Source organism: Cucurbita pepo, chromosome 14, assembly GCF_057944985.1.
Source record: "Cucurbita pepo subsp. pepo isolate OVF chromosome 14, ASM5794498v1, whole genome shotgun sequence".
NCBI classification, from domain to species: Eukaryota; Viridiplantae; Streptophyta; class Magnoliopsida; order Cucurbitales; family Cucurbitaceae; genus Cucurbita; species Cucurbita pepo.
In genome coordinates this window covers 11,290,359-11,362,447 of record NC_141811.1, presented here as the reverse complement: position 1 = coordinate 11,362,447, position 72,089 = coordinate 11,290,359, and the positions used below count along the sequence as shown (strand labels likewise).

Here is a 72,089-nt window from a genome sequence, read left to right as displayed (position 1 = left end):
CTCACTGGCACACCGGTCAGTGTGTAGTTCTGATATCATTTATAATAGCCTAAGCCCATCGCTAGTAGATATTGTCCACTTTGACCCGTTACGAATCGCCGTAAACCTCATAGTATTAAAATGTGTATGCTAGGGAGAGGTTTCCACACTCTTATAAGGAATATTTTGTTTCCCTCTCCAACTAATGTGGGATCTCACAATCCACCCCCTCCGAGCCCAGCATTCTCGCTGACTCACCGCCCGGTGTCTAGCTCTGATACCATTTGTAACGGTCCAAGCCCACCACGAGCAAATATTGTCCGCTTTGGTCTGTTACGTATCACCGTCAACCTCACGGTTTTAAAATGCGTCTGTTAGGGAGAAGTTTCCACATCCATATAAGACATGTCTTGTTCCCCTCCCCAACCAACGTGGGGTCCCATACGAAAATAAATGTATGAATACAGGCTTGAAAAAGATTGTATGAAATACTTCTATCTATTGTGAATGAGAAGAGGTTGATGAAGAAAAGCAAAGGGGAAAGTTGGGAAGCACAAGATATGATGGATTTGATGATAGAAGTGGAAGATGAAGATGGAGAAGGGATGGATAATGAGACCATTGCAGATTTGATTTTTGGTAAGTTATTTGCAGGCCAGGAAACTTCAGCTTTCACTACAATGTGGGCAATTATATTTCTTACAGATCATCCACATATATTCCAAAAGGCCAAGGTTAGAGTTCTTTAATTTTCTAACTTGTTAATTGCATTCATTTCTCTCAATCTTATGATGTCTTTATTTTTCTAAGTTTTGCGTATTAATTTTCTCTCGAATGCGTTTGTGGTTTGATACAAGAATATTTGACTCGTTTCTTAAATATCTAGATATCTTTGTTCCTGAAATACTAGATTATTTCATAAAATGCATATAAAATGGGTTAATACAATTTTTGGACTTGACCCTATTGGACGAGTGATGATATTTTAACACTCCTCTCCAAAATTTTCCTACTGACATATGATTGAGGAAAAACTTGCTAAAAAATTTCAAGACGATTAGGGAATTTTATCATGTCCTACTAAATGCAACTAAATATTGGGGTCATTAGTTGTCTTATCAAAATTCTGAATCCTAATCTGATTTGTGGGGTCTTTTGTGGCAATCTACTTCGATTTTATTTTCTATTTTTGTTTCTAAAAGTTAATTAAGCTACAAGTTTTAGAACAAGAAACAAACAAGAAAGACTAGAATTGGTTCATTTATGTAGATTTATGTTCATATAAATCTTAATCCCTTCAAAAAGCCAAGTGAAATTTAAGATATTACAACAATATTGTCATATAGTTCTTTCTAATATCATTTTCATTCATCCAAGATTTTATGATTTTGATGGTAATTTTTAAGATTAATTTGTTTGAGGAAGAATAAGAAGATAGCATTAGTCGAAGACCTTCAACACAAAAGGTATAAATCTCGCTGAATTTAAACAAATGAAATTTCTTTTTCAAGTAAATATTTTTATCTTCAATTTTAGCTACGATGTTTAAATAAATTGCATATCTAAGATATTGTAATATCCAGGTAATAGATGAGACGCTTCGTCTTAGTGGTGTTATATTTGCTACTTTTCGTGAGACAACAACTGACGTTAATATCAATGGTTAGTCATCAACAAAGAAAGCTCTCTTTGAATTATGATCTTTGATCGATCTTAATCATGTTTTAGGTAAACTTATACCAAAAGGATGGAAAGTCATACTTTGGCTTCGAGAGCTTTACATGGATGAAGAGCTACATCCTTCCCCACAAGACTTCAATCCATCAAGATGGGATGTATGCAATCATTTTCCATATTTCCTAACCTTTATTATTATTTTTGTTACTTAAAATCATAGTCTACATCCAATAAATATAGGCCTAAACTAATAGAAAGGAGAAAGAATATCATTTTAGTCATTAAGTATAACATATCAAGTCCATTCTTGGTAGATATTGTTCTCTTTGACTCGTTATGTATGGGTGTCAGTCTCAAAATTTTAGAACGCATCTGCTAGAGAGTGGTTTCCCCATTCTTATAAAAAATGTTTCGTTGCTCTCTTCAACCGATGTGGAATCTGATACTAAGTTTTTAATACAATTTCTATTTGATCCTTCAATTTCAAAAGGTTACAATTTTACCTAGTTTAGTTTTCATTTGGTTCTTAGATTTCAAGATATTGCATTTTCACCCTTTAATTTTTTTTTGGGTACGCTCCAGATTTTACACTTTTACTCATTAGTAAATAATGCTCATTTTTAGTGTCAAGTCTTCGATTTTAGATTAATTAGTTTAAAATAGTTATGATGTGGATGGTTAAAGTGAGCATAGCTGAAAATTAATGAATGAAAGTGTAAGATCTCGAATTTTATGAACCAAATGAAAATTGAACTCATAATTCCAAGGTAAAGATGTAATGTTTTAAAATTTAATGACGAAAATTGAAACTAAACTCAAAACTGAAAAATAAAAATGTAACATTTTGAGACTAAACATGTATTTTTGTGGTACGTTGTTATGTTAGTAGAGTGATTATTTATAACCATTAATGTTATTTCTTACCATTTGATTATTTATGTTGAACAGAATTTTATAGGCAACCCAGGTGCGTTTACCCCGTTCGGATTAGGAGTCAGGATGTGCCCTGGACGTGATCTTGCCAAGCTCGAGATCTCAATTTTCCTTCACTATTTTCTACTCAATTACAAGTGAGTTTGCTCCAACGTTTCTTCTATAAACTTTTAACACAACTAAATATAAGCTTTTAAGGACGTGTTCGGTGACCTTTTTATGTTCCTCATTCCGTTTTTAATAGAAAAAAATGTTTTGAAAAAATGAAAAACAAGAACTAGTAACCAAATGATTCTTGAGTACAGAGTTCATAAAATAGGAGCATTATCGAACATACCCTAATTTTTTCACGATATATCGTTGATATATACGTGTTTCGTGAATGTAGGATCGAGCGATATGATCCACAATGCCAGTTGACTTATCTACCAATTCCTTATCCCAAAGACAAATGCTTGGCAAGAGTGCTGAAAACTGCATGACAACGACTACAAGTGCTTCTCAATCTTATTTATCCCAACAAATGAACTTTATGATTGTATTAAGCTTTTAAAATATGGTATATGTTTGTTTGTATATGTGTACTTATGTACTCATCAAAATTTAATAATTAATACTTTGTTATTACTATAATCATGAAAGAATTTATTTTTGTACAAAACTTTTCAAGGTAAGAACTAGATATTTTTGCTACATTTCCTTCATCTATGAACATTTTATGTCCTTTGGACATCATGTCGAGGTGTTTATTGTTTTCATATTCTAGATTTAACAATACGTATCAACTTCATGAATTCCGTTTTAGAACACATCGACCTTTACCTTATTTGGAAGAAGTTCTTCTCCATATTCACCGCTCACATCATTGTTTAGAATCTTAAAAACATTTTCAACTTAGACATATTCACCTACTTTTTTCTCTTCTCGGATGGTAAATATTTCTCAGAACATGAAGTGTGAATCTAATCCATATTTGAATTGAAACTGAAATATTGATGCAAGTTCTTCGGATGTTGACAATAAATTCTTTTTAAATTGACTATTTGTCCCTTTGTGAACGAATGAATTAGATTGAATAAATAGCTCGGCGAATAAATGAACCGGATCAAATTGAAAAATTGAAAGTGGTGGAGAACCTTATACTATCAACCTCACCATCATCTGCATTATTTGCTTCTTGGATCCCTTTTCCACGATAAGAAGTCGAGAAGTCTTCAAGTAAATCAATTTTTCTCGGATTCTCTCCCTTTTTCTCTACAGAAAAAAAGCTCAAGTTATTCAAAATTATTGGAATCCCAAGTTGACTCACGAACAGGAATATCATGGATATACTAAGGGATATTATTTCAATTAGTATGATCTCTTTTAGAAAAACCAAAAGTGAAGTCACGAGAACTTATGCGTAGAGTGGATAATATCATACCATTGCAGAGATTACTTGTTCCTATTTAATATTTTGATCTTATGAAAAAAAAAATTGAATAAATGACCTAATCCATCTTAGCCAATCTAATGTTGATATTTTATGTTTGAAATGGGTTGAGTTACATTAAATTTCGGTTGAATTAAAAAAATTTATAAAACTTTTCAAAATTATGACAAAAGACAAAATGGGAAAAACTTAAATTTAATCAAGGAAAATGACATGAAATAAACAAAGGCATAGAAATCTTAAATCACAATAATTTCAAATCTTTTTCATTCCAACGTAAGTAAGCAATTAAAAATAATTTCTTCACATTGAAACTAAAGAATTTAAAATTATTCATTGAACTTTCTTTCATTCCAAGCATAACGAATAGCCATCGCAGCTACTTCTTTACCAATATCATCGTTGACACTCTTTTATTTATAGGAAGAAAACGACCCCTTAACTGTTCTTGAATAAAGAAAATATATTACAACTCATAATTCAACCCATCTCTATCCTAGAAGATTTATTTCTTGGTTGCCAATAAAAAAATATTATTCATTAGCTTTTCTCTTAAGAAAACGAGGTTCTTTAATTTAATACCACTAGGATGAGAGATTCAACACCAAGGGGCAATATAAAATTGTATTGATAAGGCAAGGGGTCGAAAGGAAAGGTATTAGTTGTAGAATTCTTTCCCACGAGAAGTATCGGTAAGATAAGCTCCTTGTTAATAGAGATATTCATTTAACCCGCAAGAAACCATCCCGAATAAGGTGCAAAATTCCCGTTTAAAAGAGAAATGGAAGAGAGTGAGAAGAAATTTTTTGATGTTGGCTAAATGAGATCAGGGATAGAGATTATAATCTTCGTCCCTATCCCGCCCTGAAAATATTTGTTGATATCGCCACACCTAAATGGTGGTGAAAGTTCTCTATTTATTATCATCATTTACAAAATAAAGAATTATGGTAAAATATTACAAATGATATGGAAAGACAATAAAAGAAAAGAATAATAAATGGATACAAGATATTTGTCTTTAATAAAAATGCAAATATGGTAAGTCGTAATGTAAGATATTTGTCTATTCAAATATGATATAAACCGTAATTCAAGGATAAATACGCTTAATATCTCTCCCCGCAAGCTGAGCGTCGGATTTGAATAAACGTGAAATTTGGATCTGAAAAATTCAAAAAGGTCGAGAAACATTTCTGGTGGAGATGTCAGTAACTTTGAAATGAGAATACATATTTTGTGTTAAACCGAAGGGCTCTAATACCATCCGAATAAACCACCACAACTAAATAGTGGTCAAAGTTCTCCATTTATAATCATTTACAAAACAGAGATAAAAAGGCAAATAGGTAAGCGGTAATGTAAATATTTGCTTATAATAAACGGTCAAATATAATATATATGGTAAACCGTAATTAAAGTTAAATATTCTTAACACGTCCAACCATATATTTATTTTTTAATTCAAAGTCCTCAATCGTCCTTTTTGTTGTTGACTAGTTTCATTCTCAGCTGCGGCTTGAATGGTAATTAAAAAAAAATGTGAAAGGTGGACAAGGATGTGGATGATCTCTAGAATTAGTTTTTGAAAATCAATATAAAGGTTGTAAGTGTAAGAACCCAAGTCAAACTTTAATAAAGACTATAAATTTTGTAATCAATGTTTCCCAACTTGTATGGGTTCTTTTTCCAACTTTCTTGTTTTTCTCTTAATCTCGTAGTTCGTGTTCGTGTTCGTGTTCGTGTTCGTGTTCGAACTTGTTGTTGACAGGCTGTGTGTTGAAGTTTGATCTTATTGTTAACTTCCCTGTATATCTCACCATCCAGTGTCTCTCTCTTTCTTCTTCTTCTTCTTCTTCTTTTTTTTTTTTTTTTGTACAAGTTTAGATTTTCAACGACTAGCCTTAGCCGACTCAAATCTCAAATTGGTCTAAAGTATTCTCTAATCCAACTCAATTTAACTCGTTTATACCCAATACTTCCAAACAAAGATACTTACCTGGCCTCTAATCCTCTTGGTCATGTTGTTATTTGATATGGATGTGAGTGTTAAGAACAAACACACTCACATTTATATGATATTGTCTATTTTGAGCATAAGCTTTTAATGTTTTGCTTTTAGTTTTCCTAAAAAGTTTCATATTAATAGAGATACGCTCGATCTTTCCCTTAATTAGCGAGTGAGACTCCAATAATTCTCTTTTCGAACAAAGTACACCATTGAGTTTCCCCTTGAAAAATCATCTATCTGTCTATCATTATTCTAAACATTTTTCTCTTTGGAGCACATTGCTAGTCCAATAAGCTCAGATAGAAACTTTCTATAACACCGGATCATCAATAATAAATAAAAAAAAAAAAATTGTGTCGAGAATATACTTCGTCTTTCTTGTATTAAAAAGCTGGCTTGTAAACACAAAAGTATGGTACGCACTCTACTTAAAAGGTTAAATTCGTAATTATTGGAAGAATTCTTTACAATAGCTTCTTTCACTTTACATAGGGTATATAGGGAGAAATTTGGTATTTAGATATTATTTGCATCAATGATTTGACCAATCATGAATGATTGGAAGATGGCTACGAGGTTACACAAAATCAGACATCCGATCTGACTATGTGAAAGTTGTCGAATCTCAAAGTAAGCAATATTATTTTTTCCAGCTCAACCTAGTTTCTATGTTGGACAACCCTTGTAACTGGTGCGCATGCAGATTTATGTGGCCCGATCACTACATTTTTAATTGCTAGGAAAAGTATTTTCTCTTATTTGCTGACAATTATAACCCTTGGATGTAGGTGTACATGCTCAAAGAAAAAAGTGGCATTATGTGGGTTCAAGAATTAAATTTTTTTTTTTTTTTGTTGAAAACGGATCTAATAACAAGCTAAAAATCTTGTTCCGTGACCAAGGTACGAGTTTTTATCCAAGAACTTCTCAAAGTTTTGCAAAAAGGAAGACATTAGAGCATCAACTCACCACACTATACACCCCCACAACAAAGCAGTATAGTCGAGCGAAGAAATCATACTGTAATGAATACTGCAAGAAGCTTACTCAAACGCATGCTAGTCCAACGATTTTTTGGGGCAAGACAATACCACATGCGATTCATCTTCTAAACTACTTTTCGACAGAGACATTGGGCACTCATACCCCTATCAAAGCATGGTTTAGTATGAAACCGTACTTCGAGCATCTAAGAGTCTTCAGATGTACAAAACATGTTAAGACTACAAAGCAATTTATTAAGAAGCTTGATGGAAAAACTACAAAAAAAAATAATAATAATAATAATAATAATAATAAATAAATAAATAAATAAAAATAGTGTACTTTGACGTAGAAGATGGGATCATGGCGCCCAGGTTGTATGATCCTCAACATGAAAAAAAAAAATCAGGTTAGCATAGATGTTGTATTCAAAGAAAAGAAGAAGTAGGATTGGTGTGGTGTCGGCGACAACAAACAAACTATTGCAAAGTCCATAGCTCTAAAAGACGAGGGAGATATGGTAGACCTTGAAAGTGCACAGACACTAACACCAAAAAGTACATACATATAATCACCAATGACACTGAAAGTTGTGACGAATTCTCCAGAACAAGGGAGCTCACACGAGAGCATACATGGTGGGCCAAAAAAAATTTTCTCTCTCTCTAAAATTTACATCTACAACAAATATGTGATTGCATTGATGAAGAATCTGATATTTCCCAGATGCAGTTAACACATCGACACTCACTTCCACTTCTTCATTTGTGAGTCGAGACACAACAAATCGTTGTGGAGTTTATATGCACTAGAGAGCAACGTGCAAATATTCTCACCAAGGCCCTAACAAGGATTAAATTTGCAGATATGGAGGAGTTGCTCAGAGTGAAAAATCTCAAACAAAATCAAGCCGGAAGATTGTGAATCAATAACTTTCGACTCAGTAAAAAAAGTTATTAACTTAGGGATGAATTGAGAAGAATTGTTAGTGTTTCTAAAGCATAGTCCTTAAGGATATACAATCAAAAAAAACAAAAAAAAAAAAAACTCCTCTCACGTTGTTGTTTCTAAATAATTGAAGTCTACTAAATAAATTAAAACAATTATTAGTCTTTTATAAGCCATTGATCTCTTAACACCTGAAAAACAATTTATTAAGGTCAACTTAGGGAAAATAATGGATTCAGATTCCTATTTTATAATCTAAATTATGCTCCACGAGTTCATCATAACTTATTACACACGTTTCCTTTTTTCTCTCTTTAATTTTTTTGTTTTTTTTTTTTTTTTTAATTTTCTCCAAGTCTTGGATTCCTCGACCAAATTATTAAAGGGGACATGAAGCTTGGTGAGGTATGAACAAGAAATGTTAGCAATGGAGGTGAAGAACTGGTTGGTGTTGATTGTTGCAGCCTTTGTGTTTGTTTTGGGGATTTTGAAGAGAGTAAATGGTTGGTATTATGCGGCCAAGCTTGGTAAAACATGGCCTAAGCTTCCTCCTGGTCATATGGGTTGGCCTCTTCTTGGTTCTACCATATTGTTCCTCAAGAGTTTCAGCTCTGGTCAGCCAAGAAATTTCATTCGCAGCTTCTACATAAGGTCTCTTCTTCATCCCTTTGATTCAAAGCTTATGTTCAATATGTTCCAATAATATATTTCTTCTATCATTTTGTTCAAAAATACTTCTATTCTTTCATAAAAGTTCAAAAAGTAAAAGACCATTGTACGAATTTGAGACCGGTATTTGGAATCTAATTTTCATTTGAAGTCATTGTCACACACCGTTTTCGAGTCTCAATTTTTGTCAAACCCTCTGATAGATTATTACGGTAAAGTTCAAGATTATTTTGTGTAATTTAGTTTTCATTAACATGTAATAGCTATTTTGAGATCCCATGTTGGTTGGAGAGGGGAACAAACCATTTGTTATAAGGGTGTGGAAACCTCTCCCTAGTAGACCGAGTTTTAGCTGACGATGATACGTAACGGACTAAAGCGGACAGTATGGTATAAGAGCCAGACAACAAGTGGTGTGCCAGCAAGAACGTTGGGCTCCTAAGGGAGGTGGATTGTGAGATCCCACGTAGGTTGGAAAGGAGAAAGGAAGTGGAAATAAGGTTAGAGAGGAGTAAGGAAGTGGAAATATCCCACATCGGTTGGAAAGGGGTAAGTAAGTGAAAATATCCACTTGAGTTTGATGGTGATACGTAACAAGCTAAAGCGGACAATATCTGTTAGTGGTGGGCTAGAGCCGTTACCGGAAGTATCCCTGTAAATGTAACAGGTCAAAGCAGACAATATCTACTAGCGGTGGGTAAGAGTCAATACAGGAAGTATTCTTATAAATGTAACCGGTAAAGCTGATAATATCTTCTAATAGTGGGCCAGAGAAGTTACACGAGGTATCCCATCAATGAAGAGACAAAGCATCAAATTGTTATGAACGTCAGCTAATTATCAATATGATTGATTATTAAGATATCGATCATTACGAGCTCGAATGATAAGAATAGAGACACTATTTCGAAATCTCTCATCGAACTTCTTTTCTTTTTTTTACAGATATGGGAAAGGTGATATGTACAAAACACACATACTTGGTAGAGCAACTATAATTGTTTGTACATCTGAACTTTGTCGTCAAGTTTTAGGTGATGAACACAACTTCAAACCTAGTTTTCCCGTCAGCATCAATAGGTTATCCGGTAAAAAGTCACTGATACAAGTCTTCAAGGCGGAGCACAAGCGGCTCCGGCGGCTGACGATGGCGCCGATCAGCGGCCACATGGCGCTGAAGATGTACATCAATCATATTGAACACACAGTGATCAATGGGTTAGAGGAATGGGCAAGCATGAAGAACCCAATTGAGCTATTGTCAGAGATGAAGAAGCTGACCTTCAAAATAATTTGGAACATTTTCATGGGTTCTTCTTCTTTTGAGTATTCCATTGATGAAATGGTGGTTTTGTTTTCTCAAGTTGCTTTAGGGTTCATATCATTGCCCATCAACTTTCCTGGCTTCAACTTCCATAAAGCACTCAAGGTAAGTCCCTTTCTTCTCTTTTTGCCTTTTATCTTTACTTATCAATAATTCATCTCGGGTTTAGTTCACACAACATCTCATATCGATTAGTGAAGAAAACGAAACATTCTTTATAAGGGTATAGAAACTTCTCCATAACAGATGCGTTTTAAAAAGCTTGAGGGGAAGCCCGAGAGGAAAAGTCAAAGAGGACAATATCTGGTAGTGGGTTTGGGTCATTACACCATAATAATTTAATTTAGTATCAAATACGAAGTTCTATGTAGAAATAGGTCATAGGGTAGAGATGCATTCGCTATCTCGTTCTCACCTCCTATTTCAATTTTATACTGTTATCTGTTATCATTCGTGAAAGTTGGCAGAACGGGATTTGGCATACCGTTCAAAACTTCCTTGGTGTAGAAATTTCTTATACTGTTATCTGTTATACGTTGTCAAAACTACCCAAGTCATTGTCATACCGTTCCATTTCAACACCAATTTCTACTCATTTTGGAAGAAAAAAAAATCAAGATAATATTGCAACTTTTGAAAAAATGTGGGTACGTTCAATTCTAGAGGTATTTTTGTTAGTTTAACTTAAATTTATCATGACCCATCAGGTTAACTTTTAGAATTGACCGATGATTGTTTAAAAACGCTAATTGAATTGATAAATGTTCGTGTAAATTATATTGATTTCTTTTCTTCTAATTAAAAACCTTACCTATCAAATTACATATTTCAATATAGGCTAGAAAAAAGTTGCTCCACATACTTCAATCCATCATCAACCAAAAGAGATTGGCGAAGAACATGCAAGGAAAAAGTTGGGAAGCCAAAGACATGATGGATTTGCTTATAGAAGTGAAGGATGAAGATGGTGAAGCGTTGGATGATGAAACCATTATAGATTTGATATTTGGTAACTTATTTGCAGGCCATGAAACTTCATCTATTACAGCAATGTGGGCTGTTTTGTTTCTTTCAAAGCATCCACATATTTTTCAAACAGCCAAGGTTAGCGTCTTTTTCGTTCATGTCACCGTCTAGAAATATCCTTAAACTTTTAATAATACCTTTAAATTTGTTAAAGTGATTTTTTCTTTCAAAAGTTTCAATAATACGGTGTAAGCTTTTAAAACAAGTTAAAAAAAATACCATCGTTGTTAGTTTTGAATGGAAACCGTTAATATTTTGTTTCAAAGTTACCCTCGAACTTTCAAAATATTTTCAATAACATTTTTTAAGTTTAAAAAATGTTTCAAAACTGCCCTTCATTTATCAAAAGTTTCATTAATATTCTTGAATTTTTCTTAAAAACTTCAAAAATAGGTTTAAAGTTTAAAAGTATTTTTGAGACAAAATGTAAAATTTAAAGATATTTTTATTAATTTAACCGGTAGTTAGTTTTAATTTATATATTATAGTATTTATTATATGATCCATTATATTATAAAATCTATTTGTTTTAGGAAGAACAAGAACACATCGTTACACAAAGACCCACGACTCAAAAGGGTATAACTCTCTCGGAGATTAAACAGATGAAATTTCTTTATCAGGTGTATTTCATATTTATGTTTCTTTTTTTAATATTATGATTTAGAAAACTAAAATTAAGGATTTTTTTTTATACAATTATATTATTTTTCATATTCTAGGTTATAGATGAGACACTACGTCTGGGCGGAGTCACATTTTTGGTTTTTCGTGAAGCATTAGCGGATGTTGAAATTAATGGTAAGTTATTAAATATATTTTTTTGTAGAAGAAATTATAATAATTTATTTTTAATAATATTGGGTTATTATTCTTTTTATTTTATTTAGGTAAAATTATACCAAAGGGATGGAAAGTCATACCTTGGTTTGGAGAGCATTTCATTGATGAAAAATACTTTCCTTCCCCACAAGAGTTCAACCCTTCAAGATGGGATGTATATTACTCAACCCTCTCTTTTTCTAATCAAAGTTATTGGATTAATCACTTTTTTGAGACAATATGTGAGATATCATTATGCTATACTTAGCTTAATATAATACATTCTCCTAATCATATTCTAAAAAGACTCGATGACTTGATGTAATGTGAGATCTTACCTTGGTTAGAGAGGGGAACAAAGTATTCCTTATAAGAGTGTGGAAATCTTTCTGTAACAGATTTTAAAATCATGAGGCTAACTATTAGAGCCCGTCACTAAGCTATGTGCTAGTGAGTCTCTAAGGAGGGAAAATCCCACATTGATTTGAGAGAGGAACAAAACATTATTTATAGGATCTGTTGGAGAGGGGAACAAAATATTAGTTATAGGATCAGTTGGAGAGGAGAATAAGGGAAACAAAACATCGGTTGGAGAAGGGGAAAAAACATTAGTTATAGGATCGGTTGATCGGTTGGAGAGGGGAACAAAATATTAGTTATACGATCAGTTGGAGAGGAGAATAAGGGGAACAAATCATCGGTTGGAGAAGGGAAAAAAACATTAGTTATAGGATCGGTTGGGTTGAAGAGGGGAACAAAACATTAGTTATAGGATCAGTTGGAGAGGGGAATAAGGGGAACAAAACATCGGTTGGAGAAGGGAAACAAAACATTAGTTATAGGATCTGTTGGAGAGGGGAACAAAACATTAGTTATAAGATGGGTTGGAGAGGGGAACAAGGGGAACAAAACATCTGTTGGAGAAGGAAACAAAACAGTAGTTATATGATGGTTGGAGAGGGGAATAAAACAGTAGTTATAGGATCGGTTGGAACATTAGTTATAGGATCGGTTGGAGAGGGGAACAAAACATTAGTTATAAGATGGGTTGGAGAGGGGAACAAGGGGAACAAAACATCTGTTGGAGAAGGAAACAAAACAGTAGTTATATGATGGTTGGAGAGGGGAATAAAACAGTAGTTATAGGATCGGTTGGAGAGGGAAACAAAACATTAGTTATGGGATTGGTTGGAGAGGGAAACAAAACATTAGTTATGGGATTGGTTGGAGAGGGGAACAAAACATTAGTTATAGGATCGGTTGGAGAGGGGAACAAGGGGAACAAAACATTAGTTATAGGATCCGTTAGAGGAGGGGACAAGGGGAACAAAACATTAGTAATAGGATTGATTGGAGAGGGGAACAAAACATTCCTCGTAAAACTTCTTAAAACCGTGAGGCTCTTTAAGTCTTACATTGACTAATTAAGAAGAAAATTATGAATATATAAGGGACGCTATCATACTCAAAGTTGACAATATCATTCCATTGTGAAGGTTCGTTATTCCTATCCCTCAACTCGACTCATAAGGTTATCTTAATCATACCATTGTGGAATCTCATAGAAGTTCTCACAGTCTTATAAGGAATGTTTCGTTTCCCTCTCTAAATGACGTGAGATCTCACATTTAGTGACGAATTTTTTTTGTATTGTAAAGAATTATGTAGCCACGCCAGGAGTTTTCATCCCATTTGGATCAGGAAGTAGGCATTGTCCCGGAAGTGATCTTGCCAAGTTCGAAGTCTCAATTTTTCTTCATTATTTTCTCCTCAATTACAAGTGAGTTTTCTCTTAACTTTCTATTAATTAATAGATTTAAACATGAACATTATCTTAATTACCACACAATTATTTTGTAATTACGTAGGATTGAACTACTTAATCCAAATTGTGAGTTGACTTGCTTGCCATTTCCTCATCCCAAAGACAAAGGCTTGGCAAGAGTGTATAAAGTTGAATGAAAATATATATGATTCAACTATATTGTATATTTGTTATTGTAAAATAAATTGTAACGATTTATACGATTCGAACATTACTATATGAATGCTATGAAAAAAAAAAAAAAAAGAAGTTCTAAACTTAATCAAGTAACAAAGGATTTTAAAATTCGAAAGTCGAACTCTGAGTAAGTAACTGTTCGATGACTTCATTACAAGCACACTAAACTGTTTAAAACGTCATTGCCAATGCATATATATAAATATGCCTATGATTATTAGGGTTGTAGTAGGGAAAACCTTGTCTTGGATTGTGGTTTTTTTTTTTTATACTCGAGATTCATATCACTTTCATACACTTCAAATACATAGTTATGGTGCATCACTATATGTACACAGAACCCATTAGTATAACACCCGAGCTCTGATGAGAATTAATTTTTCAATTTTTACCTATTAAGTTTGAAACTCGAGCTTTTATTGATGGTAAAGCTGGACTTCAATATGGTGTAGAAGAGAAAAATACTTGGAAATTTTCAAAAACTCAAGAAAAATATAAAGAAAAAGTTGTCAAGGGGCAAAATGGTCATTTCGACCCTCTTGCTTAATTTGGGATCTAGATTATCTCAAAGCTAGTGAGGGAGAAAAAGTGTTACTACCGACTTTGCTAATAAATATTGTCACATTTGACCCATTACGAAAATGCGTGGAGAGGTTTCCAAACTCTTATAAAGAATCCTTCGTTCTCCTCTTCAATCGATGTGGAACCCCCAATCCATCTCTCTTCAAGGCCCAGCATCTTCGCTGGCACTCCACCTCGTGTCTACTCTCCTTCGAAGCTCATTCTCTTTCGAGGCCCACCGTTAGCAGATATTATTCTTTTGGATTTTCCTTTTTAGGCTTCCCCTCAAGATTTTCAAAACGCGTCTGCTAGGGAGAGGTTTCCACACCCTTATAAAGAATGTTCATGGAAGTCGGCTACGTTGAACCTTCATGCAGAACTATAAGCTTTCAATTTCTTCGGAAGGTAAGTAAAGCCTTCCAATTTGTGTGATTTTATTATCTTATAGGCTGCATTTCAAGACGTAGTTGAAGAAAAAATGCTCAAAATATGACCAAAAGACCTAAAAAAAATATAAACAAACTAGTCGTTTATAAAAAAAAGTCAAAGTAGCTTCGAAGCGAGACTAAATCTAGCCACTTATAAGCATTTTCTCGGATCACTTCTCTATTTTATTTTTAATTCTGTCTAATTCTTCATCATTCACTACCTAACTTAAACGCCGTTAAATGAACATTTCTATTTATACTGTATTTTTATCTAATTTGGTTGTTAGATGGAAATATCTCATAATAGTATGAATTTCTCGACAAGGGTATATTTGTCCATAAAAAATTTAAAGTACGATCACATTTAGTCGTTTTGCAAATAAACCCCACATTTTGGCTTATTTATCTAAAAGGGTATTTTAGTTTAGCAATTTGTGCACAAATAAAGGGTATATTTGATAATATAAAAGAACATTAACAAGAATAAGAAAATGACAAAAATGAAATGAAGAATAAGCCAACTATTTTTTTCTATTTTTCATAATTAATTATAGAAAAAAAAATTTGTGGAATACTTGTAAAAGATTAGGTGTAACGGTCAGTTCTTTTTTCTTAAAAATAATAATAAATAAATAAATTTAAAAAAAAAAAATTACACGCAATCGCCGAAAGCCTGAGGATTCCGGCGAGGTGCCAAAATTCTCATGGACCCATCATAGTCGAGCTAGTTGTCCGCAGCGACGTCTGGAGGTCAACAGACCCCTGAGTGTCACGCGAGGCATGAACACCACCATCATCGTGGTGGTATGCGTTCAGACTGTCATCGTAAAAGGGGAAGTAGCCTGATGTTTATATACACACAGAATGCATGATGTCCCTATAGTTTCTCATCTTTAAAACATCTTTACGACACAACCCTCAGTTCCATTCTTATATTACTACAAGTAATATACGTGCATTGGTCTTCATACATTCGTCATCATTAACATTAACTAGGGTTGTACCCGAGAAAAATCATCCTCATAATGCAATATGACAGTTAAAACATGTATCTCATCTTAATATGAAAATAACGTCATATTAAAGAAATTTCACAATCTCACCTCGTCATGTCATCATGCATCATCATCATATAATGCCATCATATAACAACATCATATTCATCATGTAACCTCATAAGGTATCATCATATAACTCATTCACGTTATCATACATCATGCATCATCATCAAAGCATCATAAGAGAAAGCATAAATGACACGTGCAAGAGCCACTCGACATGTGTCATCAAACATCAAACAATTGTCCAACATATCGTATAGTAAGGCCACTTACTTTGTTGGCCCTAGCCGGCGTCACCCTAAATTCGAGTATGCTAATCTTTCGTTCTTCAAAGTTGCTCCAAATGTCGCTAGAAGTCGTTTCCTATTAGGATGTCAATTTCGTTTCATCAGTATTTCACAGTTCTATTGAAATTTAACTTGAATTTGTGAAATAAGGCATCATATTGACCTTAATTATCTTAATAAGGGTCAAAATTAGCTTCGGGATGGTCGGAACAGTGGAAAGTGCTCAACTTATCCTTTACTGAGCTGAAGGGCTGGTTTTTTAGCCGCGAAGCTAAGTCGAGTCGAGCCGATTAAGCCATGTATGCCGAAGGAGTATCTGGCTACAGGCACAACACGTGGCACAATGAGGCGCTAACGCCTATGCAGGTTGAGTCGGGTCGAGGCACAGGTCGCAGTTTGATGCTAGGCTCAATGGATTTGGACCACGGGTTATGGATGCAGGCTGCAGGTGGGTATTGGGTGTAGTGTGCGTGGGCGGAGATGCGAGGTTGTTGGGTTTGAGTGCGGGTCTCTGGTTACGGGTTGAAGGACTTCTTGTGGGTTGCTGTAGGTTGGGTCAGTTTAGATGGGTTCGACACAGATCCGAACTCGTCTATTTCGCATAAGAGCTTAGATTAAGATAATGGTAGTGACTTTAAGTTAGAAGAAATCGAAGTTGGTTACCTAAGGTGTAATAATTAATACAATATATTAAAAAATTAGTATAAAATAATTGCCTAAAATGAAAATATTCCTATTATTAAAGTATAAATTCAAATTAGAGAATTAAATATTAAATGGAAGTAAGACATTAGAAAAGTAATATAGACATTTAAGGCAAGCTAAAATTGGCATTTTTATAAAAACCATAATACTTTTGAATTTTTAAAAATTTAAAGGTATTTTGTTTAAATAAAATATTAAAGTATTTTTAAAAAAAAAATAATAATAAAGTTTAAAAATAATTAAAAATATAAAGAAAAAGACAAAGAGTTTGAGCATCTTCTCTTTCATTCACGTTTTGTCTTATAAGTTGAGAGACAGCCTCACACTCTCCACTCCCAATGTCTGCAACTCGATCTGGATTTGGCCCCAAAATCATCAACTTTCAACCATTTTGCCTTTAATTCTTCATCTCTTCACCACACCAGGTAAAAGTTTTTGCCTTTCTTTTTCCAACTTCCTTCCCTTTTCTCTCTTTTCTTCTTCCGATCTCATAGTTCGTGTTGCTCGTGTTGCTCGTGTTGCTCGTGTTTGTGTTTAATTTCGTTGTTGATTTGCTATTTGTGTTGATGTTTGATCTTGTGGTTGACTTCTCTGTTCGTCTCTTCATTTATTGTCTTTCTCTTTCTACAAGTTTAGAATTTCAAGAACTCTGATTGGCTCAAACCGACCCAAAATTCTCCAACCCATCTCTTGGGCTTTCCCATCCAAACTTTCCCTTCTCGTTTTTAAAAAGTTGTCTGCTAGCGAGAGGTTTCTACACCCTTGTAAAAAATGTTATCAATATTGGATCTCACAATCCACCCCTCTTCCGGGCCCAATATTCTCGTTGACACTCATTTTTTTCTTTAATCGATGTGGGACCCCCCAATTCACTCCCCTTTGAGACCCAACACCCTTGCTGGTACACCACCTCATGTCTACCCCTTTAGGGCTCAACCTCCTCATTGACATATAACCCCGTGTCTGCCTCTGATATTATTTGTAACGGTCAAGGCCCACTACTATTTGGGCTTTTACGGGTTTCCCCTCAAGATTTTTAAAATGGGTGTAGAAAGAGGTTTCCACACCCTTATAAACAATGCTTCGTTCTCCTCCCAACCAAAATGGGATCTAACTTAACCAGTGAACACTTTATTCTCAGCCGGCAGCCTCTAATCCCGTTGTATGTGTCGACCGTTCAATCATTTAGTATTTATTTTCTTTAATATTTAAATAATCACTGTCTTTTTCTCTTTAATGCTTAATTTTTTTTAAAATTTTCTTCTAGTTCTTGGATTCTTCGATCAAATTATTATTAAAGGGATCAGGAAGGTAGGGGAGGTGTGAAGAAGAAATGTTAGCAATGGAGGAGAAGAACTGGTTGGTGTTGATTGTTGCAGCCTTTGTGTTTGTTTTGGGGATTTTGAAGAGAGTAAATGGTTGGTATTATGCGGCCAAGCTTGGTAAAACATGGCCTAAGCTTCCTCCTGGTCATATGGGTTGGCCTCTTCTTGGTTCTACCATATCATACATCAAGAATTTCATCTCTGGTCAGCCAAGTAATTTCATGGCCAACTTTTACATAAGGTCATTTCTTCATCCATTTCATTCAAGTTTATGATTAATATGTTCAAATAATATGTTTCTTCCCCTCATTCTACTTAGAATGTTGCATCGAAATTGATTTCTGAAACCAGTGTAATCGTATTGTTCGAGTTTTATATTGGCTTATTAAGGAGAAGATCATGAGTATATAGGTAGGAAAACACTATCTATGCGACATTCTCGGAAATCAGAAGCAAAGTCATGAAACAATATCGTACCATTGTGTAGTAGTATCAAAGTTATGCCCTTAACAGACATGTCAATAGAATTTTCAGGTGTCGAACAAATTAAAGATTTATGGTAGAGCTCGATTAAACTAGAAAAAAAAAAATGAGTTGTTGTGCTGGATAGTGCTAGATGAATGGATGACTACTTAAAAAGAGCCTCAATGATACTTTGTTCGAGAGGAGGATTGTTGGAGTGGTTAATTGAGACATTGACGTGGAAACCAAAACCAAAGCCATGAAAGTTTATGCTTAAAGTGGACAATTTCATACCATTAATGGAGGTTCGTTGTTACTAACAGGTGTTTGGATCCTAATTTTCATTCCAAGTCACTATCACACACCGTTTTCAAACCTTCTAATGAATTACTATTCCAAAGTTCAAGAGTATTTCGTATAATTAAGCTTTCATTTGACACATAATTGCTACTTTAGAAACTAGTCTCGGAAATGAAGAGGCGATGTTAGCTAATTGTCGATCAAAAGATCAGAGTTCGATCAAAGCTCGAACGATAAGAATCGAGACACTATTTTGATATCTCTCATCGAACTTCTCTTTTTTTTTTTTTACAGATATGGGAAAGGTGATATGTACAAAACACACATACTTGGTAGAGCAACTATAATTGTTTGTTCATCTGAACTTTGTCGTCAAGTCTTAGGCGATGAAGACAACTTCAAACCTAGTTTACCCAAGAACATCAATATGCTAACCGGTAGAAAGTCACTGGTACAAGTCTTCAAGGCGGAGCACAAGCGGCTTCGGCGGTTGACGATGGCGCCGATCAGCGGGCACGCCGCGCTGGAGATGTACATCAATCATATTGAACACACAGTGATGAGTGGGTTAGAGGAATGGGCAAGCATGAAGAACCCAATTGAGCTATTGTCGGAGATAAAGAAGCTGACCTTCAAAATTATTTGGAACATTTTCATGGGTTCTTCTTCTTTAGAGTCTTCCATTGGAGAAATGGAGGGTTTGTTTTCTGAAGTTGCTTTAGGGTTCATATCATTGCCCATCAACTTTCCTGGCTTCAACCTCCATAAAGCACTCAAGGTAAGCCCCTTCCTTCTTTTCTTTCCTTTTTACCTTTGTTTCTTGTCAATAATTCATGTGGGGTTTGGATAAGTAGTTGTATTTGATCATCGAAACGGCTAAAAAGACTAAATTAACGGTAACTTATGTCGAGGATTGTTGGGAGAGGAGTCCAAGTAAAGAATACATCAATGTTAGTACGGGGGCATTTTGGAAAAACCTAAAGTAAAGTCATAAGTGCATAATATCATATTATCGTATCAAAGTCATGTCCTTGACTTAGTCATGTCAATAGAATCCTCAAATGTCGAAAAAAGAAATTGTGAGTGTGAGAACCCACATTGATTGGAGAGCAGAACGAGTGTCAGTGAGGATGTTGGGCTCCGAAGGGAGGTGGACTGTGAGATCTTACATCGGTTGGAGAAGAGAACAAAGCATTTTTTAAAAGAGTTAAGAAAACTCTCCCTAGCAAACGCGTTTAAAAAACCTTGAGGGAAAACCTGAAAGGAGCGGTGGGCTTGAGCTGTTATAGTGAGCCTCAAAGGTGTAGTCAAAAGTGACTCAAGTGTTGAACAAAAGGTGTATTTTATTCAAGGGCTTCAAAGGAGTCGAGCCTCGAAGGTTGTTCGAGGGCTATATAGGCCTCAAAGGAGGCTCTATGGTGTGGGAACCCACATCGGTTGGAGAGGATAATGAAACATTGTTTATAAGAGTGTGAGAACTTCTCCCCAGTAGATGTGTTTTAAAAACCTAAAAGTCCGAAAGAAAAAGTTCAAAGAGGACAATATCTGCTAGCGGTGAGCTTCGATTGTTACATATGGTGTACTTTGTTGGGAGAGGAGTCCAAGTAAAGAATACACCTCCATTGGTATGAACCCACTTAAAAAAACCGAAAGTAGAGCTATAAGAGAATCGTTTTTAATAACAACTTATCCACGAGTTTACGTAGCAATAATTTAACATAGTATTATACAAAGTTCTGTGTTTGAATCCTTGTAATGTCATGGTCGATCTCTAGTTCATTTTAGATTAAAATATACATTTCTTTACTAATACTTAATTGTATTTGTCACTATCTTACCGCTAAGAGGGATTTAAACTATAATATTTGAAACTAATTCAACATCGTTAGGTTGGACTTGTTGTATTCTTTAAATTATATGTTAAACAATTAAAGTGAGTGGGAAGTCGGAGTTGAAGGGCTTTTAGGATTAAATTTGTTATTTAAATATCCAACTATAACATCATCGAGTTTTCCGCGCAAATATTATCTCTCCCTTTGTTTTTACGTTATTTTATTCTCCCAACAATTTCTTCGACTTTTTCCTCCATAACAATTTCCTCACATTCGCTCAGTCAAAGATAACACTTAGTACATTGCCCAAAAAAAGACAAAGAATACTAGTCGAGCAAAATTCAAGGTTGAGGATTGTTGAGAGAATAGTCAAGTAAAGAATACAGCTTCATTGGTATGAGACGGGAATATCAAAAAGCAAAGCTATAGGAGTTTATGCTCAAAGTGGATAATATCATATTATTGTAGAGGATCATGATTACTAACCTCGTATCAGAGTCATGCCCTTAACTTAGTCATGTCAGTAGAATTTTCAAGTGTCGAACAAAGAACCTGTGAGCCTCAAAGGTGTAGTCAAAAGTGACTCGTCGAACAAATGATGTACTTTGTTTGAGGGCTCTAGAGAAAGAGTCGAACCTCGATTAAGGGGAGGTTGTTCGAGGGCTCCATAGGCCTCAAAGGAAACTCTATAGTGTACCTTGTTCAAGGAGAGAGTTGTTGAGGATTGTTGGGAGATGAGTCCAAGTAAAGAATACTTTTGATTCAAAAGTAAACGCACGAGAGCTTATGTTCAAAGTGGACAATATTATACCATTATTGTGAGATCCCACATCGGTTGGGGAGGAGAACGAAATAAATTTTTTAAGAGAAGCTCGAAAGGAAAGATCCCAAAGAAGACAATATCTACTAGTGGTAGGCTTTGGTCATGACAATTACAGAGGGTCGTGATTACTAACAATTTATCAACAAGTTTACACAATAATAATTTAACATGGTATCAAATACAAGGTCGTGTTTGAAAGTTCAAAAACACCTATTAATATTCTGTTTCAAAAGTATCTTTCTTCTGGGTATTTTTAAACATGTTACGGACCGGAGCTATTAATGAAATTTTTAAAAAATCAAGGATATTTTTTAACACAATTAAAAGTACAAAGGTATTTTTGAAACAAAGTACGGATAGTTTCCATCTAAATCAAGGGTAAAGGTGTTTTTTTTAGACTCATTCAAAAGTTTGGAGGGTATATTATTTAAACTTTACAAAGTTTTAGGGTATTTTTGAAATAAAAGTACACGTTTATAGGTAGTTTTATTAATTTAGCCTCAAAACTATTCATGTCGGTGTCATACCATTCCATATCAACACCATACCCATCTAAGTCTCAATTTTCATCGAGGACAATATTACAACTTTTGAAATGACGATGAATTGTTTAAAACAAATAGCAAATTTTACTGGTATTTTTGTAATCTACCTTAAATTTATCGAAACCCATCAAATAAATTTATCGAAACCCATCAAATAAACAGGTAGATGAGTAAAAACGCTAATTAAATAGATAAATTTTCATGTAAATTATAGCTTGAATTATTGTTGTTTTTTTTTTTTTTTTTTTTTTTTCTATTAACAAATTTAAACATAGGCTAGAAAGAAGTTGCTGGACATACTTCAATCCATCATCAACCAAAAGAGATTGGTGAGGGAAAGGCAAGGAACAAGTTGGGAAGCTAAAGACATGATGGATTTGCTTATGGAAGTGAAAGATGAAGATGGTGAAGAGTTGGATGATGAAACCATTAGAGATTTGATATTTGGTAAGCTATTTGCAGGCCATGAAACTTCAGCTTATACAGCAATGTGGGCAGTTTTGTTTCTTACAAAACATCCACATATTTTCCAAAGAGCCAAGGTTTGTGATTATTTCTTTCTTAACTTAGCTACATTTCATGCTCTTTTCAACTATATAATATTTGGGATTTGTAGTATTTATTATATGATCTATTACATTATCAAATCTATGTGTTTTAGGAAGAACAAGAACGTATCGTTACACAAAGACCCACGACTCAAAAGGGTATAATTCTCTCCGAGGTTAAACAGATGAAATTTCTTTCTCAGGTATGATTTTAATATTTATTTTTCTTGAGATTGAAATTACCCATTTATACTGTGAGATCTCACGTCGGTTGTAGAGGGGAATGAAGCATTCCTTAAAAGGGTGTGGAAACCTATCCCTAGTCGACACGTTTTAAAACAATGAGGTTGATGTCAATACGTAACGGGCCAAAACGAACAATATCTGCTAGCGGTGGACTTGAGCTGTTACAAATGGTATCAGAATCAGACACCTTGTGCCAGTGAGGACGCTGGCTCCCAAGAGGGGTGGATTGTGAGATCTCACATCGATTGAAAAGGGGAACAAAACATTCCTCGTAAGGGTGTGGAAACCTCTCTTGTAGATTGTGAGATTTCATATCGGTTGGAGAGGGGAACGAAGCATTCCTTATAAGAGTGTGGAGACCTCTCCCTAGTAGACGTGTTTTAAAACCGTGAGACTGACGGCGATACATAACAGACCAAAGCGAACATTAGGAAATCAAAATTAAGAATACATTTTTTGATATTTCAGATTATAGATGAGACGCTACGTGTTGGTGGTGTGACATTAATGCTTTTTCGTGAAGCCGTAGTTGATGTCGAAATTAATGGTAAGTGATTAAATTTCTATACATATAAGTATGTTTTTCTTCTAACACATGAATTATGATTCCTTGTACTTTATTTAGGTAAGATTATACCAAAGGGATGGAAAGTCATACCTTGGTTTGGGGAGCTTTATATGGATGAAAAGCTATTTCCTTCGCCACAAGAGTTCAACCCTTCAAGATGGGATGTATGTAACTTATTTATATCATTGCAAGCCTTTCTTATTAATCATCTTTTTTGGGCAATATGTTAGATAATCGAACAAGTTTTCTAAAGGGTATTCAAAAGATTCCCCGTTTTCATATCCTTGTAATGGATGCTTCGTTCTTCGTCTTCAAATTCTTATAAGGGATGGTTCGTTCCTCATTTTCACAATCTTATAAGAGATGTTTCGTGTCCCATTCCAAACCCTTATAAGAGATTCTTCGTGCCCCGTTTCCACATTCTTATAAGAGATTCCTCGTGCCCGGATGCTTCGTTCCTCGTTTTCACAATCTTATAAGAGATGTTTTGTGCCCCATTCCAAACCCTTATAAGAGATTCTTCGTGCCCCGTTTCCACATTTTTATAAGAGATTCTTCGTGCCTTGTTTCCACACCCTTATAAGGGATGCTTATTGCCCCGTTTCCATACCCTTACAAGGAATGCTTCGTGCTTAGTTCTCCGTTTTGATCCTCGTTTCCACACCCTTATAAGAGATTCTTTATACTCCGTTTCCACATTCTTATAAGAGATTCTTCATGCCCTATTTCCACACCCTTATAAGGGATGCTTATTGCCCCGTTTCCATACCCTTACAAGAAATGCTTCATGCTTAGTTCTCCGTTTTGATCCTCGTTTTCACACCCTTAGAAGGAAGGCTTTGTTTCCTTATCTAACCAACGTGGGATCTCAAAGAGGTTTTCACACCTTTATACGTAATTCTCGTTTCCACACCTTTTGAAGGAATGTTTCATTTCATTCTCTAACCAATATGGGATCTCAAAGAGGTCTTCACACCTTTATAAAAAATCCTCGTTTCCACACCTTTAGAAGAAATGTTTCGTTTCCTTCTCTAACCATTGTAGGATCTCAGAGAGGTTTTCACATCTTCTAAACGACGTGCATTTTGTTTTCTCTTTTGATCTAATTAATGGCATATTGAATGGAATTTTTCTTGTTGTTTCATAAAGAATTATGTAGCCACGCCAGGAGCTTTCATCCCTTTTGGATCAGGAAGCAGGTATTGCCCCGGAAGTGATCTTGCCAAGCTCGAAATCTCAATTTTTCTTCATTATTTTCTCCTCAATTACAAGTAAGTTTACTCTTAACTTCTCATTAATTAATTCTATTAACTTTAACACAAAATTTAAACAAAAAGCTTTTCTTAATTACTACACAATCCTTTTGTAATAATGCAGGATTGAACAGCTTAATCCAAAATGTCCCATGACTTACATGCCATTTCCTCATCCCAAAGACAAATGCTTGGCAAGAGTGCATAAAGTTTAATGAACACACACATATATATATATATATGTGTGTGTATGTATGTATACATAGAACCTGATTCAACTATATTATACTTATAATAGCAAGATTAATAGGTATGACTCTAGTTTTTAAAGTATAGTTTAGTTCGTTATTATATGAATGATATGAATTTTAATTGCATAACAAAAGGAATCAAGTATAGAGGTTGAACTCTGACTAGCAAACACAGTCAATCGCTCGAGATAAGTAATATAAATACTTAGTGACTCCACTATTGGAGGTCGGAAAATGAAAAACATGCAAACATGGCTATAGCTATGGACATAGAATTTAGTCTTTGATTCTAGTTCTATTCTTATAATTGAGATATGTACCATTTTCATACACTTTTATAGTTTCTCAAGCGGATTGGGTATGCATCACTTTCGTATACAATGATTCTACATATATCACTTTGCATGTACCATCCTTGAAAGAGTAAAGAAACAAAGAAGAAAACGTATAATTATTTTATAGCTATAATGATCACATACATGCATGAGGTTCGACATATAGAAAATATCAATTCTTAATCGGTATGAAACATAGAAAATATTTTATGCACCAGTTGTAACCTCCAAAAGCAGACAATATCTTTGTAATAGGTGGCTTGTTACCATCTGGTGACGGACTGTGATACCAATTGTGACAACCAAGAGAGGACAATATCTACTGGCATTGGACTTGGGCTGTTACAAATGATATCATAGTCAAACACTGGGTGGTGTACCAACAAAGACACTAGGCCTCTAAGGAAGATGGATTGTGAGATCTCATATCGGTTGGAGAGGGAAACAAAGCATTACTCGTATGGGTGTGGAAACCTCTCCTTAATAAACGCATTTTAGAATCATGAGACTAACGACAAGACGTAACAGATCAAAAAAGACAACATCTACTAGCGGCGGGCTTGAACTTGAACTGTTACAAGGCTTCTCAAGTTTCTAATCCCGAATTCTACCCTTTTCATGCGTGTGTCACATTTGTGTTGAATTTGTGGACCGCCTAAGTATGGTTCAATGGAAAGGGATGTGTGCTGATGATGCCACATGGGATCCAGCCATCATATAGTACCCAGCTATAACCTCCCTAAAGCTTAGCCACTTGTTAGAAGGAAGTGCAGTTTGATTGTGGAGCGGAATGAATAGAGAGACAAATATATAAACTAACCGTTGCACAATGCAAGGATAGGAGGTTGGTTAGGACCGTCAATATGCAAATACGTATAGCCAGAGGTTAACCAACCGCATCACGGATTCTAGAACGATCGAGAGCTCTTGAATTCTCCTTATAATCAGGGTAACTTTCGACTAATTATCATTGACTTAGAGTCTACTAAAAATGTTATTGGGTGTCTCGTTTTCTGTCTCTATATGGACTCATTAATCATGGCCTACCTTGTACACATATTCCGTCTTGTAAGTGCCATTATCGGTAGTGCCTTACCTATTGAGTTATGAATGAGGACGATATGGATTTTGAATATCATGGTAGCTTGTAGATTGAGTTCCACCTTTATGTACGCAATAGCTTTGTGTTACATTTTCGTGCCACATCAATAGTGTCTTACTCGTGATGCCATATTTTGAATATCATTCTAATTAACTTCTAAATTTTCAAAATTTTCGATCAAGGTTCTAAGGAGCTTCTATGGATCCTGAATGTCGATCATCTCAATAGAGACATCCAGTGGGTCAGTTCTGATCATCTCATTATTTCATAAACAAAAATATAATATATCATTCGACATGAAAAATATATATATATATATAACAAGGTGGACAGAAAATTAGGTGAGGATGGAGATGGGGACGATTCCGTCCTAATTTTGTTCATGATGATATAAAGAAAAAATTGAAGATTCAATTTCATAATCATAATCATATAAGAAAAAATATCTCGAGATTGATGATAACCACACAAACACGAAATCCTAAGATTTGTACCTAAAGTCAAATTAATAAAACTCTAAACCCTAATGATTAAGAAAAAGTGACAACCACTCTATTTGCATAATGAGATTGTGTTTGGTTTTAGTATCGAATTGAGATTTGATACGATGATATGAGATTAAGTGCGTTTTTTTTTTTTTTAAATAAAAATATGTGTTTTATCTACTCGATCATACTTGAAATGACGACTTTAACCTTGCCCATAAATTTTTTAATATAGTTATTTCAAGAAAAAAAAAAAAGTATATTCTTCGATTTTCCATGCAATATACCATCCATATATGAATATGAAATAAAGGTTAAATTTCAAATTTAGTTCTTGAACCTTGAGATTTTTTGTGTCGGTTTGTATGAGATCTCACATCGGTTGAGGGAACGAATCATTTCTTTCAAGACTGTAGAAATTTTTTCCTAATAGACGCATTTTAAAACCCGTAAGGCTAACGGCGAATACAGACCAAAACCGACAAGGAGAGTGGATTGTGAGACCCCACATCGATTGGAGAGGGTAACGAGATGGATTACGTTGGTGGATTATGATATCCCACAACAGGGGAACGAAGAATCCCTTATAAGGGTTTGCATTGGTGGATTGTGATATCTCACATCACGAAAAACGGACATTCCTTATAAAGGTGTGAAAACTTCTCTCTAATAGACGCGTTTTAAAAACTGTGAGACTAATGACGATACATAATAAGTACGAGCTGACAAAATTACAAATTTAATTCATAAAATTTTTTTAATTGAATTTATATCTAATAAAAAGACTAAAATATTAATTTTGTAGAGATGATTTTGAAGTGGGAAAGTGGGAATAGCATTTATTATTGAGTGATATAACATATTGATTATAAACTTAGACCTCATAATCCAATATCCCTTCTTCACCCACTACTCTCTTTTTTCCACTCTCCCTTCCAATCACATTTATTTATATGTTCATATATCATCCATTTCAATCTAATCTACTTTTTGTCTCTACTCTCGTTTATTTTGTTCGAGTTTAATTCTAGTTTTGTTCGGGTTTAGTTCCAATTTTGTTTCTACGATTTTAAAATTTTGAGTTTGTTCGATCGTTAGATGATTTTATGAATATTGTACCGCTTAATGTTTCAGATTTGAAATTCGGATTTGGTACTTGATGGTCATGACATTACCTTGTGACATGATCACGTTACCTACTTGGCTTGAATTATTTCCAAGAGTGAAGACTATCTCACAACTCAAATTGGGTTCTTTTAGCTCGTTTTGTCATCACTTACCTGTTTCTTGCGAAAGTTTCTAGAAAATTACCGAACATGGAATTTTTCTACTCAAATATGCTTAACTTTGGAGTTGTTACGATTGAATTGTTCAAAAATGCGTTTAGGGTTTAGGGTTTAGGGTTTTAGGTAACGACTATTGATTTTTTAAAATATTTCTTGATCATCATATCTTCAAGATTCCTCTTATTCAAGTATCGGTTCATTTATGTATCTCTCCTTTACTCCGTCACAAATTGTAACAACTCATGTCTATGATTCGAAATTCTGATCTGAATATTGGGCACATGGGTCGTTACAAATGGTATCAGAGCGGTAGTACTCAAAGTAAGATGTGGTTCGGGGACGAACCAACGCAAAAACTGGTCGGCATGTGATACTCGAATAAATGAGGTGCACATGAATGAACGAAGACTAAATCTGAAAGAGAGCAATCTTGAGTATGGGATGACTAAGAAAAGCTAAAAAGAATTGAAAGTTATTGCCTATACCTATAACGTGACTATGTCACAGGAAATGTAGGAGAGTGTCAGGGTCATCAGGTATCGAGTTCTTACTCGAATCCCAGGCATGAATTGATATTTTTTTAAAAAATTATAAAAATAAAAAATATATTATTATCAAAAGTATGTCCAAAATTAATGATGTTTTTGTCATCTTTAATCTTTTTTAGATATACTAGAGATTCACCACTTATGTTGACTTCAACTTCATAATTATGCGCAAAATGTTAAATGTCAACAAAAATTTAATATTATATTCACCACCTAATTTCTCGTGGTTTTACAAAAAAAAAAAAAATAGTTTTTCGATATTATCATGCTTTGACTCGTTACGTATCGCTGTCAGCCTTACAGTTTTAGAATACATCTTCTAGGGAGAGGTTTTCACACTCTTACCTGGAATGCTTCGTTTCTATCGCTGTCAGCCTTACAGTTTTAGAATACATCTTCTAGGGAGAGGTTTTCACACTCTTACCTGGAATGCTTCGTTTCTCTTTCCAACCGGATGTGAGATCTCACAATCCACCTCCTTGAGGGCCCAACGTTCTCGCTGACACATCTCTGCTTCGTTTCTCTCTCCAACGGATGTGAGATCTCACGATCCACCTCCTTGAGGGCCCAACGTTCTCGCTGACACATCTCCTAGGTCTGATTCTGATACCATTTTTAATAGTCCAAGTTCCACACCCTTATAAGAATATTTCGTTTCTCTCTCCAACCGATGTGGGATCTCACAATCCACCCCATTTGAGGGCCCAGCGTTCTCAATTGCACATCGTCACATGTCAGGCTCTGATACCATTTGTAACAGCTCAAGCTCACTACTAGCAGATATTGTCCGTTTTGGCTCATTACGTATCACCGTGAACCTCACGGTTTTAACAATAGGGAAAGATTTCCACATCCTTATAAGAAATGTTTCATTCCCTCTCCAACCAACGTGGGATCTCACAATCCACCCCCTTTAAGAGCCAGCATTCTCAATGGCACATCGCCAAGTGTCATGCTCTGATACCATCTGTAACAGCTCAAGCTTATCACTAGCAGATATTGTCCGCTTTGGCTCGTTACGTATCATTGTCAACCTCACAGTTTTAAAAGCATCTACTCGAGAGAAATTTCCATATCCTTATAAGAAATGCTTCGTTCCCTCCCCAACCGACGTGGGATCTCACATTCCCTCCTTTATTTGACTCACAATTTATTCAAAATTATAATTTAATTTAATGAAATTGAAAGTAATATAGGGAAAATGAAAAAATTACTCGAAATTCAAATAATAATGAATAGTCAAAGAGAAAATTATGATTTTTCAACAAGAATAAAAAAAAAAAACAATTTTAAAAATTATTTTCTTTATGACCAAATATTTCTATTATTTAACAAGGATTTAAAATTTAAAAGTTGAATTAAATTATTATTTTTTAAAAAACAAAGTTTGACTTCTACATGCTATAAAGGATTGAGATTTCCCCTAATTTCACTACAAAACTTATTAAATAAAAGCATCAATTTTGAATTGTAACCATTTCAAAAAAAAAAAAAAAAAAACATCTTTTGACTATTCATTTAGTTTCAACAAAAGAATCCTTCAAATTATGTCAATATTCAAACTCATGGCTTGACTTTTAAATATAAGTCAAATGCTTAATTATTTCGTTAATTAATTTTTGAATTATCTAAATTATGCACGAGATTTCTTTGATTATGTAGATCAACAAACCCGACCCAAGAGACCAAATGTCGTTATAACCTATAAAAAAGACTAATTCTTTCGTTTTGTCTCAAAAATACCTCTAAAATTTCAAAAGTTTCAATAACGTCCCAACTTTAAAAAACGTTAAAAAATTCTTTTATAATTGATTTTGGGTATTAAAAATACCCTTTTAACAGGTAGAAAGGTTTCAAAAATATTTTAGGGATTAAATAATTTGAAATATAGAAATAAAATATATCGAATGAATGTAATCCAAATGTATTGTTTTGTCAAATTTGAAATTAATAATTTCCATAAAAAAAAAGGTAACAAAATTTGAAATTTATGTCACATTAATTGTATTTTTATATATTTTTCTAACTAAGATCGTCATGCATGTTATCATCGTTTCAAATGAATTTCATAATATATTTGAAAAACGTTCAATTCACAAATTACTGAAAAGCTGTTGAATTCGAAAAGAATACATGAACCCATAGCATTGCCAACAACTCTGTTCGTTACGTCTTTAGTACATTTTTACCTATACCGGAAAATCAACATTTTGACTTCCGCGTATATGCAATTCGGAAAACGAAGTATTCTTTATAAAGTTGTGGAAACCTCTTTCTAGTCTGAAATCTTAAGGGATAACCCGAAAAGGAACAAAGAAAAAAATATCTACTAGTACTGGGTTTGAACTGTTACAGGTTGAATATTGAACATACTCGGTAAGTTGCTCTCATTGGAGTTAGATAGACATACACACACAACAAAAATATGACATAAATTGATAGACATGATTCGTTAGAAAAATGGGTCATCTAGTTTGTGACCTGCCTCGGATATAGGATCATCTAGCTTGTAACCCTAATCAGACGTTAGAAATCGTGATCATTTAGTACGTGACCTATTCTATAAAACATGGGTCATCGAGTACGTACCTAAAATTAAGAACCAAAACATAGGTCATCAAACCTACGACCATGGTGGTACGGCTAACCAATTCATTGAAGAGTAATTATCACAATCTCATTTCAGTAATCGCTTCGAGTAAGATAAATCAAACTCAATCCAAATAGAAGTATACAACCAACTCAGCTCAATAGTCAAAACTTAATCAATTAACAACTAAATCAACCTTACACGAGATGATTCTAGCTTTAGCATATTGACCTTAAAACTAAACCGAACAAGAGTAGCCAAACCAAACATGTCTAATCGAGCGGGACCAAAATAAGAATACTTGGGGAAAAAAAAGTTCACAACTTTTAAAATTCCTTCAATTTACTTTGTCAAAAGTCTCCAAAGACAATATATAATTTTAAATTAAAGTAGGTAAATTAAAATAAAAAAAATTATAAAATGGGAGAAAAAAATAGTTCAAACAATGAATCTTTTGCGTTATTTTAAATATTAAAATTTTTAATTTTATGTTAATATTTAATTTTTAAAAAAAATTGAAATAAAAAAAATAAATAAATAACCGACAAGATGACGTCATCTGTATGGGCCACTTTTGAAAAGAGTGGGCCCCACTCCGAGGAGCTTTTGTCATGGGTCGTTGACTACTGAGGTGTCATGGACCCCACAGCTCACCAAAGCATTGAAACGTTTAAACGGTTTCCTTTATCTTTCTCTCTCTTTTATTTTAAATAATTTAAATAAGAAAAAGTACTTTAACTAATTCAAACTTTTAAAAATTTGAATTAAAATTATTATTCATTAATTTCAGATAATAAAAAAATATATTATTTATTAATTTCACTATTATAAATTTATCCTGATTTTTTTTAATTAAATATTAATCTCTATTAAAAATAATTTTGAGAAAAGGTTGAGGTTAATATGGTAATTTTGAAATAATACATGAAGTTGAAATTTATTTATATATTAAATATATTTTGTCTTTAATGAATTTCCCTAAACTAACTAACACTTTGACTTTCCATAATTTTTATTTTTTTTTCTTTTAATTTCTTTTTACTCCGTTTAAAATAAATAAACAAAAAGCTTCCCGCCTTCTGATGCGAAATTCCAACTCTACCCTTTATTAATATAAATAAATAATTAATTAAAGCGAATCCTTTTTTGTTTTTCCTACTTGTTGACCGTGTGGGCACATACGACTTTTTGTCGACCCCCCAAAATAAATATTATTTAATTTATTATTAAATAAGTATCAATAATGACGATTTTTTTATTATTATTATTTTTTTTAATTTGCGAGAAACGAAAATAAATATATAAATAATAAATTGAAATTCGAGTAGCGGGTTTGACTAATCAGTACGGTGTAGAGGGAGTGAATGTGAGCCGTTGATGTATGTGGTCAGAGATTGATCGTGCGGTTGTTGTTGTCGGATATGCCCGACCAGGATCCGTGAGTGGCAGTGATGGGGATATGTGAAGTGGGCTTGGGCTTCTTCAAGTCAAACCCTCCCTCATTTTCTCTTTGGACTTGTTGGCCCATTTGACTCTTTATTATTATTTTTAAAAAAATAGTATCTTTTCTAAATTACCATTTTGCCCTTGCTTTTGTTTTTCTTGCCACTTGTGTGTGTTACATATGATAAGGGACAAAATTGACTTATACGTTTAATATTCTCGAGCAGCTTTGTTTAATAGGTCATTACAATGGTAGTGTCTTCTCTTATAGGATTTTTCTTTTCGGTGGAACTTCAAAATTAAGCGTGTTTTGACTTGTGTTCGTCTGTGTGGATAATCTTCAAGGGAATTTCGGAGGCATCAAGTGCCAAGTCTGAATTTCGAATCCTAAACATGTGTTGTTACAATTTTACCCTTGTCATAATATTAGATGGGGAGGTGACTTAGAATAGTGTGACAATCCAAACGTCAAATTTGTCCATATATCCACTAATTTTTTTACATTTTGTAAGGGTAAAATGGTCAAATGAACACTTTATTTTATTTTATTTTTTTTTTTTGGGTTCGGGTACAAAGACAAAATAATAGGAAAAAAGAAAAAAAAAGTCCGACACACACAAACAACGAAAAAGACAAATGCAATCCCAGAAAAGCCCTTCGTTTCGTCTCGGTTTTCCACATTGACCCTACCCCTACACTTTGGAGGGCTCCCCCGTCATTTTCCAAAATTTTCAGCCCCAAATTCGTCATTTCGCTTATTACTTTTCCGTGGACCCATCCCCTTGACAACCTGGCATCCTACGTGGCAAACAATACCCCTTGTATTCGCTTAATGCCAGGTGTGCACTCCCAACAAATGCATAACCGATACCTAAACCATGTACACCAAAATTCAAACCATTTTTCTTTTTCTTTTTCTTTTTTCTTTTTAACAAATAAATAAAATAAAATAATAATAATAATAATAATAATAATAAGAGTAAAAAATAATATGCAATGTTATATTAATTAATTAAAAGGGTAATTTATAATATTTATTTTTCATGAATAATTTAGTAGAGCTTATATTCCATTGTGCTCAAGTTTAAGGATTGAAGTTATTAAACCTTAAACCCTAAATCATGTACGACAGGATTTAAAATCTTTAATCTCGGGATCGACTATAAACCTTAAACCCTAAACTATGTACATCAGGATTCAAAATCTTTAACCTCGAGGTCGACCGTAAACCTTAATCCCTAAACAATGTACGTCAAGATTCAAAATCTTTAACTTCGGGGTCGATCGTAAACCTTAAACCTTAAACCATGCACATCAGGATTCAAAATCTTTAACTTTGAGGTCGACTGTAAACTGTAAACCCTAAACAATGTACGTCAAGATTCAAAATCTTTAACCACGGGGTCGACCGTAAACCTTAAACCCTAAACCATGTACATCAAGATTCAAACCATGTATGTGAGGATTCAAAATATTAAACCTTAAGGTCGACCGCAAACCTTAAACATTAAACACTAAACCATGTATGTCAAGATTCAAAATCTTTAACCTCGGGGTCGACCGTAAACCTTAAACCCTAAACCATGTACGTTAAGATTCAAAATCTTTTAACCTCGGAGTCGACCATAAACTTTAAACCCTAAACCACGTATATCAGGATTAAAAATCTTTAACCTTAAGGTCGACCGTAAACCTTAATCCCTAAACCATGTACGTCACGATTCAAAATCTTTAACCTCGAGTCGACCGTAAACCTTAAACCTTAAATCATGTACGTCAAGATTCAAAATCTTTAATCTCGGTAAAAAAAAAATTGTAATTAAAATAAAAAGGAAAAAACAAAGTAAAAAACTAACAAGGTTTCTCTCTCCTCTCTCTCTCTCTCTGAGTCTCTGTTCAATTCATTTGTTTATTTCTTTTGTTTTTGCTGTGAGGGAGAGAGAGAGAAGAGAGAGAGAGAGAGAGAGAGAGAGAGAGAAGAGAGAGAGAGAGAGAGGAGAGAGAGAGAGGAGAGAGAGAGAGGAGAGAGAGAGAGAGAGTCCGCCGGAAAAGTAATTTTTGGTGCCATTTTCCCCACTTTGCAGAGCGCACAGGAGTTCGAATCAAATGTGATGGGAAGCGGAGTCTCCAGCCTCTTCTCGTGCCTTAAGCCGGAGACTCGCCCCGCCGCCCTTCCAGCCGACAATTCCGACCTCCTCTTCTCTGCCACCGAGCCTCTCGACGAAACCCTAGGCCATTCCTTCTGTTACGTCCGCTCTTCCAACCGCTTCCTCTCTCCTTCTCATTCCGATCGCTTTCTTTCCCCTTCTCACTCGCTTCGTTTTTCGCCTCCTCACGAACCGCTGCCTCTCGGGACTAGGACTAGAACTGGCCTGCCGGAGACTGCCTTCAAGGCCATCTCTGGCGCTTCTGTCAGTGCTAATAGTTCTATTCCCAGATCTGTTTTTATGGTCGATAGTGTTTACGACGATGCCACTGACACTGCGCTTGGGGCTTGTGGTAGTGGCTGTGGAGTGAGAGGGAGTATTTTGAATGGCTTTGAGAGTACATCTTCTTTTACTGCTCTTCCGCTTCAGCCGGTGCCCAGAGGTGGGACCGAACCTTTGGAGCGAGGTGGGTTCTTTCTCTCTGGTCCAATTGAGCGTGGGGCACTGTCTGGTCCGCTCGATGCGAATGTTGATGGTGGTGGTGGTGGAGGCGCCGGTGGTGGCGGTGGTGGCAGTGGCGGTGCTGGGAGAGTTCATTTCTCCGCTCCGCTGGGTGGGATGTACGTGAAGAAGAAGAGGAAGAAGAGCATTTCGGGGTTTAGGAAGGCGTTTACGAGGAATTTTTCAGATAAGCGGCCGTGGGTGGTGCCGGTGTTGAATTTCGTTGGCCGAAAGGATAGCTCGACGGCGGGAGATGAGCCGGAGGTGAGGAATGAGAGTGATGTTCAATGGGCGCTTGGGAAGGCTGGGGAGGATCGGGTACATGTGGTTGTATCAGAAGAGCAAGGGTGGTTGTTTGTGGGGATTTATGATGGATTCAATGGCCCTGATGCGCCTGAATTCTTGATGGGTAATCTCTACAGAGCTGTCTTCAATGAGCTTCAGGGATTGTTTTGGGAAATTGATGATAATGAGGAGGCAGCTAATTCAAACCCTTCAAACATTGCTGAAGAGAGTACAATCAGTGTGAATGAAACTAATGCTGACCCCTCTTCCAGAGCCTCTAGTCAAAGGATTGAAACTAATGGAAATGAAGCGGAAGTGGAACCACCGGCTACTGATCGAGGATCGGTCAAGAGGGTTACATTTCAATCCGAGGTTGGATCGGAGAACAGGCGGAGGCGGCGGTTATGGGAGTATTTAGCAGAGGACGATACACAGGATGGACTTGATCTTTCGGGGTCGGAGAGATTTGCATTTTCGGTCGACGATGCGCTTAGTGTAAATAGTGCAGGTTCAGTAGCTGGTAGAAGGTGGCTGTTATTGTCCAAGTTAAAACAAGGGTTGTCAAAGCATAAGGAGGGTAATGTTAAGACTTTGTTCCCATGGAAGTACGGTTTGGGAGATAAGGAGAAGGCTGAGGCTGAGAATAGGGTGGAAGAGACATCTTATCGAAGTGGTAAGAGGAGAAAGGAAGGTTTAATTGATCATGAGTTGGTGTTGGGGGCACTGTCACGAGCTCTTGAGATAACTGAATTAGCATATTTGGATATGACAGATAAGTTGCTTGATACCAATCCAGAGCTTGCTTTGATGGGTTCTTGCTTACTGGTTGTGTTAATGAGGGATGAAGATGTGTATGTAATGAATTTGGGTGATAGCCGTGCCATTGTTGCACAGTATGAGCAGCAAAAAGTTGGCCCTAGTGAAGACATGAAGGAGGAGGGCGACAAAGGGACGGGCATGGAGGGTATAATTGAGGAGTCTACAACGAGCGAAGGGAAAATAACTCGAACGAATCAACCTTCGGCTCAGACGACGAGATTGACTGCATTGCAGCTATCCACCGATCATAGCACGAGCATTGAAGAAGTAAGATTGGTTCTTTGTTCTTTGTTAATGTATTCGATGCCCTTATACCTCTTAGTTTCTTTCCTTCTACTCATGCACATACATTCTATGAAGATATATCGCATGTTAGGAAATGGGTAACTCAGAAAACTAGCATTAGAACAGTAATATGGTATTAGATCCTAATATTTTCCAAGTTCCCAAGGCATTGGTTTAATTTCCCCCTCCCCTCTCCTGCCAGTGGATGATGCACCAGAGATCGAATCGGTAAAAGTCGAACAAATAACCATTTGAATTTGAAAAAGAATGTCTAATCTATTGTCTGTCAGCCATTTGAAACGCTAAGCAACCATGCCTTGATTTCTTGTGCTCGATTAATCTGAACAAGTGAGCTTATATTTGATTATCTTCTCAATCACTTTGGCTGATGACACAAGGCTGGAAATGAAACTTCCTTCTCAAATTGTCTTTTTTTGGTCATCTGAAGTGCCTGATGGTCCTGGATGATTAGAGAAGACCTATTTCTTGTGTAAAAGCTTCTTTCAAATTCCTTGTCCTTGTAGCTGAGGTTTCATAGGCTTGTTTGCATTTATTCTTATGGTTTTTGCTGTCTGAATTGTCTTAATTTGGGTTTTGTAGTGAAAAAACTACACACAAAAAGAGTACACTGCCTTGCAGGCATGGTACTTGATGGTTAAGCATTTGCATGTCAAGTTGATTGGTTTTTTCCTTCGCATAACTGTTAGTTGAACATGACTCTCCACAACGGTATGATATTGTCCACTTTGAGCATAAGCTCTCATGGCTTTGCTTTGGGCTTCCCAAAAGGCCTCATGCCAATGGAGAGAGTATTCATTGATTATAAACCCCCTGATCATTCCCTAAATTAGCCGATGTGGGACTTTCATCATCCAACACCTCTCCTCGAACAAAGTACGCTTCCCCTTAATCGAGGCTCGACCCCTTTGGAGTCTTAGTCATTTTTGACTGCCTTCGAGGATGCTTGACTCCTTTTCTTTTGGAGTCCTTTGTTCGATATTTGAGGATTTACCAATCTATTAGCACGATTAAGTTTAGGGCATGGCTCTGATACCATGTTAGTTGAACACGACTCTCCACAATGGTATGACATTGTCCACTTTGAGCATAAGCTTTCATGGCTTTGCTTTGGGCTTCCCCAAAAGGCCTCATGCCAATGGAGAGAGTATTCATCGATTATAAACCCATCATCATTCCCTAAATTAGCCAACGTAGGACTTTCATCATCCAACAATAACAACTTTGATCCTGCCATGCACAGGAAGTAAGAAGAATAAAGAATGAGCACCCGGATGACAAACGGTGCATTGTCAACGATAGAGTGAAGGGTCGTCTAAAGGTTACGAGGGCGTTTGGTGCAGGATTTTTGAAACAGGTTTGTACTTGCTTCACTTGCTCATTTTGGTTTTCTAAAACTTCCTTTGCTGCTTGATTTAATTACACTTCTAATTGAATCAGTCCTCAATCTTCTGAATGTTATTTATTTCTTCTGCATATTATATGTATAAAGCTTCAAGAGCACATGACATAATGAGAGTTACTTTTTCTGTTTCATGTACCATCAATAATATTGTTTACATTGATGCATTTCTCCTCTGGATTCCTTGGGTTTTCTTTTGTGCCTAATAGAGATTATGGTCCATGATTGTAACAACCCAAGCCCGCCACGCTAACAAATATTGTCCTCTTTGAGCTTTCACTTTCGGGCTTCCTCTCAAGATTTTTAAAACACGTCGGCTATGGAGAGGTTTCCACATCCTTATAAAGAATGATTCGTTCTCCTCCCAAGTGATGTGAGATCTCACAATTCACTCCCCTTCGTGGTCCAATGTCCTCGCTGTGGAAACCTCTTCTTAGCATACGCGTTTTAAAAACTTTGAGGAGAAGCCCGTGATGCCCGTAAGGGAAAGCCCAAACGAGCTAGTGGAGCTAGTGTTTCATCCTTTTAGGGGTAAATAGAGAGTTTTGCTTTATTTTTTTGGTGGCTGTTTTATGGTGTATTTGAATAGAAAGAAATAATAGGATTTGGAGTGGGATGGGACGTTCTTTGAGAAAACATTAGGTTTTATAACTCCTCATGGACGATATCCATTAAGACCTTTTGTAATTATTAGATAGGCATTATTCTTTTTGGTTGAGGAGGAGAACAAAGCACCATTTATAAGGGTGTGGAAACCTTCTCCTAGCAGGCGCTTTAAAGCCCGAAAGTGAAAGCCCAAAGAGGACAATATCTGCTAGCGGTGGGCCTGGGTCGTTGCAAATGGTATCAGAGCCAGACACCAGACTCGCTGTTCCCCGAAGGGGGTAGACACGAGGCGGTGTGCTAGTAAGGACGCTGGGTCCCGAAGGGGGGTGGATTTGGTGGCAGTCCCACATTGATTGGAGGAAGGAAAGAGTGCCAGCGAGGACACTGGGTCTCGAAGGGGGGTGGATTGTAATGTCTCACATTGGTTGGGGAGGAGAACAAAACACCATTTATAAGGGTGTGGAAACCTTTCCCTAGCAGACGCGTTTTAAAGCCCAAAAGGGAAAGCCTAAAGAGGACAATATCTGCTAGTGGTGGGTCTGGGTCATTAGATTTTGGGTGGCAATCCATGATGGGATTGGTTCGACCATCTTGACTATAACATGGTTTTTTACCTTTCCTGATTTTGCTCTATTATTTTTAAACATCTTATCCAATTGTATTTAGCTTACAAAGTGGTGCTGCTGTCCATTTTTCTACAGCCAAAATTAAATGATGTCTTACTGGAAATGTTTCGGAATGAGTATATTGGTACGGCGCCATATTTATCATGCTTTCCTTCTCTTCGTCACCATAAACTCTGCCCCACGGATCAATTCATCGTGCTCTCATCTGATGGGTTATATCAATATCTAACCAATGAAGAAGTAGTTTCCTATGTTGAGAACTTCATGGAGAAATTTCCAGATGGAGACCCTGCACAGCACTTGATAGAGGAGCTTCTTTGCCGTGCAGCCAGAAAAGCAGGTAGTTGCTATATCTTATGTTACGCCAAATTTTCGCTTTTGTTTCCGTTAATAACTCGAGTCAAAGCGTAACATATAATTGGTCTTCCCTTGGAGTATTTACCTTCCAAGAATCACTGCTTCAATACACATTCTAGAAAACCGATCGATACTAATCGAACCAGTTATGATTATGAGAAGATTTGTTCTTAATACTTTCAACATATGATGAATTCACAATTTTCTATTGTTGTGGGCTTAAATTATGTCTCTGAAGCTGAGTTTAATTCTGAATTAAATAACACCTTTGCAGCTAGTTTTCGTTTCCTCTGTGTTTGGGAGTTTTGTACTGTGGTTTCTTTTGCATGGTCGATTCTCATTCGGGGTCGGTGTGAATGTTTATGCTTTACAGGAATGGACTTTCATGAATTGTTGGACATCCCACAGGGGGATCGGAGAAAGTATCATGATGATGTTACTGTTATGGTCATTTCACTTGAAGGAAGAATCTGGAAATCCTCAGGAAAATATCTTTGAAAAACTTCTGTAAATCACAGGTGAAGTGAAACGACATTCGCGCATTCGACCCAGATGGCACTCTGTAAGTGGTATGAAATTGCACTGATTGCCTTATGTTCTTTAACATCTCAAGTACCATGCCTGACTGAAGAAACTGAGTGCACACAGACAATATCGACAACAGGGTACCGTTGGATGAACGTTCCTGAACGTGTGCCTTCGTTGGAGGATGAACAACAAGCAATTGTCAAATGGGATTTTTGGTATATGATGCCTTTTACAAAAGGAAAAATCTTAACTTCTCTTTCATTTTCTATTTGTTATCTGTTATTTCCTTCCTCATTTAGACGCCTCTAATAAGGAAGAGAACACATTTTTGCTTAGGGTACAGGCACTTGCCATTCATTTGTGCCTTTTTCTCATTTTAGAGCCAAAAAGAACAAAAAAAAAAAAAAAGAAAGAAAGAAACGTGCTTGTAAATTGGTGGGGGGGTATAATTTTACTTGCTGGAGAACTGAGCAGTCCCTTGTGTATGGTGGATTCCACCACTGCGGATTATAGAGGAAAATTAGATTCTACAAGTTTTTCTCTATTGAAGGCCTGTGTTTCTCTCTGAAATTGTGTGTTTTTAGCAGCAAAATTGGATCAGAAGAACTCTATTATATATACTTTTTGCATTAACTCATACATTGTAGTGATGAAAGATGGCTGCTGGTTAAGCTGTGGTAGCCACAGATGGTACTCTTGAATGTACCCAAGCAACGAAATCCTCCCTCGTGGCTACAAACCAACCAGCCCGATCTTCTCGCAATCGAAACGGAGCAGCTAGCTTCTCGACATGAGAAGCGAATGAATTGGCAAGTCCTTGAGAAAACCTGTGAGTTCCTGCACCGGTTTGAGCTGATAACAATTCAGGTAATGCTTCTTCTCGTTGTACAATTTTTGATAGAGTTATCATCCATTCTTCGAGTGCAGTCTGAGCTGCGCCTACCGATAGAGATCGAACATCTAGGCACCATTCACCTTCGGTTTTGTTGTGTAGGCCTGGGTACAGTCCATATAAACTTCCCAAGTAGAGCAGCTTGTGAGCTCTCTTGGAAAGATTTTGGTTTCGACATATATCAATCAAGCAATTGCAGAAAGGTCGTCGGGCTTCGGAGGCGGTCTCACCGAGAATGGTTCTGAATTCGTCTTTGATAATGTCGAAGGTAATGTCATTTTGTTGCAGTAGATTTACAAAGGCAACTAACTTTGGGTTAGCTTGTTGTAGACAAGTGAATACCTTGCTAATATCTTCATTGTTGTCACACAAGGACACAACAGACAACAAGCAACCACAAAGCCTGTCATCTGGCTTAACTCCTTTTCGTACAGAAATGTCGAAAACTCGAACTAGATCATCGATCCTCCTAGCCTTCCCCAAGCATTGAATCAAACAAGTGCAACACATCACATTAATCCCAACACCCAACTCGAGCATTTCTTCAAACAACTCCATCGATCTTTTTACATTACCTCCGCTACCATGTATATTCAACATCGCCGTATAGCTCCAACTATCCGGTCTAGAATGCTCCGATTTCTTCATCTCTTCAAATAGCTTCTCAGCTTCCTCCTCCAAACCAAGATCTGCACACATATTCAACAATGTATTATACAAAATGAAGTCCATCGGCCACCCTTTCGACCTCATCCGCTCCCACAGCTCCAAAGCATCCCGAGCCCACCTTGCCTTCCCATAAATCTTAACCAGAGCAGTTAACGTCTTCTCATTCGGCGTTATCCCCGATTCAATCATTTCCTCAAACAAGCTTCTTGCAAAACCAGGCCTCCCAGCCTTCCCCATTGCATCCAACAAGGTGTTATACACCACAAGATTAGGCTGCACCTCAATAGACTTCATTTCTTGCAAAACATACATAATCCCATCATAATCCCCTGCCTCTCCAAACATCTTCCCCAACACAGAAAACGTATAAGGATCAGGCTTCCAACCACTAGCCCTCCCTCTCTCATACAAACTAAGAGCCTCCTCAACCTTCCCCAAATTTGCATAAACATCTAAAATAGCAGAGTAAGTAACCTCATCAGGCATCAAACCAGTTCTATACATTCTCTCAAACCACTCCATTGCCTTATCAAACCTACTGCACTTCTTAGCACAAGTGATAATAGTAGAATAAGTAATGTTATCAAGCTCAATTCCAGTGTTAATCATCTCATTAGCTAGTTCTTCAATAAGCTGAAACTGCCTACCATACCTCAAAGACTTCATAGCCACATTGTAGAAGATAGTCTCCATAGGAAACAGATTCTGGGTCTTAATCCAATCGAAGAACAAATGGGTTTTCTGCCATGGCTTCAAGCTATTGAGAATGAGAAGGGCATTTTCTTTAGTGGGTGGATGAGGGATTTCCTTAAGAACCGCCATGAAAGCAGCTTCAGAGGAATCGGATGCATTGAGCTTATGGGCAAAGGTTTTAAGCTCTCGCATCTTGGGGTTATAAGAGTAAGAAGAACGTTTTTGTCTCTGGAGTGACAGAACCGAGCGCTTGGGCTTGGTGGGATTCACCCAAATGGATTTAGAGTTCGATAACAGATGGGATTCGTCGTTGGATGCATTGGAAAGAGTCGATGTGGAGAGGTCTTTGAGCTGCTCCGATAGAGATGGGTTCTTTTTGTCGGTGGATCGAGGGGATTTGGAGGAGGAGGTACAGAGAACTGTTAATCGCTTGGTGAAATTGTTTCGCCGGAGAGGGGAAGTGAAGAACAAGGGCGGCGTTGGTTTGAGTTTGAGTTTGAGTTTGATATCGAGAGAGGAAGAAAGAGGAGCCGCCATGGGAGGGAGCTTAGTTCTTGGAGGAAGAAATATCGCAGATGGGTGATTCCAGTGCCTTATCCCATTCCCCAACACAAATATCAAAGGATCAACGGCAGCGGCCGCCGAGAGTTCGGAGAAATTTGGTCCAAGTTTTCAATATGTTTATAAATCACAAAATTTTAACAATAATTAAAAATGACATTTAATTTTGATAATTATTTTTAGTATTTAATTGTTACAGATTTAAAAATTTAAAGCTTTACCATAAAGATAGAAAAGGAAAAATGGGTGAGGATAAAAATAATCAGTAAACAATCTGCCTTGTAGGCTCTCATAGCATCCTTATCTTAATAAATTTTTACGGGCTTGTCATAGGCTCTAAGAAGTTTAGGCCTAGTTGAGGTATCTTCGGCCTAATACCACACTACGGGCTTGTCATAGGCTCTAAGAAGTTTAGGCCTAGTTGAGGTATCTTCGGCCTAATACCACACACCGTGGTGGCATCTTTCATGAGCTAAACTATTTATGTCATGAGCTGAACTATTTATGTAGTTCCTCATCTCCTCTCACAGTTGGTTCCCAACACATACAACAGTATCTCCTCTATATACTATCTATGTAATCCTTCGTCCACTCTTTGGGCGGTTTGTCCTACACACAATAGTATATTCTCAATCAGTTACCTGTGTAGTCTCTCGTCCCCTCTCAGTCTACTTGTATGCTTTATGATATGATATGTGTATGGTATGACATGATATGTTGGGAGACACGATATGCATATGATATGATACATATGACATGATAAGATGTATGATATGAATGACATGCAATAAAATGTTTCGACATGATACACAACCCTGAAATTATATGAAAAGTTATGTTAATGATATTATATGATATGAAGGAAAACGCCAGAAAAGTTGTCATACATGATAATGAAAAAGAAAAAAATGTTGGGGCCTCATGCATCATTGTGTGTTCATGTATCGGGGGAATCTCCTTTTTCATTTACGATGGTACGGGCATGTACACTGCGAGCCAGGGAAACGATTGTTCTATTTATTATAATGCTGCAACGGTTGCTATTCCTAAATGAGTGTCCGACATCAACAACTACCAGAGAATGCTCGCTCGACAATAAAGGGGCCCAGAAGGTGTGCAAATTGACTGGTGGGTTCATACTCGCACATGTAGACCATGTGTAGAACAGTAAATACACATCCAATTAGCCCATTTAGGATAGCTGCTAAGTAATATAGACTGATATGACAGGTCTCACTCATGATCGTGTGTGTTTGCATCTAACCCTAATAGTGGGGTCACTTACTGAGTATTTCTTAAATACTCAAGTCACGTGCTATTCCTATTTCAGGTAAAGGCAAGACATCCTTGTACGGTTGATGACGATATCGCAATTCAAAACCATGGCACATACATAGAGTAGTTGTACTTATTTTCTTAGACTTCGGTTAGAATATGATGTTTTTAATTTTAACGTTTATTTATTTCATTTAGTATTTCGTTGTGTTGTTTTAAGGATGTTTTCGAACACGTAAGTCTATGCAAGTGTTTTAAGATGAAGTTTATGTTTTATGATAAAGTTTAAACCCTTATTTTCACACAAAATGATTACGTTAGGACGACGGTAGCGACTCTATGTAAGTAGAAATCTAGAATCATTACACTTAACCTCACAAACATGACATGTTTTTATTGATAACAGTAGGTAAACACGAACCACACACAAGATAAACGAACATGAAGAAGAGTATAGTCTAGTGGTTAAGATGATTATCTAAACCTCGGACTTCAAGGTCAAAGGTGGATCACTCCGCACCTCCATGTACTCTTCAAATTTATTGAACTAAAAAGACATTATTAAGTAAAACGAGTTGTTTATTTGTTGGGTTATTGAAGTTGTGTAGTGTATATTAAATAGGACACCGGGTTCCAGCAGGAGTGGTTCGGTTGCATCGGTTAAGCACGACCGAAAGGTTAACTCTTATAGAGACAAAGTTAGCGAAGCTGATGGCAGTGCAAAGACAAGAAGAAGCCTCAGCATCGGTGAGCCCTCGAATCAAGATGCAACATGGAGCTATGGGATTGCCAACAGTTATATTAACAAATCCAAGCACACCTACACATGAAAGTATGGGGAGGGAGCCTCTAGGGCAGAGAGTTGGGGTGGGGCTTGGCGCTGGTACCACTGGCTGAGCACTAACAAGAGAAAAGAAGAGAAGGTTGAGAGCCAATAAGAGAGCAAGAAGGGAGCTCGGTTTCTTTGAAGAACACATTTCTTTAGCTAATGAGAAGGGATGGAGAATAAAGTATGGTCATGGAAGGGTTTTTATAGGGTTTAAGAGGTGGGTGTTTTGGTAATTATCCAAAAGACGAATCGTAATTAATGATTTAACCAATCGATATGAATATGCCATACGTTTGTACGTAGGTAGACTTGAAAATGAGTATAACTAAACGTCATTAATAAGTTTTGTTACAAGTCAAATGTTTGAATAGTCTAACAATGTTTAAATTGTTATATTCTTACAACTATGAGATTAACGTAAATAAAGGTGAAAAAAAATGATAAACGTAAGATTTTAGGTTAAAAACTCATTTCATTTCAATTTTGTTAACGGTTGAAATGGTAAAATAATAATGGTACACAATGTATAACATGATTATAAATCAATTATTGTACTCGTAACAAGTGTTTAAGCTTAATGATAGAAAGCGTATAATGTTAAAAACAAATTTATAGATGTACTCAATATTGGGTCAGTACAGGGTGTATGACCGTTCACCAAAATCGTGTCTACATTTGTAAGGGCTAAAATGCCCCAAAATGTACTATAGGGGATATGACTAGTTGTCAACTTCTTACCTGATAGTTATATGTTGTAAGCCGTTATTGTTGCCTTTTGCTTCCATCACATATAACACCAATTTCAATCTCTCAAATCTTGCTTTTAAAACTTTGTTTCGAAATCTCTCTGCCCGCATGAATATTGTTAACAATATAATATGAAAATTTGACTAATCATAGAACGGAGTCTTAATTAATGTATAGCATAAAAAATAAAAATTTGCAATTTTTTTTTTTTTTTTAAGAACTACCTATCTTCCCGTTGTTAAAATTTGGTTTAATTTATGAAACATTGATAGAAAGCGTATAATATAAAAACTTACCGTATATGATTAGAAAGAAATGTAGAAATACATTATTATTTTTATTAAATTGGAGTAGTTTAGTATGCATGACATGTTTATTTTGCACGAAAAATTTCATCTAAACATTTTGTAACTGATGCTAATACTCAAACGCTCGTAAATTCATTTCAATAAAAGTAAATATCAACGAAATAGTAGAAATGAAATAATCATATGTTCAAAGTAACAAAAACGCTATGAGCTAACCTAAGGGCTACAATTTAAATATAAATGCAACTACCCTAGTTCGGTTCCATGACTTTTATAGCAACAGTGTCATCCGTACAGAGGTGCCTTACATTTACCTGAAAAATAAAAGTAACATGTGGCTTGAATAACCTCATTTTTGGGTTGAGAAATGGAATCACTTGCAATCATGGTAGGACTTTCCGTTCATAAAAGTATCATGACATGACCTTGGGCTCCGTTTTTCAAATTGGGTAGGGTTGGATGTGTAGTACCTCCCTACAGATAACATAAATCCACATAATGACATAATCATACCATAGCGCAACTTATAACCTAACATAATATAACATCGCACATACTAAAAAAATTATAACCATGACGTGTGCCGGAACCACTAAAATTAAAAATATATGCTAAAGTTCAAATTAAATTCGAGAGAACAAAATAATTTTATTTATAGCCTCTTGAGTTGTAATCAAATTGACTCTAATAATTATTGGGTAAAATTAATAACTCTAACCATGAGCATGATTAAGGGTTTGAAAATATTGTGATATTAATTAATATATCTTTTAATATCACAATAAATGAAAGAAAAGTCATAGTATTGTGTAAAAGGAAAAATCGAGTAGTTGGACAACAACGTTTGGTATGCAGATTGAAAAAAAAAATACTTGGATAGATTGTTGGTGATATTTGTTCTTGAAAATTATATTTTCAAGAATTGTGATTGGAATTTTGTTGGACTTGGTTGCACAATTCAATTTTGAACTTGCACGGTATGGTATGAAAAAATGTTTTCTTGTATGGAGATTTGGAAGAAGAAATATATAGGGCATAGCTGTTGGTTTTCGAGTAGTTGGACAACAACATTTGGAATCTAGATTGAAGAAATCTTTGTATCGGCTCTCTTCGTCAATGGTATATGTATATTTTTTTTACTATTGTGTACATTTTTGGTTCCTTGTTGATAACTTGTTCATCTATTTGATCTTGTATGTTGATGGCATGTGAATTGCTTCCACGAAGAGACGAGTGGAGATTGATAAGCGTCAATCCACTGCTGGTTATTTGCTCACAATTACTGGTGGACTTGTTTGTTTGCTTCAATATTGCAATCTATTATTGCATTGTTTACCACCAAAACAGAGTATATGATAGTCACCGTAGCTTTTAAAGGAGTTATTTGGATCTATGGGTTGATTAATCACTTGGGTATTTCTCAAGAACACATAGGAGTGTTTTTTGATAGCTAGGGTGCTATTTGTTTGTCGAAAAACCAAGTCCATCATGCTCGTACTAAACATATTATATCCAATTTCATTTTGTTTGAGAAATTGTTAATGAAAGTGACATTCGTTTATTGAAAATTGGAACTGTGGATAATCCTGCAAATATGTTGACAAAGGTAGTTGCTCGTGAAAAGTTATGACATCGCTTGGATTTGATCAACATTGGACGAAAGAAATAACTATTGACTTGATGGCAACCAGACGGGTCATCTGCTCAAGGATCTTCAGACAATTTGGAAATTGTTGTAAGTGGTGATGTATTGTCATAACTCTCATTTAGTTATAACCGTGGATGGTTCATATTCTTATCTATTTTGGTTATTAACTTTCATTTAGTTCATGACTATTTTGTTTCATATTCTCGTTCATGTATGAGAATTAGTATTTTTATGTCTATATAAAGACTTGTCTAACATTGTTTTGAGATATGGAGTTAAGTGAAGTCATTGTCATCAACTGGGAGGAACTTTTGTTGAGAGATTTTGTTGTGTGAGAGTGTAAAAAATACACTTATAAATACTTTGATTATAGTGATTGGCTACCACTCGTGGATGTAGTGAAATTTCTTCCTCCGAATCACGTAAATATTTGTCTCCTTGTTTACTTTTCTATCTGTAGGTGTGTAAGTGCGATTGATTTTTGTTTCCACTTCCGTTACAACAATTGAATATCAGAACATTTTGGTTGTAGCATTACGACACAAGTGATATCAGAGCTTGAAAGTTGATTGGTTTTTTCAATTTGGGTCCTGCCATGTGCAGGAAGTAAGAAGAACAAACAGGTGCATTTTCAACGATAGAGTGAAGGGTCATCTAAAGGTTACGAGGGCATTTGGTGAAGGATTTTTGAAACATGTTTGTACTTGCTTCACTTGCTCATTTTGGTTTCTAAAACTTCCTTTGCTGCTTGATTTAATTACACTTCTAATTGAATCAGTCATCAATCTTTTGAATGTTATTTACTTCTTCTGCATATTATAGGTATAAAGGTTCAAGGCAGGTTATCGTACATATAGTAGCAGTTCCTCGCGTAGTCTACTCGTGCAGTTCCTTGTCCCTTTTCAAGGCGTATTTTGTCCTACACGCAGTAGTGAGTCTCTGATTCAACTATTTAGGTAGTCTCTCGTCCCCTAGTAAGGTGAGTTACATTCTACACACAACAGTGACTCCTCGAGATGTTCTGTTCACGTAACCATCAGTCTCATAAGGTCTCATAATCTCGCTTGAATGCCATGAGATATATTAGGTTCTAAGGCATTTCGGTGGTTAGATCACATCTCGCTTTACCAAGTCGCTCGTGGTTAGTCATCGTGATGGTTACGTACTAACAGGTCAATGCGTATACCGCTCTAGCTTTACCATCCCAAACTTATTTCGGTTCATAGATGCTCTACAGGGGAGATACTATATCAATCCTCTAATGTATGGAAATCATGATTTAAGGTATTCTTGCAACCTTAATAGAGAGATATTTCTAGAAATCAACTATGCTTAGGTATTTCATACAAACATACACATGAATCTAGCATACAATTCAACATGCAATTCAAACATGCTCAATGGAGAGATAACATTCATCCAACACTTGGAGTGTATCCCATCTTCCATATAAGTTTGGTGGAAATAATTTAATATACATGCATCATCATTTTCATACAAGGGTATTTTCGTAATTTTTCTTTACATACATACACACCTAGAGTTCGTGTGGTTACTTACTGTAATAAAACTTGCCCTTCGTAGCTTGCGTTTCTACTCCTTCGAGGCTCCAAATTTTCTTAAATCTAATAAGTAGGTCTTGAATCAAGCTAAATTATGGTTAGTATTGAAACCGAGACAAAAAAAAAACAATAGAACAGAGAATGAACGGTCCAAAAATGATCTTGCACGCACCACCACGCGCGAAGAGTAGCTTCCACGCGTGGCACCATGTGTGAGTGTCATGTGCATGCGGGGGAGGGAAAGTCGCGCCGTTGTGCCACCACTTATCGCTAGATGATTGGTGGCCACGGTCACACAGCACGCATTCGAATCCTACCGTGCGTGGATCAGTTGGACTTTCCCTCTATTGACACATGTCACAAACGATTCAATTCGAGTAATCGAGCTCGGGCCCGATTCGCGAGTCGTGCAAACGAATCAAGTCTCTGTTGCCGCTGGTGTCGTGATGCGTTGCGCGACACTTTGTACATCTCTTCTCGTGATGCGTTGCTCGACGCTTTGCGCATCTCTTCTCATGACGCGTGTTCCTTCGACAGTCGTGCACTTGCGCAATTTCCAAATTCTGATGATAATTCATTTCAATCTATTTCTTTGAAATTTCACATATATGCACACAACTTGGATCGAATTAATTCATTCATGAAAAGTGGTAGAATTTTCATCCCTGTACACTATGGTATTTTTCTTATAATATTTAGATACCCACATACTTGATATAATTGCACTCAAACATTAAAGTCTTCGTATTCTTACTGTTTTTTGAGGCTTTTCGGGCCTCCTTCTTTCGTCGTGATTCGACTTCGGATTCATCACAAAAATGTGTGAAAATATAACAACATCAATATACTATAATTACAAAGTCTAATTCCTTCAAACGCTCACTAATCTTGAAAAAAAAAAAAATGAGACTTAAAAATTCATAGGACTCACCCTTCATTCCTTCTCTGTTCTAGGCGAAATCGAACGAATCTAGTGCCTAGAATGAAGCTCCTCTACCTATTGAGAGTTTCTTGAGAAGGACTCTTTGTCAAATATAGCCTTCTCTTGTCGGATTGGAGCGTTTCCATCTTTTAACGTTTTTTTTTGCAGGTGGTCTGTCAAGGGCCTCATTAGATCTCCGAAAATAGTACGAGGAACAAAATAACCATTTTGCCCCAGGGTGACTTTGACCATCATTCTTAAAAAATTTCTACTATTTTATTTTATATTTTTGGAGGTCGTGGGATTATCCCGAGGATTGTTCTCTAATACATCACCTTCAAGTTCAACCTCTAAGGTCCTTTATAAAATTTTGAAAGTTCGACTTAAAAGGAAGAATCGAAAAAATTTCTCGTTAGAGCTTGAGTGTTACAAATAATCATACAACAGTTACCTAATATGGGAGAGAATAAAAAATTACAAAAACACCCATCCGACTTTAACTTTTCCTTTATTTTTCTCGAGTTCTCAGTTATAGTTTAGAAACTTCCCTCTCAACTTCGAAATTGAAGTACAAATTAGGAGGTTTATATAGAAACTGAGGTCATTAAGTTGTTAAATAGTTTAAGTATGTTAAAAAAAAAAAAAAAAAAAAAACTTAGTTTTATAGTTCAACTCAATTAAGTTGCGTATGTGCCCATAGGTTTGTCCTTTGGGTTTTGTATATTGGTAGATAACAAGATGAACTATAATAACAAAAGTTTTTGTGTCTTTGGGAACTTGATTGCTAGTAGGAGTATTTTTATGAGTACAAGAGTTATTAGTGGCTTCTTAAAGGAGTACTCACTTAAAGCCATTATAAGTCCTTTAGAAAACCCTAATAACTCCTCTTTTTAGAAGTCAAATGTTCTAGTCATACAATAATTTGATTGTAGTATTCTAATAAAAGGAGTTTCTTGATTGAGTTGGGCAAACAGTTTTTAAATAATGGAGTTTGGCAGCACACATTCAATTGCATGAGAAAGATTAGATGGGAAGTAAAAACCATCATCAAATGGTTTGATTCTAACCTAACCTGGTCACGAGTATACTTCCTTGAGTGTAGCTGCTGATTGTGATAGCGAACGATGATGCTACCTCTCTAGAACTCTTGCAAACTACGATAATGGTGCGGTGTATCATAATCATACTATGAAAAGAGTATGTTGTGACCCTCACATTGTGATAAGCAAAGTGATGGCTCTCAAGTGGTACCCATTTGGCCACGCGAGAGCCAAGACAGATGAGTGTCATGATGCGATGGAGGAGGATGGTACATCATCCAACATGCTATATGATGTGTGCATTGAAGAGAAGATGAGACATAAGTAAGATAGGGGCAACAAATAGACAAAAGTGTCAAAGATAGGGTTGTTGAAGGATTAGGTAGGGCCCTAGGCCTTAACCTCAAAAGTTGAGATACTAGAGGGAATTTGCATGTGGTTCTGGAGTCAAGTCCGTCCATATGTCAGATCGGAATGCCTCAAAATGTAACTTAGGGAGAGGTATGATGTCAACTCCCCACCATCCCTGGGCCTTGAAGCACGTGTGTGTGTCACAATGAGAGCGAGCATTGCTAGATGAGGTCTCGTGATTGGTTTAGAGCCAGTCGAAGAATATATTTTCTGACGGAGGACAAGGGCAAGAGTTCAATCTCATCTTGCATGCTCCAGGCCGACTTCTCGGCTGATCCCGCTTGGGTCTGATAAGCTCGAACCCTTCCCTACTAGTTTTAACTTTTCGAAGTCAAATGTAAATTATTTTATGTAAAATTAGGTGTGCCAATATCCATAGTAGAATTATAAGTTATGATTATGGGACTCTTTAGGTAGAATTAAATTTTAAAGAGCAACGTTAATCTAGCATCAAGAGAGTAGCGACTTCGACCTAGGCTTCGTTGGATGAATTGTATTATGTATGATGACGTGTGCCCCATGACCGCTGCACGTGTCATATTTATCCATGATATGTTAAGATATGCTATATTATTCAATTTTATGCTATGATATGTTATGTCATGTCATGTCACGCTATATACTATGATAAGGTATGTTATATAATAAAGTTATGTTATTTTTGGATCATGTCATGTTGTATAAAGTTGTTATGAAATCGATAATTTGTGATTCATAAACCTCCATAAACCATGCTAGGAAAGCTATATGATTGATTTACATAATATACAAGAACTATGTAAACATAATTTATAGACTTGTTATGCTATAGATAAATGGAGGTTTGTCTTGCATCATACATTATGTCATGATTATAAGCTCTGGGGACCTAAAGCATATTTTTGTGTCATGTGCATCAGGATACTTCCCCAATACGATGAGTACAGACGCATACATTACGACTTATTATTTATGACATTTATGTACGTCATGATGTTATGCAGACCCTTTCCCTCCGTGGTATTCGACAAGAGCCTATTAGCGAGTGCTAGCATGACGAACCAAGCTTAGGGGGCATGCAAGCTCGCCTAGTGCGCTCATGCTCGCACGTGTGTGCCATGTGCAGAGAAGTACTACACATCTAATCTTGCCCAGACTTGAAAGCTACCTAAGACCATATCATGATGTTTTGGAAGGATAGGTTCCATCATGTCACATGTGTTTGCATATCCCAACCTCAACAATGAGATTACTTCTTAAAATACTCCGACCATGTGCTACACTTTATGTTTCAAGTAAAGCTAAGGCACTCCTATATGGATTACTGCGTTTCTATAAAACTTTTTATTTTCGATGGAAGAGAATTGCTAGTTATGATTTTCTTAAACATCGAAATACAAAAATGATTTGCTAGTTATTATTTATCACTTCACTTCTTAACAATAAATAAAGAAGGAAATTATAGACTTTAACCTCGCAAACATGACATATTTTTATTGATGATTATACGTAAACACGTACAACACACAACAACGTAAGTAAACATGAAAATAACAAACACGAAGAAGAGTATAGTTTAGTGGTTAAGATGATTATCTAAACCTTGGACTTCAAGGTCAAAGGTCGATCACTCCGCACCTCCTCTTACTCTTCAAATTTATTGAACTAGAAAGACATTAAGTAAAACAACTTTATTTGTTGTGTTATTGAAGTTGTATAGCGTAAATTAGATGGGACACTGGGTTCCAGCAGGAGCAGTTTGGTTGCATAGGTTAAGTACGATGGGAACAGTAACGTTTACAGTGAGAGTGTTAACAACCCGGAGAGAAGCGCAAACACAGGCAGCAGCCTGAACAGCCGTTAACCCTTGAATCATGGAGCAACATGAACCCACGTTACTGCCAACGCTTACATTAAGTAATCCAAGCACACGTGCACATGCACGTATTGGGATGAGGCCTCTAGGGCAGGGAGTCGGTGGTACCATTGGCTGAGCAGTGACAAGAGAAAAGAAGAGAAGGTTAAGACATAAAAAGAGAGCAAGAAGGGAGCTTGGTTTCTTGGAAGAACACATTTTTGTTTCTTTCTTATGAATTACAAGAGGGTTTCTTAAGCTAATGAGAAGGGATGGAGAATAAAGTATGGTGATGGAAGGGTTTTTATAGGGTTTTAAGAGGAGGAGGGTATTTTGGTAAATCACCTTCATTTTTCCATTTCCGTTCTCGATTTTCAAAATTTTCAAAATAATATTCGAATCATTTGAGAAATACTAACATGGTATTACGTGAGAGCAGACAATGTCATACCATTGTAAAGATCGGTGATAGCTAACATGGAATCAGAGTCATGTTTTTAACTTAACCATGTCAATAAAATGTTCAAATGTCGAACAAATGGTGTACTTTGTTCGAGAACTTTATTGAAGGAGGGCTCCATAGGCCTAAAAGGAGGCTCTATAGTGTATTTTGTTCGAGGGAAGGATTGTTAAGGATTGTTAAGAGAGAGTCTATATTGACTAATTTAGGGAATGATCATGCATTTATAAGTGAGGAATACATCTCCACATAAGACCTTTTGGTGAAGCGCAAAACAAAACTATGAGACTTTATACTCAAAGTGGACAATATCATACCATTTTGAAAGTCGTAATTCTTAACCCTTAATCCCATTCAAAATATCAAAATAAATTTTCTAAGATTTTTTTTGAATTTTTTTTATTAAGTTCAGTTGAATAACAAAATTTATTGCTTTAACTCAATTGTTATGAATATGCCCTAGGTTTGCACGTAGGTAGGCTAAACTCATTAATAACTCTTCTTACAAGTCAAACGTTTGAATAGTCAAACAATATTTAAATTGTATTATTAAAAAAAAAAAAAAAAAAAATTCTAAAATTTTGATTCTTTCTTTTATTTCATTAATAATTTTGGATGGATAAGTTCACCGCTAGAAAATAGTTGAAGATCTTCTAATATTCGCATTTGAATACTCCTGAAGTACGACATATCATATACATCAAGGGTACAACCGTAAATCTACCACTACTTCGTACAAATGTAAATAATGTAAATTGAGACAACTTGCTGTCAACACAAATTTTGATCTTCTATATTCACATTTGAATACCCCTGAAGTACGACATATTATATACATCAAGGGTAAAATCGTAAATCTACTCCTATACTTACGTACAAATGTAAATAATGTAAATTGAGATAACTTGCTTAACTCAAATTTTGATCTTCTAATATTCACATTTGAATATTCTTGAAGTACGACATATCATATACATCAAGGGTACAACCGTAAATCTACCACTACTTACGTACAAATGTAGATAATGTCAATTGAGACAACTTGCTGTCAACTCAAATTTTCCTTTCGTCTTTTATATTTTTGAAATTTAGGGTTTTTTTTTTTTTTTTTTTTTTTTAATTTCTTAATAATTAAATTCTTAAAAAAAACAATTTTTTCTTTCAAGAATTTGTTAAAACTTGGCTTAATTTCTGAAACATTGGAAGTGTATAATAATATATATAAAAAACTTATTAAGTGTTCGTATTAAAATTTTGAGTTAAAATCGTTAGTATATAACTTCTACACGTATAAAACTTATTTAAATAGAGGATTAGAAAGAAATGTAGAAATACATTTTTTTTTAATTAAATTTGAGTAGTATAACAACGATCTTGTTGTCGTGTTAAAAACAAGGTCGTCATTACAAAGTAACGAAAACGCTATAATCTAACCTAATGACTATAACTTAAATATAAATGCAACTACCCTAGTTCGGTTCCATGACTTTCATAGCGACACCATTATCTATACAGGAGTCTTACCTTTACCTAAAAGATAAAAGCACCATGTGGCTTGAGTAACCTCATTGTTGGGGTCAGAAAATGTAATCACATGCAATCATGGTAGGACCCATCCTTTCATAAAAGAATCATGACATGACCTTGGGCTTTGTTGTTCAGTTTGGGTAGGTTGGATGTGTAGTACCTCCCTACACATGGCTCATACACGCGTACATGGACCACCAGGTGGACTCGTGTACGTACCCCTAAGCTTAGCTTGTACTTAATGTATGAGATCTCCATAACTTAAAATCATCACATATACTGATTGTACAAGTCATATCTCCATTCTTTCATGACAGAACTTGCCTATGAGACATGCACACATAATACTTGTCATATCTTTCATAATTAACATATATGGCTTCCCAATGTTTCATAGGCATGACATGAATGTGTTAACATAGCTTACATGTCGTAGTATATAGAGGTTCATGTATCATACATTATTGATATCATAACATAGTTTCTCAACATGATATAATTACTTACAACGTAATGTAACATAATATAACAAAGTACATGTATCAAAAAATCATAATCATGACATGTGCAAGAGTCACTAAAGTGTGCTAAAATGAATAATGGTTGGGTAAAATTAATAACTCTAATAATGAGCAAGGGTTGAACATATTGTCATATTAATTAATATATCTTTTAATATCGCACTAAATGAAAGAAAAGTCATAGCATTGCCTAAAAGGGAAAAATTGAGCTTATATGAATTGAAATCGTGTTTGATATGGAGAGGTTTTCACACTTTTATAAAACATGCTTCGTTCTCTTCCCAACTGATGTGGAATCTCACAATCCACCCCTTTCGAGGCTCAGCGTCTTCGTTGACCTCTTTTCCTTTCTCCTCTCAACCGATGTGGGATCTCACAATCCACCTCCTTCGAGGTTCAGCATCTTCGTTGACACTATTTTCCTTCTCCAACCGATGTAGACCCCCCCCAATCTATCCTTCATCAAGGCCTAACATTCTTACTGGCACACCGCCTCAGTCTCATCACTGACACATCACCCGGTATCTGGCTCTGATATCATTTGAATGGTTCAAGCCCACTGCTAGCAGATATTGTTCTCTTTAGGCTTACCCTTTCGGACTTACCCTCAAGGTTCTTAAAACGCGTTTGCTAGGTAGAGATTTCCACACTCTTATAAAATATGTTTCGTTCTCCTCCCCAACCGATGTGGGATCTCACATCGATGGTTCAATTCTCCACTCTTAATTAACAAGAATTTCTCCAAATCTTTCGTTAAATCTGTAAGAACATGAATCGTGGGCTAAGACTTAGTGTGGAGGGAGGAGAACCGTGTCTCGAAAGCTTTGAGTTCTCACTCATGGGTAGCTAGTTCGTGTTCTCTTCTATCAAAATCAACTTAGACAACCCTCTCAATCTCCCTCCCTTTACAACTCCTAAAAGAATACTATTCATATATTTTAAGAAGGGATATCTAAGATGTTTTGGGAACAAAGTTATCCAAATAAGTAACAAAAATTTAGATATTTTAAGAATAAAAATTTCTAAATATTTTAGGAATACATATAGAAAATAAAATCCATAAGATCACAAGGTGAGGTTTATATTGTTAGTCTCTATTATGTGTAGTTTATATCTGATATCAAAGCAAGGATGGCATAAGTTATTTGATCTCTTGGAATTTTTAATATGCTCCGTAATTGCGGTTCTGACTAATCTTTCACATTAAAAATGATTTCGTGAGATTATTAGGAAGTTTATTTTGTCCTGAATAGTCTCTGACTTTGCAAGTTTTGTGTTGAAAACTAGCATGTTTAATACTATTGAGGTACTGCAAAGATAATATCCAAGTAGTCGAAGGTGAATAATATGCATGATGTCCTATCTACAAGACCAAGACTTTTGGGAGGACGTTGGCGGAAACGAAATTACGTTGCTAAAGGAGGTTCCTAGTAGCACCTTGCCCAAATGGAGAATCAAAGCGAGCAAAGTAATGTTTGCCTTGAAGCCCACAACGAAGAAGATGTGTCGTAGCACATTCAGAATGACAACAAACCGAAAGAAACATGGGACATGTTCGTGATGCTTTTCTCAAAATGGAACAATATGAGGTTACAACTTCTGAAGAACGAACTGTTATCAATCTCACAACGCGACATGGAAATTGATCAGTACTTCCATAGTTCGTCACGGATAAGCTCGAATGAAGAAGATCATCATCCACAACTTGCAACTAAAATATAGAAGTTTTGTGATTGTTATATAAGGATGCTCGCCCAACCATCACTTGTAAATTCGAAAATTTGTTAGGGTTGAGAAGAATGATAACAAGAGTTAAAAGGAAGATATTTGGGGGCATTTATTTTCACCGTAGAAAGAAGGGGCACAAGTACAAGGATTATTGGTAAAAAAATAATGTCAGTGCATAGATACTATGTGTCTTAGAAGAAAAATAAGTAGCACTCATGACGATGGTAGGAGAGCATATCGATTATGATAATAACTAGATCATGAATTTATGATACTCAAACCACATAACTAGTGATTAGAGTGGCACAATGAAAGTGTGGTGGTTCTTGGAGAATGAAGTCATACAAGACTCGAATAACATTGAAGAAATTCTACCAAAGAAGATACGGAAGCAAACTGAACACATTTGATCGAGTGTTGATGCGTCTGAAGATCAAAGTGACACTGATTTTACTGAACAAGAAGTGACTCAACTCAGCAAACCCGATCAAAACGAAACAACACCTCAACAACTTTAGTTTGGATGAAAACAATCTTCATCTTTAATACTATGACTTTTCTTTCCTTATGACTTTTCATTCATTTATTGGGATATTAAAAGATTTTAGAAAATCAACTATTAATTAATATGACAATATTTTAAACCCTAGAGAAGTGCATCCTTCTCATATCTTATCTCAAACATATCATTGAACACATCATACCGTAAGTATTATCATACAATTTACATATTTATAACATATACACATTCTATCATAAGCATATAGATCCATAAACAATTCACACATATCAATATATATGACACGTGCAAAATCACGGGGCACGTGTCAACATCAAATATAATCATGTCGATAGTAAGGACACTTACTTGAATGACCTTAACCGAAGTTCTATCTAATTCTAAATTAGCTTGCTTTCGTCCCTTGAATTCGTTCCCACTTATATTAAGGTGCTTCACCCTATTAACGATGTTCACCAGATTCGTTCGATAGTTCTAATTCCTAAATTTTGTCAAGTATTTAACAAATTCTTAATCTTTCCCATTAAACATAATGTTTAACAATAAATTGAAACTGAAACAGATGTAGGATAGTGATTAAGGATTACTAAATGAATTAAAAAAAAAAAAAAAAAATCTTAAACAATAATTAATTATATAAAATTCACAACTTTTAATTATGTAGCTCACATGGGCTTGGTTTGGGCTTCTTCAGTATTCATAACGAGCTAGATGGATATAATCTTCATGAATATTGGGCTTGGGTTTAATGTTCATTATAATGTTTCTATCATAATTCATTATCATCTCGTCTAATCTTCGACAAAAGAAAAAAAAAAACGTATGAAATTCTTTCTAGAATAACATACTAAAATTTTAAAAGCTAATTCTTCGGGAATCTTGTAGATTTGAAGAAAACTCGAAGCTAAAAACTTCGACATTTTACCTCTCGTTCTTCCAAGATTCTTAATGGATTTGGATGATCCGAGCAAGTTTTGTGAAAAAGTGACCTTGGCTAGAAAACGCCTCTTCAGGGTCGGATAGGAGTACCTTCAACGGTTACTCTACTTTCCTAAGCATATATATTTCTTGTTCCTTCTTCTTCACTTACCCATCATTTGGGACAGTGTGGGATTCCCCAACCAATGTGGGACTCTCATAATCCACCCCTCTTTGAGGCCAGCGTCCTTACTGGCACACCGTCTCGTGTCTAACCCTCTTCGAGGAAGAGTTTTCTCACTGGCACATAGTCCAGTGTCTGGCTTTGATACCATTTGTAACGACCTAAACTGTGTTTCGTTCTCTTCCCCAATCAACGTGGGACTACACCTTTGTAAACTGTGTTTCGTTCTCTCCCCCAATGAATGTGGGACTTCCTAAAAAAAGATAATTATTTAAGTAACGAGATTATTTTTAAAAAATAAAAATAAAATAATTAGTTGACTGACAACTGAATTGACTAAATAATAGACCATTTAAACAAAATTAAACAAAAATAGTTATCCAAACCGACCAAAACATTATCCTTAACCAAAATCATATATTTTGTTCTTCATTTTTTTTTTATTCCAATAATTCAATCTCTTTAAAAAAAAAAAAAAATGAAGAATCTTTGTTAAATTATATTACATGTGATGATGAAGACAAAGACAGACATATAGGTTATTAGCCAAAACAAAGCCCTAAGTACCAAACAAAACATGATCGAATTTATCAAAACTCACGTGCCAACTTTGAAAATAATGTGAAAATTTCAAGATAAGAATGTGATCATTATAAACACATTTTTGGTAGAGAACTTTTTGAGGAAAATAAGGTTAAAAAAACTGGCTGTCAGCTTTGTTTTTCTTACCCACTTGAGTTCAAATTTGGAATTTTAGCCCACAGATCATAAATGGTTTCCCTTTCCCACATAGTGGATTTGATCGTCCCAAAGCCTTGTTCAAACCTATGCCATACCAAAATACTCCGAAATCGTAAAGTCCCACATCAATTGGAAAGGAGAACGAAATACTCTTTATAAGGGTGTGGAAACCTCTCTTTACTAGATGCGTTTTAAAGATCTTGAGGGGAAGCCCGAAAGGAAAGCCCAAATAGGACAATATCAACATTCTTGCTAGCGGTGGGCTTGGACTGTTACAAATGGTATCAAAGCCAGACACCGAATGATGTGTTAGCGAGAAGGTTGAGCTCTGAAGGGGGTGGACATGAGGCGATGTGCCAGCAAGGATGCTGAGCTCCGAAAGGGAGTGGATTTGGTGGGGATCCCACATCGATTGTAGAAAAGAACGAGTGCCAACGAGGACACTGTACCCCAAAAGGGAGTGGATTATGAGATCCTACATCGATTGAGGAGGAGAATAAAACATTCTTTATAAGGGTATGAAAAACTCTCCCTAGCACACACGTTTTAAAAACCTTGAGAGGAAGTCCGAAAGGGAAAGCTCAAAAAGGACACGGGCTTGCGTGTTTTAAAATCCTTGAGAGGAAGCCCAAAGAGGACAATATCTACTAGCGGTGGGCTTGATTTGAAAAGTAACATTAATACATTTTTAAGTATATTTCGTAGATTAAATTAGGAGAATTTTTATTAAATTAGGCATGAAATTTATATTAATTTTAAAGCTTTGTCTTCTAGTTGTTGCTTTCATTGAAAGCCTATAATTGTCTTGTTGATTCAGGGAAAGCTCTCTCTTTTTGTGTACTTTTTGCCTCCTCAAAACCCAAATTGTCTCTAATGAAGCTGAAGGAACAATATTGGCTCTTCATTAGAATAGAATTGTCCACTCCCTTCTCACATGTTTATGTGTTTTATCATAATTTTTATAAATAAATAATAATGGTAAGATGGATCACAAGTTAAGGACTATATGAATTGTGACATTTTGCTCATTAATTTATCAAAGATTTAGGAAAAGAAAACATACATTTTTGAATTTGAAAAGTGTCTATATGTTTTGTTCTCAAAATTTTAACGAACTTTTGTGAGAGTGACTTGTAATCTTCATACTTATTTAGCAAATATTCACAAGTCTTGTCACACGAGAATGTTTAGACTGTTAGATGATAAATCCAGATTCTGAATCCAGGACATGAGTCGTTACACTTTTATTACAATCTTGCATGCCCTTGTCCTTACCTGAAAAAGAAAGATTGAGTATTGACATTAACCGCATGTTGAGTTTAGGCATACATACATTCTGTAATGACCAAAGTTTACCGCTAGCAGATATTGTCTTCTTTGAACTTTCTCTTTAGGGTTTTCCATCAAGGTTTTTAAAACGGGTCTACTAGGGAGAAGTTTTCATGCCTTATAAAGAATGTTTTGTTCCCCTCTAACCGATGTGGGATCTCACAATCCACCCTCTTCGGGGCCCAGCGTCCTCGCTGGCACTCGTTCCTTTCTACAATCGATGTGGGACCCCCAGCAAATCCATCTCCTTCGGGACCCAGCGTCCTTATTGGCACACCGCCTCATGTCTACCCCCTTCGAGGAACAGCCTCCTCACTGACACATCGCTCAGTGTCTGACTCTGATACCATTTGTTATCTTTGGGGTTTCCCTTTCGGACTTTCCTTCGAGGTTTTTAAAATGCATCCATTAGGAAGAGATTTCCAGACACTTATAAAGGGTGTTTCGTTTTCCTCCCCAAACGTTTGGAATCTCACATTTGATCTCTATCTTTTATCTTTACAACTTTGTTCTTATTGTTTAGTAACTTTGATTTGCTTCAATCGTGCAAGTGGAGATTATTTTTTGTCATGTTTTGATAGCTCTACGTGATGGAGGACTTCATTCTCCAAACAATTGATGTGTTGGAACGTCGGCCAATCCAAACTACACCTACAAGTGGCTATCCATGTCTCCCTCTCCCTCCCTCTATTATTGCCTTAGTATTTGCTCGTCATTTTCAGCTCTCTTCAATTATCAAATAGATAAGCCTTAAAATGAGTCACTCAAATTAATATCTATTGTACTTGGCACAAACCATACAAGGCACCCCCATAGAGTCACCAATAGCCATGTTGCCTACTAAACTTCAAATCCTAAAATTGATAGCTTTCAAGAAATTTATTTATTTTTAACATATTCCTATCAAAATCGACAATTTAGCTACCAGTTCTTACTCGTATTAATTGTAATAAAGAACCTAATTCACAAGAATAGACTCGTTATGGAGATATTAGATTCATTAAAGACATGTCGAGGTTCAAGGAATCAACAACTATTAAAAAAAAAAAAAAAACATGATTTTGACGATGTTTGATAGATTAAAACGGAGTAGTTTTAGTAGCATTTTTCTTCTCATATTTTTGTTTATAATAGTTTTCATTAGGAATTGGATTGAAAATGTGAAAAAAAAAATTAGTTCAATTATCTATTGGTTTTTATGATTGGAAAAAAAAATTTTTTTTTTGTTAATATTAGGGACCTAAAACAAAAGTGTTGAAAATGTAGTTTAAACCTTAATGTTGGCAAACAATTTTGTTATTTTGTCGGGAAAATATTTACGAGCTAAGTCAAACAAGTTGCTAATATTATTTCAAAACATGTCGTTGTTGAATCGACCAATTACGTCCTAGTTGCATATTTTGTATTTGCTAAGAATGTCAAGTTAATCTTTTAAGGTATCTTTCATAACTCTTTTTACTTTATTTCTTAAAAAAAAAAAAAAAAAAAAAGTTTATTATTAGGTTAAAATATAATTTGATTTTTCTCCTTTTAATTATTATACTTTTTTAACTATTCAAATTTAGTCTCCCGTATTAAATAAATTTTAAAATTAATTTTTCATAGTTAATTTTTTTATTAAAGAATAGTAAAAGTTTTCATGTAAAAAAAAAAAAGTTACGTGAATATATTCCGAAAATATATAATGGAATGTTAATAGAGATTAATATTTCTTAAAGTGAAGGTACACGTTGAAAAGTAGAGATTTAAAAGTATATAGACTAAAATAAAATAAAATTTCAGAGTACGTTGTGAGATCCCATATTGGTTGGAAGGAGAACAAAACATTCTTTAGCGTGGAAACCTCTCTCTAACAGACACGTTTTATAACCGTGAGAGTGACGACGATCGTAACGAGCCAAAGTAGCGGTGGACTTAAATGGAATTAGAGCCAAACATGGAACGATATGCAGCGAGGACGCTAGGCTCCTAAGAGGGTGGATTGTGAGATCCCACGTTGGTTGGAGAGGGGAACGAAATATTTTTGATGAAGGCATGGAAACCTCTCCGTAACAAACACGCTTTAAAACTGTGAGCTGATGATGATATGTATTAGGTCAAAGCGAACAATATCTGCTAGCGGTGGGTTAGATCTGTTACCTACGTTAATCGAAAAGATTGTTAAACCTTATTATGGTTGATTTTTCTAAAAGTTTCCATTTCGTTACTTTACTCCGACTAAAATATAAAGATCACATAACACTCAAACGCAAAACATACATCGATCACGTGAATTGTTTGAAAGAGTTGGTTCAACTTTGAGCTAAACTAAGTTAACAAATGGATAAAAAATATCCATACAATTTCAAAACCATATGTTTATAACTTTTTTGTACGACAAAACTTGTGGTGAACAACGATCCTTATTAATTAAAGTTACGTTCATGTTGTTCATATCACGTGTATTATTTCTCTTTAGGATTTTGAATGGCCTCCATGCTCTTGAAGCCACAAATTGTTTCAATATGTTATTGTAATTAATGCATTCATGAATTGTTAATATGTCAAGAAAAAGTAAGAGAAACGGATACAAAGGCTCTCCCAAGATGAGTTCAAGGTGAAAGGTATTGTTAACCAATATAATGGTGAATGGGTGTGAATTATTTGGCTAATCATGTTATGATATTTATCTATTAAAAGAAATCAACTAGAGAAATCTATTTTTGTAATTATAATGTAAATAAATAAAATTTAGAGCTTATAATCACGAGCGTATAAAGGTCTGATTGAAATTAGGGTTATACAATACTGACGCTCGAGTAAATGAGAGTTACATGATTGAACTAAAATCTGATTTAAAAGAATTGATAGTTATGCTAAGGGATATTGTCCGTTTTGGCCTGCTTCAGTCTCATGGTTTTAAAACGGGTCTACTAGTGAGAGATTTCCACGCTCTTATAAGAAATGTTTCGTTCCCCTCTCTGACGTTGTAGAATCTCACAGTGTGAGTATAAAGCATGCTAAAACGTCATGTGTTAGTTTGCAGCGGTAGTTTTTTTTTTTTAAGCTTTCTTTATTTTCAATCTTCTTTCAACCCATTTTTGAAATGAAAATCAAAATTTAAAGGGGAAAAATCTATTACTTTTGTTTAGAAATATGGGTAGCATTTTTTCGATCAACATTTTCTATGATTCCAACTTTATGTACCAAGTTCATAGATTTTAGTGGTGTGGGAGTGGTGGGGTTGCATTCTTTTACTTTTCATTAATTTTATTCAAATGATTCTCGTGATCATTTGTTGGTAAAAGTAAGAAAAATTATTAGAGAAAAGCTTCACAAGTTACACAACATGATATGTGTTTTTTAAATTGCAACCACAAAAGGTATACATGTACGCCTAACCACTAACTAAGAAATGTGTCACTTCATCCCGTATGGACTAATTTTGTAATAATTCAAGTCCATTGTTAGCGGATATTATCTTTTTTAAGTTTTTCCTTTCGGACTTTCCCTCAAAGTCTTAAAACGTGTCCACTAGGAAGAGATTTTCACACCCTTATAAGGAATGTTTCGTTCTCCTCTCCAACCAATGTGAGATCTCACAATCCATCCCTTTTGGGTGCCACCATCCTATTTGGCACACCGCCCGATATTTAGCTCTGATACCATTTGTAACAACTCAAGCCCGCCGTTAGCGGATATTGTCTTCTTTGGACTTTCCCTTCTTGATTTTCGCTCAAGGTTTTAAAATGTGTTCACTGAGAAGAGGTTTTCGTACCTTTATAAGCAATGTTTTGTTTCTCTTTCCAATTGATGTGGGATCTCACCACTTTGATTATGAACACAAACTTTCTTGAATTTATTATCGATTAAATAATTAACTCAATTAATAAATTTTGGTGTATGTATTCTTGAGATAAGTAAAAATAATTAGAAAAAACCAATAGAACATAACTTAACTAGTTTAGACATATACTTTCGATCAAGAAATCGAACGGTTGAATCTCTCACTCAAAATATTATTGAACTCAAACAAAGTTAAATGCATGGAAAAGAGGTCAAAAGATATACAAAACATCTAAATGTGAGATTTCATATCAATGGTAGAGGGGAATCAGCGAGAACATTGGCCCCACCTTCTAGGTGTGAAAACCTCTCCCTCATAGACGCGTTTTAAAATCGTGAAGATAACAACAATACGTAACGGGTCAAAGCAAATAATATCTACTAGCGATGGGTATAAGCTGTTACATACTGATAATATCCACATAACCCTTTTGAATTCAACTCGAGTATATTTCAAATATATTTATATATATAATTCAAAGACAAATTTTAATTTGGAAGTGGGAGACAATCTATCAAATCATTATATTATAAACTTTTTAATAGTTGTACCAATTAATTTGATTCTCTCAAGAAAGGTTTGTCACCCAAGGAATCTTGATGAACACTTCATGCATGCATGTGATAATATATACACCACATAATTTTCTTTAGTTATTATGAATAATGGTTAAAATTAAAGGTATCTAGTTCCTCGTGTATTCATACTCTCAATGCACCACGCAAATCTAAGTGGGAGTACTCTATTATCCCTTTTGGTACTAATTTTACCAAATTTTATTCTTCTACCCTCCCTTCAAACATAATGCTCACAAACAATAATGGAACTCTTCCTAATTTTTATTTCCAATCCACCTTTATTCACATCACGATCCTTTTCAATAGCATCTATGAACCCGAAAAAAATTGGGTATCAGTTTTGAAATCAAAATGAATCAAATCTGTTCGAGTACTATTCGAACCTACCATCAATTAATTAATATTCAATTGTTCTACCACTAAATTTTTGAAGAACAATAGTAAATATTAGAGTGCTAAAAAAATTAAGTCGGGCAGAAACAACATCCAAAATTTAATATTTGTTCGTCTTTGCATAATCTATTTTGTATGTGTTTTTTATGGCATCAAAACTTTGAACGTATTCCGTCTTTTAAATATGATTTTCTTGAGCTATATTATCTTATATCCACTTTTTAAATAATTTCATTTTAAATAAAAAAATTTCTTTGAGAGATTTTGTTGTGATTTTTCCATTATGAGTAATCACAAGAGTTTATGCATATATTTTTAAATTTCAAATTTATATCTTCTAATTTGTAAGGACTAAACTAGATCAATAATGAAACATTTTCTCAATTGATGATTGCATTAAAAGACGTTGTTCTTGTAATGATCCATGACCAGGATTTGGAATAGGGTTCGAATCAAGAAGGCGAAAACTAGTGGGCATGTGGTACTCAAGTAAAGAAAAAGTACATAAATGACGGAGATCACAATGAGAAGGATCTTGAGTATGAGATAGCTAAGAAAAACTTAAAAGAATTAAAATTCACTATAGATACCAACAACAACAACGTGCAGCTTCTTTTTCAAATCTTAGACATGGATCGTAGTCATCACGCTCAAAGTATTGGTAAAAGTTGGGATCTAAATTTGCAAAATGTAAGGAAAGTTTGCTTTTGAACCTGCAAAATAGAACGATCTTAATAGCTTGGCTCTCGCCTAAGATATAGCAATCAAAGTCTTAACTTTTTAAGTTGTAGAGAATAATTATATAAGTGAACGATTTATTCACACAACTCTGAAAAGTTATAGTTAAGGAGCAGATTTCAAGATTCTTTGACTTATCAATCGATTTTCAGTATACTTAAATATCTACACACATGATAGTAAAATCAAGTTATTGACGATTCTACAATAGAATATAAACATTGGAATCAACTTTAATCTTATTGCTCTAATTTTAAACGGCCGAATCTATTCATAACGTCTTCTTTATGACAAAAAAAAAATACAAAAAAAATCAATGCGAAATTGGAGAAAGAGAGTTCTAGAGAGTATTTTCTATAGAAAATCTTATCTTAATAATATTTTTAAATATATAATATATTAGGATATAATATTTTATTTCAATCTGACCGACCCAATCTTATCTAAATAATATTTTTGAATATATATATTTTTAAATTTAAGATATTAAAAATTAATTTGAAGCTATGATGTTATAGATTATAAGTTCAAACAATACAACGTTAATTAATTAAGATCTAAGTTGATTTTTCACGAGTGGTTTGTAATTACAACTAAGTCAAAAGTCCTAAAATGGAGTCACGTCGGAAGGTAATGGCCCAATGCCCAAAATGGAGACATATCAAATGTAATAGCTCAAGGCTCAAAATGGAGACATATCGAAGATTGGCCCAAGGCAACCGCTAGCGGATATTGTTCTCTTTGGGTTTTTCCTTCTGGTATTCCCCTCAAGGTTTTTAAACGCGTTGTAGGGAGAGATTTTCACACCCTTAAAAGGGATGCTTTGTTCCCCTCTTCAACCGATGTAGGGTCTCATATCGAGTTGACTACAAAAGTCATTCTCACTTATGTAAATCAAAGGACAAGCTCTCAGAGGCACATGATTAAGATCGAGTTGTATATAATTATCTTGTGACTCAATTAATAGATTTATAAAAAGAAATTAAATATTTCGTGATCCAATCTTATACAAACTCATTATATAGACACTCCCACTCACATGTCTCCACATGAACGTTTTTTATCAAATCATTTGTAACCATTACAACCTGAGCTGTTATCAACAGTGTTACAAAGATGAGACATTCAACCTTAACCATATACTATGAACCCTTAAATTATTACTTCAACATGATTAGTCAATATGTCAACTTCATATTATTTAAAATTAATTAAGAGACTTTAGAGAATAGTTCCAACGATATGGTTTCTCTGTCCTTAAATTTCATCTTTTTTGCTTAATAAAATTGCTTTATTCGTGTGTTGAATTTTAATTCCGAGCTTATGGTTCTTATAGTATTGTCAATCCCATCTCCAATTTAGACCACCCGACCGATCTCATCCACTTTCAAATTCTTTTAATTGTAATTCTACTTTCTAATAAAGTCGTTAGTTCCACAGTTCCAGAAGAAAATTCCATAATTCTAAATAGTCTCGAGTCAAAAGAAAATGTCGCTATTAATAGATCCCGCCTAGATCAAGAGCAAGCTTCTTTAAAAAGAACCGAGCAAAAGTAGGAGTGTGACCCTCACCCTCGTTCCTTTTACTGTTCAAAATAACACTAAGCTTCCTCAATGAGAATTCCTTGTCAATTCAATAGTCAGTCTCTACCTCGAAAAAGCTCTTCCATCTTTAAGATGACTTATCTTTAACTCTCGAGAATGCTACTTAGAAGCGAAAATAGAACTCCGCGACACACGCTCGTTTTTGTTAATTTAAAATGAATAGAAATTTGGTCAATAACCCACCTTAGCTATGTTATATTCTTAATTAATGGTAGATTTTTTTATTCTTATCCACATATCTATTTTTGTTTATTCTTGATCTAACCATTCTTTTGAAATTATAATTAAAAAATTCCAAAATTAAAAATCCTTTTCAACTTTTTAATTTTAGATTAAACTTTTCTCATTTAATTAACTAAACCATAAACTTAAATGGATAGTCAAATTAAAAAAAATAATTCATCCACCAACAACTAATAAATCACTCAAATCAATAAAACAAAAACATTATTTGAGTTTAAATTGAGATTATTGGTTGATTAGTCTTCAAATCATAACAATAATTCATCCACTAATTAAGGTTTAATTTATTTGTTTTTTTTTTTTTTTATTTTTATAATAAATAGTTTTAAAAGTGAAATTACCAAAAATAAGACATAGAATATTTGGGGATAAATGATTGAATTGATAATTGAAAGAAGAAGAAAAATTCTAATTTTGGAGTTAACAAAGCATTTCAAAATATATTCTAAAATCGGCTTCTAATTCCGATGGACCATATTTCTAACTTCACATGGCCTCCGAATATTATTTCATTGCCTTTTTCCTCATCTTTGTGAGGACACCACGCTATTTCAATCACTTCACTAAACAATACATATATATAATATTACAATTTAGTCTTGGTTCGATGTTGGTCTATGTGGAACAGTCCAAATCCACCACTAGTAGATATTGTTTGTTTTGGCCCGATTACTATCATCGTCAGCTTCACAGTTTTAAAACGCGTTTGTTAAAGAGAGGTTTCTACACTCTTGTAAGAAATGTTTTGTTCCACTCTCCAACCAACGTGGGATCTCACAATTCATCCCCTCTGGGCACTCAGTGACCTCGTTAGCAGTATCATCGTCAGCCTCACAGTTTTACAACGCGTTTGTTAAGGAGAAGTTTCTACACTCTTGTAAGAAATGTTTTGTTTCACTCTCCCACCAATGTGGGATCTCACTATTCACCCCCTTTGGACACTTAGTGACCTTGTTAGCATACCGCCTAGTGTTTGGCTCTCATATCATTTGTAATAGTTCAAGCTCATTGTTAGTAAATATTGTCCACTTTGGTCCGTTATCTATCATCGTCAATCTCACGGTTTTAAAACGTGTCTCACTTTTATAAAAATGCTTCGTTCCCCTCTCCAACCGATATGGGGTCTCGTACTATGAACTATCAATAAATTTAAAATTGTGACACATGAGTAAATGAGGGGTATATAAATGAATCAAGACCATATTCGAATGAGAGCGATCCTAATGATAAGATAGTTAAGAAATACTTGAAAAATTAAAAATTACTACATATATCAACAAGATATACTTTCCTTTTCAATGGTTCAATCATCGAAAGTCCAAAATTAAACGTGATTTCCTTGGAGCAATCATATATTAGGTGACCTCTTCCGAATTTTCTTAAGATACATGTGAGTGAAAACTAACCATTCTAAAATGATCCGTGTTGATACGTAAGGATAATTTTCACTTTTATAAGCGAGAAGTAAGTAATGTGATTATGTCGTAGGGGATACAAAAGAATGTCGGGACACACAGATGTCAAAACCAATAAATTTCGAATCTTCGGCAAAATAAGAAAGATTTTAAAATTTATTGAACGTATAGAAATGGAAAATAAAATAAAATACATAGAATAGAGATCGAGATGTTATTTAATAATAAATAAATAAATAAATAAAATAAATGAACTCACCATTATTTGAGCTTTCTCAATTATTTTTCACCCTATAAAAAACCCCTTTCCTCTCTTCATTGATTGCCCAAACCCACACACATCTCCTCTCTCTCTCTCTCTCTCTCTCTCCCTTATCACTCATTTGCATACACAAAACAAAGCAAAAAAAAAAAAGAAAATACACCATTTTGAAACCTTCTTTCTTCTTCTTCTTCTTCTAAAGCCATGAATTCTTCCTCTCACTCACAAACCAAAGAAGTTCTCCAAGATGCGTGGGACTACAAAGGCCGCCCGGCCGAGCGCTCGAAGACCGGCCGCTGGACCGCAGCTGCCATGATTCTCGGTCTCTCTCAAACACTTCTATGTTCCCGTTATTTTTGAATCGTAATAACCGTTGGATGTAGCCGAAGACGAGTCGAAAAAGTAAAGTTTTGTTCTTATTGGTTTGATTTTTCAGGAGGTGAGGCTGTAGAGAGGCTAACAACACTAGGAATTGCAGTGAATTTGGTGACATATTTGACTGGAACCATGCATTTGGGGAATGCCACTTCTGCTAATACTGTCACCAATTTCCTTGGCACTTCCTTCATGCTTTGTCTTCTTGGTGGTTTCATTGCTGATACCTTTCTTGGCAGGTTCTAATTTTGTAATTTTCATGTTTTTTCAAACAAAAAAACCAAACCCTTTTTAGATTTTTGCTTGTTTTTTTTGTTTGTTTAAGGTTGTCTTTTATTTTGGTCTCAATTTTTAATGTTTGATTCATGTTTTTTTAGGTACCTCACCATTGCCATCTTTGCAGCCGTTCAAGCAACTGTAAAAATTGTTTCTTTTTTTGTTTTTTGATTTGGGATTTTAATATTTGGATGAAAAAATCAATCTTTTTTTCTTTTTTTTTTTTTTTTTTTTTTTTTTTTCTATAGGGTGTTACAATCTTAACAATTTCTACCATAATCCCTTCCCTCCGGCCGCCACGATGCACGGCGGAGTCGCATTGTGCTCCGGCCACCGACTTTCAATTAACGATCCTCTACATCGCTCTCTACACAACGGCGCTTGGTACCGGTGGCCTGAAATCTAGTGTCTCCGGTTTCGGTTCCGATCAGTTTGATGAATCAGACAAGGAGGAAAGGTCTCAAATGACTAACTTCTTCAATTGGTTCTTCTTCTTCATAAGCTTAGGATCACTCGCCGCCGTGACGGTTCTCGTCTATATTCAGGATAACGTTGGCCGGCAATGGGGATATGGCATCTGTGCCAGCGCCATTGTCGCCGGGTTAGTCGTGTTTGTCTCTGGTACTAAGAAATATCGATTTAAGAAGCTGGTCGGTAGCCCGTTGACACAGATCGCTACGGTTTTCGTCGCTGCT

General features: G+C 35.3%; 5 protein-coding genes and 1 pseudogene across 7 annotated transcripts in view; 5 read left to right on the top strand and 1 right to left on the bottom strand.

Annotated features, from left to right (window-relative positions):
• LOC111810496 (beta-amyrin 11-oxidase-like) overlaps positions 1–3,198 on the top strand; it is an 8,799-nt pseudogene extending 5,601 nt beyond the window's left edge. The window contains exons 3-8 of the transcript XR_015411654.1: positions 447–713; positions 1,401–1,489; positions 1,563–1,641; positions 1,708–1,814; positions 2,605–2,726; positions 2,978–3,198. The product of XR_015411654.1 is annotated as a beta-amyrin 11-oxidase-like (transcript). The remainder of the gene's footprint in view (positions 1–446; positions 714–1,400; positions 1,490–1,562; positions 1,642–1,707; positions 1,815–2,604; positions 2,727–2,977) is intronic.
• Positions 3,199–8,345: 5,147 nt separating this feature from the next.
• LOC111810173 (beta-amyrin 11-oxidase-like) lies at positions 8,346–13,863 on the top strand. The gene is made up of 8 exons (XM_023696775.2): positions 8,346–8,615; positions 9,579–10,062; positions 10,795–11,061; positions 11,517–11,606; positions 11,706–11,784; positions 11,874–11,980; positions 13,464–13,585; positions 13,674–13,863. The coding sequence occupies exons 1-8, from the start codon at positions 8,383–8,385 to the stop codon at positions 13,765–13,767; spliced, it is 1,476 nt and encodes a 491-aa protein (XP_023552543.2). The 5' UTR covers positions 8,346–8,382; the 3' UTR covers positions 13,768–13,863.
• Positions 13,864–17,129: 3,266 nt separating this feature from the next.
• On the top strand, positions 17,130–25,084 carry LOC111810172 (beta-amyrin 11-oxidase). 2 transcript variants are annotated; one of them, XM_023696774.2, is made up of 9 exons: positions 17,130–17,274; positions 18,117–18,415; positions 19,231–19,714; positions 22,412–22,678; positions 22,798–22,887; positions 23,399–23,477; positions 23,556–23,662; positions 24,648–24,769; positions 24,876–25,084. In XM_023696774.2, exons 2-9 carry the CDS (start codon positions 18,183–18,185, stop codon positions 24,964–24,966), a joined length of 1,473 nt encoding a protein of 490 aa, XP_023552542.2. In that variant the 5' UTR covers positions 17,130–17,274; positions 18,117–18,182; the 3' UTR covers positions 24,967–25,084. The 2 variants fall into 2 exon arrangements, with proteins under 2 accessions (XP_023552542.2, XP_086973869.1); XM_087117743.1 differs by lacking the exon at positions 18,117–18,415 and having other exon boundaries at positions 17,141–17,274.
• Positions 25,085–34,760: 9,676 nt separating this feature from the next.
• On the top strand, positions 34,761–40,909 carry LOC111810100 (protein phosphatase 2C 29). Its single transcript, XM_023696673.2, has 4 exons — positions 34,761–36,810; positions 38,090–38,203; positions 39,556–39,820; positions 40,211–40,909. The coding sequence occupies exons 1-4, from the start codon at positions 34,903–34,905 to the stop codon at positions 40,333–40,335; spliced, it is 2,412 nt and encodes an 803-aa protein (XP_023552441.2). The 5' UTR covers positions 34,761–34,902; the 3' UTR covers positions 40,336–40,909.
• Positions 40,910–40,957: 48 nt separating this feature from the next.
• On the bottom strand, positions 40,958–43,324 carry LOC111810101 (pentatricopeptide repeat-containing protein At5g46580, chloroplastic). The gene has a single exon (XM_023696674.2). The coding sequence runs from the start codon at positions 43,154–43,156 to the stop codon at positions 41,033–41,035; it is 2,124 nt and encodes a 707-aa protein (XP_023552442.2). The 5' UTR covers positions 43,157–43,324; the 3' UTR covers positions 40,958–41,032.
• A 27,496-nt stretch (positions 43,325–70,820) lies between these two features.
• The window catches only part of LOC111809711 (protein NRT1/ PTR FAMILY 6.3), a 4,831-nt gene continuing 3,562 nt past the window's right edge, over positions 70,821–72,089 (top strand). Inside the window, exons 1-4 of the mRNA XM_023696101.2 lie at positions 70,821–71,065; positions 71,180–71,357; positions 71,496–71,535; positions 71,643–72,089. The exon at positions 71,643–72,089 is cut by the window's right edge and continues 122 nt beyond it. Of these exons, the coding sequence (XP_023551869.2) occupies positions 70,948–71,065; positions 71,180–71,357; positions 71,496–71,535; positions 71,643–72,089 (783 nt within the window). The 5' untranslated portion in view covers positions 70,821–70,947. The remainder of the gene's footprint in view (positions 71,066–71,179; positions 71,358–71,495; positions 71,536–71,642) is intronic.

Excerpts from the sequence above, each read along its gene's own strand:
- LOC111810100 (XM_023696673.2), top strand. The coding sequence starts at position 34,903 with ATGGGAAGCGGAGTCTCCAGCCTCTTCTCGTGCCTTAAGCCGGAGACT. Across the intron at positions 36,811-38,089 it reads ATAGCACGAGCATTGAAGAA|GAAGTAAGAAGAATAAAGAA; the intron begins GTAAGATTGGTT and ends TGCCATGCACAG. Across the intron at positions 38,204-39,555 it reads GTGCAGGATTTTTGAAACAG|CCAAAATTAAATGATGTCTT; the intron begins GTTTGTACTTGC and ends ATTTTTCTACAG.
- LOC111810173 (XM_023696775.2), top strand. The coding sequence starts at position 8,383 with ATGTTAGCAATGGAGGTGAAGAACTGGTTGGTGTTGATTGTTGCAGCC. Across the intron at positions 8,616-9,578 it reads ATTCGCAGCTTCTACATAAG|ATATGGGAAAGGTGATATGT; the intron begins GTCTCTTCTTCA and ends TTTTTTTTACAG. Across the intron at positions 11,062-11,516 it reads ATATTTTTCAAACAGCCAAG|GAAGAACAAGAACACATCGT; the intron begins GTTAGCGTCTTT and ends TATTTGTTTTAG.
- LOC111810101 (XM_023696674.2), bottom strand. The coding sequence starts at position 43,156 with ATGGCGGCTCCTCTTTCTTCCTCTCTCGATATCAAACTCAAACTCAAA.
- LOC111810172 (XM_023696774.2), top strand. The coding sequence starts at position 18,183 with ATGTTAGCAATGGAGGAGAAGAACTGGTTGGTGTTGATTGTTGCAGCC. Across the intron at positions 22,888-23,398 it reads AGATGAAATTTCTTTCTCAG|ATTATAGATGAGACGCTACG; the intron begins GTATGATTTTAA and ends TTGATATTTCAG. Across the intron at positions 23,663-24,647 it reads TCAACCCTTCAAGATGGGAT|AATTATGTAGCCACGCCAGG; the intron begins GTATGTAACTTA and ends TGTTTCATAAAG.